At 44.5% G+C, this 72,089-nt stretch overlaps 2 protein-coding genes across 4 annotated transcripts; one reads left to right on the top strand and one right to left on the bottom strand.

The window, feature by feature from the left end:
- The first annotated feature begins 7,292 nt into the window (after positions 1 to 7,292).
- SPHK1 (sphingosine kinase 1) lies at positions 7,293 to 28,316 on the top strand. 3 transcript variants are annotated; one of them, XM_066587505.1, is made up of 6 exons: positions 7,294 to 7,397; positions 7,737 to 7,870; positions 17,819 to 17,965; positions 22,933 to 23,027; positions 23,111 to 23,226; positions 27,433 to 28,316. In XM_066587505.1, the coding sequence occupies exons 2-6, from the start codon at positions 7,816 to 7,818 to the stop codon at positions 28,271 to 28,273; spliced, it is 1,254 nt and encodes a 417-aa protein (XP_066443602.1). In that variant the 5' UTR covers positions 7,294 to 7,397; positions 7,737 to 7,815; the 3' UTR covers positions 28,274 to 28,316. The 3 variants fall into 3 exon arrangements, with proteins under 3 accessions (XP_066443601.1, XP_066443602.1, XP_066443603.1); XM_066587504.1 differs by having other exon boundaries at positions 7,293 to 7,870; XM_066587506.1 differs by lacking the exons at positions 7,294 to 7,397; positions 7,737 to 7,870 and adding an exon at positions 9,183 to 9,247.
- Positions 28,317 to 33,275: 4,959 nt separating this feature from the next.
- On the bottom strand, positions 33,276 to 69,099 carry UBE2O (ubiquitin conjugating enzyme E2 O). The gene is made up of 18 exons (XM_066587639.1): positions 68,657 to 69,099; positions 60,819 to 60,878; positions 60,621 to 60,731; positions 60,237 to 60,334; positions 60,057 to 60,120; positions 58,445 to 58,588; positions 58,134 to 58,243; positions 56,618 to 56,768; positions 52,592 to 53,052; positions 49,039 to 49,193; positions 48,827 to 48,939; positions 47,701 to 47,829; positions 45,410 to 45,499; positions 44,547 to 45,231; positions 40,841 to 40,977; positions 40,150 to 40,353; positions 37,520 to 37,577; positions 33,276 to 37,090 (listed from the first exon to the last, which is right to left on the bottom strand). The coding sequence occupies exons 1-18, from the start codon at positions 69,050 to 69,052 to the stop codon at positions 36,384 to 36,386; spliced, it is 3,873 nt and encodes a 1,290-aa protein (XP_066443736.1). The 5' UTR covers positions 69,053 to 69,099; the 3' UTR covers positions 33,276 to 36,383.
- Between the last annotated feature and the right edge of the window lie 2,990 nt (positions 69,100 to 72,089).

Below are 72,089 nucleotides of genomic sequence, written 5' to 3'. Positions count from 1 at the left end.
CAGGTACCCGTTCACACTACAGGCATTTTTTTCCTGTGTGGCCGTCCGCTGTAAGGATCACCACACAGAGGTACATGATTGTAACACCCACGCGGATGTTGTGTGGGGTGCATCTAGGCTAAGCCATATTTCTGAGTCACTTTGTCTGTCAGAGTGTTTGTGGATTGACCCCTACCCTTTACCTTCTCCGGAGTGCTCCCAGATTCCAGGATCGGTGACATATAGATAATGTGGACTATAGGGCCGTATTGGTCCTGTGTTTCCTCCCAACCTCTCAGCCCTAGCCTGTAATTGCTGCAAGTGAATTGTACCTGTAGCTAAGGGTTTATTCAAGTAAAGTTAAACTGGGCCTTAACCGTTCCTGAGGACCCGAGGTACTACACACAAGTCTCCGTGTTATTACTCCACAGCATAAATTAACGCTGTGTGGGAACGGTGGCGTCACGACGTGATATCTACTATAACCCCCCTCATCCCCTTTATTGGCACTCCCAGCCAAAGGAGTGTAGAAGCTTGGCTGCAATTTACTCTGGCCTTGGCAGAGTGTGATCCGTCCGGGACCAGAGCATGGTAAGTGCCACCATGACACGTCAGCAATTATCCCTCCCAGCTCTTCACGTTAGCCAGGTGCCCAGGGTCACCCCTCCGGGGTTTTGCAAACATGTAATATAAATAAGCCTCCATTCTTTTTCTTGCACCCCACTTTGACCCCTTTGCTATAACTTTGGTGTATGATGTTGGTGTCATTAGATGACACACATGCTCACCGCTGCCGTAAAATCATCAAATGTGAGTGTAATACATTCAGGGACTGTCAGGTGGGTTGGAAGTTACAATGTTAAGTCTATGGGTGGCGCTGCTGTGCTTCAGGCATGCACTGGAATGAGTGAAGTGTTGCACTTCAGCATACACACAGCATACACTGCTACGCGGCACCATACACTGCCCAACCAAGAGTGAGAGAGACAGTGAGAGAAAGAGCAATAAAGAGACAGACATAAAGAAAGAATGATAAAGACACAGAGATAGCGATAGAGAGACTGAGAGAAACAGAGAGAGCGATAGAGAGACTGAGAGAAACAGAGAGAGCGATAGAGAGACAGAGAAGCACAAAGAGAGAGTAGAGAGACAGAAGGAGCGATAGACAAAAAGAGATAGCAATAGAGAGACAGAAACAGACAGGGACAGAGCAATAGACAGAACGAGAGCAATAAACAGAACAACAGCGACAGACAGAGAGAGTGATTACAGACACAGAAAGTGATAGAGAGACCCAGAGAAAGCAATAGAGACAAAAAGAGAGAGAAAGAGACAGACAGCGCGATACTGAGACAGAGAGAGAGAGGGAGGCAGACAATGGGAGAGAAAGAGACAGAGAGAGAGCTGTAGGCTTTTTATATTAGATACCTGCTCCAAATACAACGTGACCCTCTGAATAATCACCTAACCTGGCAGATTTAGATGTTCGCAACCTCCACATTGGAAACATTTTATGTTGGCGCAGCGAACATCGGGTCAATCTAGTTAGATGACTGACTCACGGACAGTACTCGCTGCGCGTTATGCCACATTCACACAGAATGATTAGAAAATTGTTTAAACGAGCAAAACTGTACGATAATCGGTCAGTTTAAACGCGAGCCAACGACTAAACTGGAATCGTGTGCGTCTCGTTTGTCAGCTTCAGCCGGCATAAAAATCAGCGCACGGAAACCTTTTGACATAGGAATGTGAAACGCTGACCGACAAGAGAACGAGAACTGCGTGAGAATCATGCAGTCTAAACACGCTGCCCGAGCGCGGACGAGCTGGTGATGAGGTCATCAGCTCATTCGCTGGGGTCAAGAGAATCGTGAGATTCTCATCCCGTGTACGAGGGCCAATAATGTAGAGTAGTACAACCACGACAATACCCACGGACTTGAGAACATGACGCAATCAGCCATTCATCATTATGTAAATGACGGGCCCTGTAACAATGTGCCCACCACACTGCGCTGTGGGTCAGATCTTCTGAAAGCGGACATTGTTTAACCCCTCCCACCTCCAGCAGTCATTCACCAGTGACCTGAGAGAAGTCAGAAGGACTTACTGAATGATAGTATTTCAAAGGACTACGTTACACACACTTTAAAAAAAAAAAGCCATATATAGACGGCGTTTAGATGATGTGTTTACAACTACTACGCCGGCTTTCATCATTCTGTTACGTTTTTATGGCGTTTTGGAAACTCCGAGAGAACATATAGCATAAAAAATGCCAGCAACTCCAATGACTCCAAAAACAGCAAAACCTAAAAGATGATATACCCAAGCGGCAAATAGAATCCTATGGCCAAATGCAGACGGGCGGGAATTCCGTGGCTAGATTATACGTGGAATTTCTGCCGTTGCTCGCTGCCATAGGATTGCATTAAGTTATGCAATCCTATGCAGGACAGCCGCGATTTTGAAAATTTGAGCGGTAACAAATCGCAGCACGCCCTATTTTAGTGCAAGCCTCGCACTGCGCATGTGCGGCTCTGCGCCAGCCGGCACGTCCGCAGAGCAAACATGCCAGACAGGTAAGCCGGAGATATATATGTAACATGGTTCCGTAAGGCCCCCTGCACACGGGCAGAAATTCCGTGACGGGATTTCCCGCAGAATTTCCACCCGTGGCCACTGCCATTGGATTGCATTAGAAAATGCACTCCTAGGCAGACGACCGCGATTTGTCCGCGTGAAATCATGCGCGGAAAACAAATCGCGACTATAGACTTTAAAGTAACATTTGGCTGCAGCTCGTGTTGGACTGGAGTGCCTACGGCCCACCATTAAAATTCATCATATTATATGCACCAAATATTAAATAACCTAATACATAGGGATTGTCCAGCATCAAACTATCGATGGCCTAGTCTCAGGGTAGGCCATAAATAGTAGATTTGTGGAGTTCTATCACATGGGATCTCTAATGACCAGCTTTGCACTGGTTCGTGCGTGACTGGTCAGAGCTAATTTCTGCTAGAAGCAGACACCTCCTATCCCACCGCAGTGGCCTGGCTTGACGTTACACACAAACTTCCTATTGACTTCAGTGGGAAGTTTTGCTTGTAATTCAAGTCTGGCCACGACAGTGGGATGGGAGCTGTCTGCTTACAGCAGAAATGGTCACGGGTTGTCAAGGCCCGCAGGTCTGTCATTTTAGTACTCCTATGACACCCTTCCGGAGGCATAGCCTAAAGGGAACTTGTCAGGTCCCTAATCATTCCAGTACAGTATAGTGACAGACACGCTGACTTCAGTCTTTGACTTGGTTGGAAAACTTGAGTTTAAAAGTGTGCAGCATGGGGCGAGAGGAGTATGGTTTGGTCCTTAATATTCAGATAGTCATTGCTCTTTCCCACGTTCCCCTGCACTCTGCCACTGATAGACAGGTCTCTCTGTATTACTGTGAGAGCGCGGACTGTGCCCACGCTGCGTACTTTCACTAGTAAGTTTTCCAAAACAACCTAACTGCTCGGTATAAGGGACAGCCTGCTGGAATCAGCATGCCTGTCACTACAGGCAGCTTCAGATGAGCTTATTGTAACATATCATTAGCATCTGCCTCCGTATTGTTTTTATTCTCTACTGTGCAAATACGGATCCGTATTCACCAAGTAGAAAATCATAGCAATATGGAGGCAGAAATGCAAATAAAAGGGTGTGCTGCATTTTAAAAAAATGGTCATGAAAAATCCGGCCATGTGAATAGATACATAGATTTATATTAGCCTTTTAGTTCCGTATTACGGTCCGCAAAAACTGAGACAAAATACAGGGCTGAAACACACTCATTTGACAGTGGCCTTAATACAGTGCCCAAAATCAAGGAACAATTAGAGGCCTGACAGGTTCCCTATAGGCAAGTGACAGACGAGCATAATCTGGTCACAATATGGACGGGCGTCCAGATCTGACTGCGGGTGTCCTGGTCTGACCGTTTAGCATCATAGGAATTTGTCACCGGCCTTAAGCGAATAATGCTGAGAGGCATAATACACTGCAATACAAAATTATTGCAGTGCATTATACATGTGATCAAGTGATTGCATGCGTAAGTCCCCTAGTTCGATTAAAACGAATTAAAAAAAATATGCATTTGATATAATTGTTGTGGTATTGCCCTGATTGTCCCCTTTCCCTCTCCAAGGTTTCCCTCACACATGCGTTGCGAAAAGCGCCGTGATTCAAATCGCGATGCTTTGCCGCATTTTCCTTTCGGTTTCGGTCGCAGGGATGCTGCAGCCGACCCCAGCATTTAGTATTCCTCATCATTGCTGAGGAGCGCTAAACACCCAAAACTTGGACAGACTCTGCTTGAAAATTGCGGCGCTGAAAAGTGACGCCTTCGAGCGGCTGCGTGAGAGGCTCCAGTGAAAACAATGGGAGCCTCTGTGTGGGAGGGAGGCCTCACACGGGCGTTTTTTTGGCAGCGCACCATGCATGCGTTTCCCACAGTGCATTGTGTATTTGCTGCATGCCAACAATCCCCATACACTATCTTGGTGTGTATGCACGCCAAGACCGGGCGCACTGTGTTTCTTTTTTACATGTGCATTTTGCGCACTGTGTGTGAGAGGCACAATTGAAAGTAATGTAAAGATTGGCACCGTGTATAATGGGTGTAACATGTGGTAGAATATGCTGAGAGAGTCCTAATGGAGTCAACAACAAAACCTGCCAACCATAAGGCCTAGAAAACCGCACAAGAATTGTGTGTTGCGAGACGCACAAGTCTCGCGCGAACCCCATTCTTATGCATGGTGCGCAAGAGTGTGATTCGATGCAGGGTTTACCCATTGAAAACAATGGAAAACACTGTGATCTTCCTTGTTAGTAATGCGAGGCGGGTTTAACCCTTTCCAATCCAATGTGTGACGTCTAAAGACATTCTGATTGAAGGCTGTACAGCTCCGATGTCGGAAGACGTCCGGCAGGGTATTCTTACTGTAGATTACTAGCCGCTCTGTTGTCGGTGGCCTCTCCATCATGTCACATACCGCAGTACTGGCTCTAGCCAGCAGATGGCGCCATTGTATAATGGCAGAAAGAGAAAGCCCCCTAGGAAACCCTGAATCCAAAATTGGATTGCAAAGGGTTAACACAAGAACTTCTCACACCTGCGGGGACATCACATGTTGGTGAGCGGGATATAATGCCGAGTTTCACGGCCCGATATCGCGCTCACCGGCATTAAATTAGCTTAAGAGCTCATGTCACTGCGTATTACGTATGCGTATTTCCTGTGCGTTACACACGGTGAATGGAGGCAATGAAAGACAATTGACTTTCATTCTTCCATTCGCACCTGCGTTGAAACTGTGTATGATATGCAGGAGAAATAAATCGCAGTATGCTCTATTTCTCAGCGTATCATATGCATGAAAACTCCGCCCATGCGCAGGCATTTCGTGTGGGCAGCGAGTCAGTACGCATCCTCGCTCTGCCCAGAGCAGGGATTTTGAAGGAAAAAACCACGCTGCGCATGTCTGTGATGTCAGAATCCCGGGCATGTGCAGATCCAATCGCAGTCCGTACACAATCCATGCCAGAAGAGCGTATGGGCTGCAATGCGTATAATGCTGCCGGAGACTCACAACGTTCTACGCATACACTCGTGTGAATGAGCCCTAAACCAAAAGCAAAGTTTCAAGAGTAAAATTCCTGCTGTACCTTACCCGTGCAAGTGGCCGAATTTACACGAGCTTATTAGCACATGAAAAATTGGCGCATACAATATGCAGAAAAAAGAAGCTGTTTATTTCAATGAGTTTCTTCACATGCACGTATTGGGCGTGCGTAATTCTTGTTATGCCGCATGCTCTATTTTAGGCCCAATTTCCATGAGCGGATTTGATTTGCGGAAGATCCGCAATTCAAAGTGCCCATAGGGAAGCATTAGCACCTGCAACTGAAAAGCAGATGTGATTTGCGGACCGTTTGATGCGGAAAACAAATCACTGCATGCTCCATTTCAGTGCGGATTCCATGTGGACGGGCTCAATAGAAGTCAATGGGTGAGGATGATCCGCAGTGCATTCGCAAATACAATTGCGGATCACTGCACATTTGAAGGTTAACATCAATTAGGGAGGTGGGGAAACGGCTGGGAGGTGGGCTTGCAGATTTTTTTCTGTGCGGATGATCCACTATGCATCCGTGTACATCTGCACGGAAAAACCATTACATCTGCAATCTCCCACAAACGGTTTCCCACTGCGGAAATCAGCATGTGGAATCCAATCCACCGGTGGACATGGCTGTACTATTCGCATAGGGAAAGAGCATTTTGTACTCATGATACTATTGGCCATTTCAATGGCTGAGAGCATCGGTGCATGTTTTTTCCATGTGCAAAAAGTACAGTAAAATACGTAAATATGCAACGCCAATTCTGCAAAAAAGCATGCAAATACGCTTACGCTTGTGTGAATCCGCCCTGAGGCCTAATGTCCACTTACACGCACGGATTCCACTGCTGAATCCCGCAGCGGAATATGTGTGTGCCCGCGGCCATGAACATTAAAAGACAGTTTCTTACCTCTACAGATTCAGTGCGGGTCTTCTCCGTGCCGGACGGATCTTTTTTCTTCAGCACGGCGGATGCATCTAGTTGCATGCGCATTGCTATCTTTTTGTTTTTAAATCTCCTGCTTTCCCGCCGATCCGCGGACGGGAAGGCTTCAATTGACTTCAATCCGCAGGAAAATGGAGCATGCTGTGATTTCTTCCCGCGCGTGCGATCCACATGCCATGAAAAAAAAAATCACATCCACATGCTTTTTACTGTCCTGCGGACGCTAATGCGTCCCTATGGGTGCCTTGATTTGCGGATCTCCCATGCGGATTCCACAAATCAAATCCGCCCGTGGACATTGGACCCACGGCTGGTGACACACCGGTGTATTCCAGCCACACTCATCTATGATGATCAGAGTTCAGGTCAGAATTCTGAGACACTCATCCATAAAACGGACGCACAAGTGCAGGCAGAATGTCGCTGCTCCGTATTCCTCTACGTATTTTTCTGTCTTGAACTGGATTGAAAGATTAGAAAAAGGTTTTCTTTAGCAGAAAAAGACAAAACCGATCCCAAATACATGTAAAAAAGCCCTAAATGATCACCCCTGTGCAATGATCTAAAGGCTGCAGAACAGGTGAGTATTTACTGGGCTCAGTAGAGACATGATGGTCTGCAATGTCACCACTAGAGGACAGCAGGGAGCAGAGGGTGCAGGCTGCTACAAACTCAGAGGCACACGGGAGTCAAATGTGAAGTGACAGGTGGAGCAGCAGGCTGGACTCGCTTTCCTCCTCAGTCTTTGCTATACCAGTTCTTCCACTGGCGTCTTCTCCGCACTTTCTATCAGGTCACTAACTCCTAGACGCTTTCTATATACTTGCTACTTATGTCACTGATTCTTTTTCTGTAGTCTTAAATCTTTTCAGGGTCCAAAGATGGGTGAAGCGCACGACTTATCCAATGTCCCAAATGATGTTCTCCTCTGCGACACCTTCTCCCAGGTGCCCGAAGATGGCAGTGCCCTGTCCTTGCTGCTGACCAGAACCCAGCTGTTTCTACAGAGCCTCTCAGAGTCCCCCAGCACCTCTTTCCAACTTTCTGACTGTGTTAGTTGTCGTGCCTTTAGGGGCAAGGACCCCGGAGACATAGGGGGGTACTTTACAGTCATATTTTATCCTCTTCAAAGGACGTTGGGGGCCGCCACTTACAGAACGCGAGTTTCCAGGACATTCCGGACGGAGACAACAAGGGACAGAGAGCAGAACATGAACCTGGCGAAGACCTGGGCACAGAAGATATGCCAACTGTCTGGTGAGCAAGGTAAGTCATTCTCATATAGGGTACAAACCGTGAAGGTGTGAACGTTGTGCCAGCTACAGTATCTAAGCTTTATGGAATACATGAGCCCGTATTGCCAAGTGCCTCTGAGATATATATATATATATGTGTTGTAAGATACAATGTATGTTGGCACAGATACAGTTTCCATTACGAATGAGGTTTATTCCTATCATATTGTATGTCTATTCCGATTTATAGTTGATGACAGTTGGAGTGTGATTGGTTGCTATGGGTAACACTTGTAAACGGGAGGTTTGGTTATCAGTCACAACCGCATGGCTTTGTATGTAGCGTTGTTTCACTTTGAGTCATAGTTATATCAACACAACTAAGGGTAAATACACACGTGGTGAGAATTCTGTGTGAGTTCTATCCGTGCCCAAGAGCTCCCATGAAAAAAGAACCCAGAATGGGTTCGTTCCCATTTTTGGATTTTTTTCATGGATCCATGTGCGTGTAGATACGCATGAGAAATAGATCACAGCATGCTCTACGTCTCTGCTTACCACGCAGCGTGAGCCCTCTACGTTGGTACAGGCACTTTATGAAACGCTGTCCATGCGCAATTCATTGCTTATGGGCGATGATTTCCTACGCAACCTCGCCATGAAACAGAGCGGGGAATTTAAAGAAAAAAAAAAGTCATCCTGTGCATGTCCGCAGCGTTTTATGAATGCATTCATCGGCATGAGTCCTTAACCCTTTCCAATCCAATTTGTATCCTGGTTTTCCTAGGGGGTTTCCTCTTTTTCTGCCGTGATACAACGGCGCTATTTGCTGGCTAAAGCCAGTACTGCATGACGTAACAAGTTGGATAGGCTCCGACAGCAGCGAGGCTGGCAATATACAGTAAGAGAACCCCGACGGACGTCTTCCAACGTCGGAGCTGTACAGCCTTAAATCATAATGTCTTCAGAGGTCAGACAGTGGATTGGAAAGGGTTAATATGTGAGATGGAGACCGCTTTGGTCTTCATTTCACATGGTTTCTGTCCCTGTCAGACTACATTCCCACGGGTGATTGCGATATCGTACGGCGATGCAAATCGTTTTTGAACATAACTTGCGTTCCTCTTGCATGTTAGGATCTCAAGTGTTTCCCATTGACCTCAATATGAAAGGGAGACCAAAGCGGTCCCTGTGTCGTATATTAACCCTTTATAGTTCTACACAATTGTTTTTGAGATGGAGATGGTGCCTGCGCTAGAGGGAGGGGCGCAATGTAAAAAAAAAAAGCTTTACAGGTGAGTACAGAATGTCGCAACTCGACCACAAACAGATCTACCTTACATGGCAGAACAGTAAGACGGATCCAGGGTGATCTGCACTATGGCGCTCCATGTGACACATATGTCAGGTATTCTCCTCTACAAGGCGATAACACCTTCATAATAGAGCATTTAATTACAGGAAAGCCCCATAGAAGTCAGTAGGTGTCTGATTATGGCTCCAATCAACTCTGAGGTTGTACTGACCTGTAATATATCCCAGCGTCTGAGACTTTATAGTTACTGTGTTATTATTGGAGAGTTGATGCTCTTTGCTTGCTTCTCCTGGATGCATGTAAACTTAGTACCATTGTACGTACTGTGATATATTACGTTGTTTGATCTAGTGCCCGTATGAGCGTATGTCATAGTTGTCATACTGCCACTAATGCTTTGTTTGTACACCGTGACCTGCTTCCAGATCACTGCCCTGTATACAGGTAACACACATAGGGTGTGACCCATATCAGGTGGCTGAAACGGACAGGAGTGACAGGTTGGAGCACATTCCATGCACAACCAACATTTTCATTGTAAGCTGTCACAATTTTTGTTGTTAGATTTGTACAGAATCTGATAAAAAAAGAACCTCTCACATAATTACCAGGAATGCAAGCCTCCAACGGCAAAAATACCAATTATAGACACAAGAACTACTAGGGTTCGCAGAAAAGTGTACTGTCTGATACATTAACATATAACTTTTATCAATTTTATTATATTAAAAAAAACTAATTGCACCATAAACCGTCCAACTGCTAGTCTAAAGTTGAAAAAGCGGAGTAACTGCACTGAAAAGAGCAACCCCACACAGGAACCTTTCCCTTTATAAAAAAAAACAGTGAGGGGAATAAAAGAACCTCTGTATGAAAACTGAGGCCTATGGAGGTGCAGTAGAGGGGGAGTCTTATTAAAGGGAATTTTATTGGGAGCCGTGCCTGCAGTTACAAGCGTTGGACACTACACAGAGGTTGGAGCAGAGACTTCTGCTCCTTCCACTTAGACCTCTGTGTTCACCTGCTGACAGCACTGCAATTAATCAGCTGATCGGTAGGGGTCCAGAGTGACAGACCCCAGCCGATTAGCTATTGAGGACCCATCCTGAGGATGGGTCGTCAATAGTATTTTCCACGGAATACCCTTTTAAGGCTCTGTATAACATAAAGCCATAATACAGTTATATGTGTGAGTCCTTCAGAACATGTAACAGGAACTGGTGTCATATATCAACACCGGAAACTAGGGGTTGACTGGGCAGAGCTGGATATACGCCCCTAGCTGCCGATTGGCTCCTAGTCTCTACTGTGTCCTGTCCCATCCCCACTGTCACTTGTGCCGGGTAATAGACCTCTGCTTTGTGCGGCTGTGCTGTCTTCAGCCCTGGACCGCTCCCTCTGGCCGACAGTGTGCCACAGATGCTGTTCTTCCTCCTGGCTGGCAAGTTACTTTCCAGCTGCCAATCGGCTGCTTGTGTTTTGTGGGGGGCTGTCCCATCTTTAGCCCCGGCCCCTCCAGATGGTAGCCCCCCCCCGCCCCTGCCACCGGGGAGAGTGACAGCTGAGTCAGGAGCAGACATGGGGGGCTGGCCGGGGATGGGAGGGAGGAGAGAGACAGCAGGGTCGGTACAGTGGCGCCAGGAGGTAAGATGGGAGCCTGGCCGGGAAAGTGTCAGTCGGGGTGGGCGGGGAGCCCAGCGGGGAGAGTGACAGCGGGATCACGGGCGGAGATGGCATTAGTAGTGAGAGGAGGGCGAGGAGATGTGTGAGCTGTCTGCGGAAAGAGCTGGTACATGTGTCTCTTGGGAGCTGTGCACAGGGCATCAGCCAATCCGCAGCTGTGGGAGTGATTTGCCCATTCCCTGTAACTCAGCCCGGCCAACCCATCTCTTCACCCATACTTCCGGTGGAGACCTATTACACCAGTACCCATGTAACATGCCATGACTTTTCTGCCAGTCAGATTTGCACAGAAAAAAAGCCCATATGTATAAAATCAGATTTAGGCACATGACTACATTTTATAAGGAGCCATTGCAGAGGGTCTTCAGCTCTGTGCTGAAGTAGACATACAAGCTCTGTGGACTCTACTACAGGTTGCTCTGTTGTGTGCATGAGACTCATCATCCTTCACCTTTTGTTGTCCAATCCGCTACTCAAAATTTCCAAAATATCTGAATGTTGCTAAAGGACTCATACAGAGGTCATGGATTTTGCACTGTGGCACCCATAGGCACCCTGTGAACCGCTCTATAGTGCCTCAGTAAGATACTAGAGTCTACCCCTAGATGCATAGAATTCTATGAGCATATTCTCTACTGTCCCTTTGATCTTCTGGTTTCAGGCCTTGGTTGCAGCCCTCCAATATGGCTGCCACACTTTTCTAATATCTAATACACACTCCCCTTTAATTGTACAGCACTGATCATATGGGTAGCCCTGGCCAGTCAGAGAGCATGTATGTTACATTGGTAGTCTAACACTATCGATGCACTATTGGCATTAGGTAGTCTGAAGATTGCATTGGCCATCTTGGATGGTTGAAAACTGCACCCAGCAGATTGGATGGTCAGCCGAGTAACACAACTCAGCCAGAGTTGGTTGATTATGAAGGATTGGGATATTAGATGCTGTATGGAAGAGATGATTGCCAGTCGAGGGTAGCTCTTGCTTGGGGGCCATGGTGCTCCGAAGATTGGCTCATAGCAGGTCCCATTTTGTCTTTGCTGTGGGACCATCTTCACACCCTATGTCCTTTAGCAGTTGGACAAGCTCTTTTGGCATTAGTATAAAACTGGTAAATATTTGCCCCATCTTCGGCGTGTGTACCCAATGTTGAATTTGCCTAAGTAGTTGAAATCCAGTGACTTTAGGTATTGTCCACTGGTTTGTTGGCCAGGCTCTTGATGTCCACTGTTGGGTGGTTGAGAGTAATAGGATCTGAGGGGGCATATCCACATGACCCAATGATCCAGTAAATAGATATAGGTGCTCGAACATTGGGATGTGCAATGGGGCATTAAGGGGCTGTGCCATTTGTCTGAGATCTGTACCCTTTTACCTCCTGCTAAGAGGCTTGGAAGAGATGAAAATAGCCCTTACATTCTAGTTTTTTCTTCTCGCTACGAGGACTTTGTTCTAAACATCTGCCTCTTTTCACCAACACAATGCTGCCTAATAGTAAAGGCATTGTTTTTCCGCAACACTGCTCCTTATTGTAGATATTTTAATTAGTTTTGGGAAATAGTCCAGTTCTGCACCTTGACGAAGCATTCACCTATTTAGGTATTTTGGTCATGTCCCCATATCCTCAATGCAAAAAGAAATTAGTGAAGCTGGGTATATGGAAAAAAAAGATATTAGTAAAACAAGAGCTCTGGGTCCTGAGAGATGGAGATGGGTATGATGGCTTAAAACGCTAAGAGGAAAACTCGTAATGCCTCTTCTGAACCAGGAATCAGAAACTGTGTGACACCTGACCACATATTTGGGTAGTCCCTACCCCACCCCCAGCGATAGACAGCTTGTCTTGGAGAAGCGTGTATGCTGCTAGGCACCATGGTCCGGAATTTGTATTCATGCTCTCTGTATACACGCTTGCTGATTACATCTGTGTGTAAAGATAATTTGGGTGGAAGTGCTTGTTAAGGGCAGATAGGAAGGGCTTCCCAGTCTGCAGGGACTGTGTGGATCATGTGAAGTACCAAGCTGTATGCAACTGATAAGGAAAAGTAACCTCTGTTGAACCCCAAACTTTACGTAACTTTTTCAATGCTGAATACTTTTGTGTACACTTTACCGATCACAGGGGAATGTTACATTTTTTTTGGAACATGACCTGATATATCATACATACAACTCTACTAATTGAGCAAGTATTTAGCCAACAGCCATCTCTTCCCACTTCACCATAAGGGGTTGGCTAAATAGGCTTGGATTTTGGCATGAAATGATAGGATGAGTTGAAATTCAATCTCCAATTCCTGTTACCCTCGGGGGTCAGACTGACCCTACAGCGCACTAGAGGATCCCCTGGTGGGCTTAATGCACTGTAATGATAACGGACACTAAAGGTCTACAAAAGTCAAACTCATTTAGAGGTGACTTTGGAGACTTGCCTGGGTCTATTATGAGTAAATTCATGAAAAAAAAATCTGAATTGGATAATAAGCTGAAGGGGTTAAAAGGGTTCTCCCGAACGTTTACTGTTGATGACCTATCCTCAGGATAGGTCATCAGTAATTGATCGGCTTGGGTCTGTTGCATGGGACCTTTGCCGATCAGCCGTTTCCCAGTACTGCTGTCAGTCTGGACAGCGTGAAAACAGATAGCGCTGTCTGTATTGCATTGGCCCAGTTCGGTATTGCAGATGCAGCTTGCGTGGAATTGGGAGCTGTGCCTGCAGCTCCAAACTGGGCTTGTGCAATATGGACAGTGCTATCTGCTTCCAGCACTGTTTATATTGACAATGGACCTGGAGATAATGAGTAGTGGATAATTGATGACTGATATTGAGAATTGATCATATATATAAAAATGAATGTATGTCTGTGTGTCTGTTTGTCTGTTTGCCCGTTATGCGCTACTACACCATTCATCTGATCGCCATGAAACTTTGGGAAGTTATTGAGTACACTCCTGGGAAGATTATAGGCATAGTACAAATATTCTATGATAGATGGCGCGCGTGTGAGCGTCGTCGACAGTTACGCCCCCCCACGTAGATCGTTTGATTTCCATCATTGCCACTAATTCTCTCACTTCCCGATGTCGTAGCAACATGAAATTTGGCACGGGCATTGATTATGTCATAAATAGGAAAAGCTAATGGGTCCCAACTCGATTGTTCAATTCTAAGCGCAAAAGAATTAACGTCCAAATTTTACGTACGGAATCTAATTCTCTCACTTCCTGATATATATAAATGAATGTATGTCTGTCTGTCCTTTATGCATTACTACACCATTCATCCAGTTGCCATGAGACTTTGGGAAGTTGTTGAGTACACTCCTGGGAAGGTTACTGGCATAGTACAACTATCCTATGATAGGTGGCGCGCGTACGAGCGTCGTCGATAGTTATGCCCCCCAGACAAAGATCGTTTGATTTCCATCTCAAGCACGAAAGCAAAAGGCATTACGAGCAACGGGATGCATGTTCAACTACAAAATGATGCATCCGCCGAACGTTTCGCAAGACAATTGCTGGATATTGAGAATGCTGAGGTAAAATGAAAGCTGTGCTGTGATTGGTTGCTATTTCTTATACTGCTGAGGTAACATGAAAGCTGCGCTGTGATTGGTTGCTATATATTATACCACTGAGGTAACATGAAAGCTGTGCTGTGATTGGTTGCTATATATTATACTGCTGAGGCTACATGAAAGCTGTGCTGTGATTGGTTGCTGCTACTTATACTACTGAGGTTACATGAAAGCTGTGCTGTGATTGGTTGCTGCTACTTATACTACTGAGGTTACATGAATGCTGGGCTGTGATTGGTTGCTATTTTTTTTATATTGCTGAGGCAGAATAAAAGTTGCGCTGTGATTGGTTGTTATTTCTCTTACTGCTGAGGTAACATGAAAGCTGCGCTGCGATTGGTTGTTATATATTATACCACTGAGGTAACATGAAAGCTGCGCTGTGATTGGTTGTTATCTATATATATATAAAAACGAATGTATGTATGTCTGTCTGTCTTCGCAGCAACATGCGACGGGTAGGCTAGTCCAAACTAAAAGTCCTGGAAAATCCCCTTTTAATAACAAAGTACAATACAATTAAATATGGACATTTCCAAAACAATACAGAATATGTTGGGGCTATACAAATAAAGATTATTATTATTATTACATGTACCTGTTCTGTATAGATGGAAGGTGGGACAGAGGATCCCCAATTCAGCACCGGTTTACCCAAAAGTAGATGTCAGATTGCAGTCTGCTGGTCACCATAAACATGTGACTGTGGGTGTATTCTGCAGTAATTGTAAAGGGGTGGCTCGTTACCAGTGTTTCTTTAACATCCTGTTGTCCTGTTATGAAGTCACTCTTAAAAATGTTTTAAGCTGCTTTCACACGACCGTGAAAATCACAGGAGCCCTGTGCGATGCGAGACGCACACACCTTGCACGAATATGAACCCTATTCTTTTGAACGGGGTCATATACATGAGCAGTTTTAATTATTTTTTTTCCATCTTCTTTCCCGCATTGAAAAAAAAAAATCGCGGCATGTCCTTTCTTTCTGCGTTCCATCAGATCGCCTCGCCAATCGTCTTCAATGTGAGAGGAAAAAGAATCACTCATGTAAATGAGTCCATTCAAAAGAACAGAATTTATATTTGTGCTGCTCTCAGTGATGGGTACAAAAAGACGGTCAGAGAATCTTTAGCATCAAAGCATGATTTATAGAATAGGTCATTTTCGGATGGCTAAAGGCCCATTTACACTGAAAGATGATCACTCAAACGACAGTTTGAATGACAGTTTTGTAGGCAATTAGCTACTTAAGAGTTAAATGCAGGCAGAGCGGGACACCGCTGATAACTCCGAGAACAGCAGCTGTTTTGTATATGCAAACAGCTGCTTTGTTCTCGGAGCTGTCAGCTGGTGTACCGCTGAGCTGCAGGAGCTGCCTTGTTCTCGGACTATCGCTGAGAGCTCCATGCGGGATACCAGCTGAAAGAATGCTATCAGCTGGTATCCTGCTGAGAACTCAGCGTGCGGCGCTGATAAAGCTCATCGCTGACTTTTAGCTTACTAAAAGTGAATGATGAACGAATAGTGCACAAACAGTGCACGATGGCTGCCCGTTTAGACACATTATTGCTCAAAATATGGCTTTTGAGGGAATTTTGAGTGATAATCGTTGTGTCTAAATGGGCCTTAATTCCCTTTAAAAGTATTATCAACTACCAAGACGAGCTTTAAACAACGGCAGCAGTTGGGTCTTCGGACCAATTACTTAATTGGGTTTAGTCACAGAGACCTTTTGTCATGTGAAAGCTGCCATATTAATTAATGCATAATTTGTATGCGACAGCCTCAAGCGCATTCGTTGGTAAGATAGAGTAAAGTTGGGCATTGGCGGCTGATGTTAGATTGGTTCTCAGGAGGAATCAATGTTAATAATTACCTTGTTTCCATTAACAAAGACGTTCCCAGCGTTCATTTTTCCTCAAGTAGTTTGAGAAAACACAAGATGTTTGCATCAGGTTTATTTGAGTGTTTCCAAATATTTGATGTGCCTGCGAAGAGAAGACGCTGATGTTTTATTTACTAAGTGTTGCTGGTCCTCCGTGGCACAACCTCATCTCATTTACGTACAAACACCGTTGCACTGCTCACTTCCGCCTATTTGTATGTTTGCCAGCTAGTAGTTTTATATACTACTTTTAATGTAGCTGCCAACTTTGTGGGTCTTAGACATGTCCTAGAGACAGAAGATGGCAGCAGTAGATGTTCAACGTTACTTTGGCGAATTGATGTCAGGCCATAAAATATAGTGACCTGAGAATGGGGCATGATCCTCTCATCTTCCACTTGTTTGCTGCCTCATTGCCTGTTAACACTAGGCAATCAATAGTTGATTGGCTCGGGTCACGGGACTGGGCACCTGCTGTCGTTGCCGCTACATACAGGGGTACGGACGATGCAGCTACTGCTCTGACCCTTGTGTAGTGGCCAACGCTAGCTGATATAACAGCTTTACACAATCGAGACATTATTTCTACAGTTGCATTCGGAAATTTCTTCCAGACATTGTTGCAGAAGTTCCCATAAATGTGCTGCACTTGTAGGTCACTTTGTTTTCCCCCTTCTGTTCAGTTCATCCCAAACAAGCTTAATGGAGTTTAAGTCTAGAGACCTTACAGGCCTTTCCATTCTTTGAAGCCTACTGGCTTCTTCTTGTCATCCTTATCTCGCTTACCTGTGTGAATCTAAGCTATTGGGCTGATATCGCACTTGCCAATGTGCGTTTTTCACGCCGATGCAAGGCGTTCTTCATTCAAAAATGCCTTGCGTCGTTTCTGTGAAATTGCGATCCTTGGGCAATGGGAAACATCATATCACATGCACGTGGTGTGGCATGCAAGTACCATGCGATGTCTTTTAAGGTCCCATTGAAAACAATGGGTGAGGCGTTCCGAGGGAATGTAAAAAAAATAGAACATGCTGCGATTTTATCGCTGTGAGGGAAAGAATCGCTCATGTGAATAAGTCCATTCAAAAGAATGGATTACATATTTGTGCGTCTCGCAACACACAGAACTCATGCAAGATTCTTGCCCGTGTGACTATAGCCTATCTAAGTAGTTTTAGCCTAGAAGTATGTTTTGGATCATTTGGATAGTGGTCAGCCACTATACAGGTGAGAGCTAACTGCTTCCGCTCAGTACCCTTGTATGAAGCGGCAGTGACAGTGGGTGTCCCCGATCAGAAGACCTCAGCCGATCAACTATTGATGACCTAAGCTGAGGATAGGTCATCAATAATATTTCCCTACAACACCCCTTGTAAGTGCTATGAATAATGTCTCCCTTCGGGAATTCCTGGTGGGCTAAGCTTCCTCATAGAAGATCTCGGTGCAATTATAGGGAAGCTGGAGGTGATAATTCTGTATGTGTATATAATAATCATATATGTACTTTAAAACACAGGTCAACCGCGCCCCTTGCCCTCTCCAGCTCGCTATTTGGTGCTGCTCAATCCCTTTGGAGGAACTGGAAAAGCACTGACTCTCTTTGAGACCCATGTAATCCCCATGTTAACAGAGGCCAATGCCCACTTCACTCTGCTGGTGACAGGTAAGGTGCCTACAGGGCTGTGGTGGCTGACTCGTAAATTAATTCAACATATCTTTGACCTTGACTTAGAACTGGGAGAAAGTCCCTGGGGTTATTTTTTGCTACAGTTCGATTATTTGGTAGGGGTGTAATGACCAGGTGCTGTATATTTTTACAGGCCCTGACAGGACGGTCATCAATGAAGTTGACTAACATAGTATTTCCACTTGGTCTGCATGGCCAAATGAGTAAAACATCCAAAACCATGGAAGTCCATATAGCCAAGTGGCAATAATTGACAAATTGGCAAGAAGGAAAGAATGGGCACTACAGATATACCAAGACTAATTGCAAGTGGGGGTACATAAGAATAATGTGTTAGACTCAAAGAGAAAGGGACACCTATTAGTAATGCACACCCGATATAAAAATATCCAAAAACTTTATTTGTGTACAAGGGGACAGCATGGGTAGCTTCATCAGGGGTTGTACCATACACAAAAAATTACAGGTGAGATCCGGTGAGACTTTACCAAGAGATTTTGAATACTATACAAATGTGCAATTTCTTCCCTGATGAAGCTACCCTTGCTGTAGTGAAACGTATAGGAATCCTTTTTTTTTTTTTTTTTTTTTTTTCTTTCTTTCTCCAGACATTGTCCTATGGATTGATATATTTTTTGTTACGCACCTCTTTTATGTGTTCGCCGTCTTTATTTTAAATACAATGCTACATTCGTTTTTCTTTGTATTCCTTTTGGAAATTTTTATATTTCATTAGTCATATATATCCCCTTTCTCTTTGAGTGCTATTACAAGAAATGACAAATGGGCACTAAGGAGACACTAAATGAAAAAGTACTTAAGAGGCAATAAAGGCATTAAAACTTGAAGCTCCGGAATTCTCTGGTACTTTTCCACACGGGGAAAAAGTGATGGAAAACTTGTATAAGTCAGCCACTTCTACAACTTTAAACAAACTTGTGTAATTAATTGGCACGAGTTCCTTAACATAACATCTTTTTTCAAGGGGTTTCCCAATGCTAAAAAAAAACGGGGAATCGCTGCTGAAGACCTAGAAAATGTTGTTCCTGTATGTAGATTAATGTAAGTGTCTTCTGGTGGGGATATTGAAAAACATCAAAATAAGTCATTGTAGAGCTAGGGCACGAAACTGAAAAGCAGCTTCTAGACTCCCCATGTATCGTATGGTGCTCAAAGGTGATGACAGCGTCCCTTTAACATAAGAGTCTAAAAGGAAATGTGGCCCATTTATTCTAGCCTATAAACCAATTGTATCTATAGGCGGGAGATATGAAGACAAGTATCTACATATCTGTCTTTTGACATTCCCTGCATTACCCTGAAATCAATATTTTCAGTGGGCTCGTGTGGCGCAGTGTGTTAAGGCAGCAGTATGTTCACGACCTGCAGGTTGCGAGTTCAATCCCCACATGGTTCAGGTAGCCGGCTCAAAGTTGACTCGGCCATCCATCTTTCCGAGGTTGGGGAGAGTAATAAATAAATTACCTGAAAGAGCTGTGGAATGAGTTGGCCCTTTCCTTCTCCTATAGGTAAATTGTCCAACTGGTTTGGGCTCTTTCCAACTTTATCCTGTGATTTGAACCTAGGACTCCAGCAGTGAAAGCCAAACTCATAGAAAAACACATAAGTTTTTTTTTTTTTTCTTTTTTTCTTCTTGCTAAAAATCTGGTTGGGGGAAAAACGGCTCTATTTTATCACGACGAGCAACACTAGTCCTGGGTGGTGGCCACCTACAGATCTACTATTGATGACCTATCCTGAGGATAACCCCCCTACAATGGCAAATTACATTTAGGCCTCAATTTTACTGCTGGAGGCCTAGATAAATGGCAACACTATAAACACTGATAAGAGTCTTATCTGCCACTTGCAGGTCCCTCGGAGTAGGGGCGAATACTTATAACTTGCTGGACACAGTATTAGGGTAGCCATACACATTAGATATGCAGCGCTGTGCAAAAGTTTTAGGCAGGTGTGGAAAAATGCTGCAAAGAAAGAATGCTGTCACAAATAAAAGTGTTAATAGTATATTTGTGTTATTTAACAAAATACAGAATGTGAATGAACAAGAGAGAAATCTAAAATCAGTATTTGGTGTGATCGCCCATTGCCTTCAAAACGGCATTAGTTCTTCTGGGTACACTTGCACAAAGTCAGGGATTTTGTAGGATTCTAGTCCGGTGTATGATTAACCAATTACACTAAACAGGTGAGAATGATCATCCTTTTCAGGTGTAGGTTGAAACAGACATTAACTGAAATAGAAAGAGCTATGTAGGAGGCTTAAAACTGAGCAGCAGCCTAATTCTGCTGCAACGGTGATGTTGTGGAAGACAGTTTCATGTCACAGGTCATACACCATAGCAAGACGGAGCACAGCAATGACACAAAAAGTAGTTCTACTGTATCAGTAAGGTCTCTCCAAGCAGGTATTCCTGTGTACACTCCAGAAGAGGCTCCCTCACCTGTCCAGGGTCCTAGAACAGTGGTGTAGTCTACCCCCTCTAGTAGGGGAACTCTGCTTAATATAGCAATGGACGTTAGACATTTCACTTCACTTGATGATGTATTTGATTATATGAATCAACCCTATAAACTTGGGTGTGACCTGATGGAGGAGGACAGCTGAGTGATTCACAGATGAAGATGAAGTTGCTGAATATCTATGACTTTCTTTGGACAAATCTCAGGACTTTGGAATTCTAGACGAATCACATCAATGACCTTTGTGAGCCGCTTTATATGTTCCATCAGCCTAAAATGCCAGTAGCCCAAAAAAGTGTACTTTATCCCCTTCCCTCCCCATGACGTAAGGGTATGTCATGGGAGCAGGGTACTTCCCGCAAAATGACGTACCTTTACGTCGTACGTTATAGAGATAGCATGAGATCATGACAGATCTCGCAGTATCCGGCAGCGGGAGACGGCTGTCACTGATAGCCGGCCTCCCGCTGTTAACACCTTCCCTGCTGCGATCTAAGTAGATTGCGGCAGGGAAAGGGTTCACAGAGGGAGTGCGCTCTCTGACTTCAGCCGGCTCTCGCGATGTTATCGCAGAGACCCCGGCTGGTTGTCATGGCAACAGGACGCCAGCTACCGGCGTCCTGTATTGCCATTGCCTATGATCGCTGTAATAAACGATAAGGCATAGCAGGAGAGAAGTCCTGCAATGCCTTATCATAGCGATCATTGGTATGGTGTAAGTCACTCAGAGGGGCACAAATGATGTAAAAAAATTAAAAGTGTAAAAAACACCCTTTTTAATGCTTTTTCTCATATTAACCTAAAAAAACCCCAAAGAAACGCATATTTGGTATTGTCGGGTCCGTAAAGACACATACAATAAATCAAACATGCTTTTTATTCTGCACAGCAAAAAGCGTAAAAAAAAACCTGCTAAAAAACTGAGGCAAAATGCAAATTTTTAGCATTTTGCCTCCCAAAAAACGCAAGAAAAGTTACCATTTTGGGGTACATACTTTTTTTTTAATAATAAAAACTATAGCTCGTCTCGCAAAAAATAAGCCCTAACAGAGCTCAGTCCATGGAAAAATAAAAAAGTTATAGGACTTTGAATGCAGTGATTTAGGGAAAAAAAAGATTTCCAAAAAAAGGGTTTTTATTATTACAGAAAAGTGGAAAAACCTAAAAAAAAGTAAGAAGTTTGGTATCGCTGTAATCGTACCCGCCCACAGAAAAAAATGTATTGTCATAATTAACACTTTAAAAAATCTCTACAATCATTAAAAAAAATAATAAAAGTTTTACAATGCAGTTTATGTACCCAAAAATGGCTCCGATAAAAACTAGAGATGAGCGAGCGTACTCGTTTCGGGTGTTTTTGCACTCGAGCACCGCTTTTTCCGAGTAACTGACTACTCGGACGAAAGGATTCGGGGGGCGGCGTGGTGGAGCGGGGGGTAGCAGTGGGGAACAGGGGGGAGCGCTCACCCCCCGGCGCCCCCCGAATCTTTTCATCCGAGTAGTCAGTTACTCGGAAAAAGCGGTGCTCGAGTGCAAAAACACCCGAAACGAGTACGCTTGCTCATCTCTAATAAAAACTACAGTTCGCCACGCAAAAAACAAGCCCTTATACGGCTGCGTTGACGGAAAAATAAAAACATTATGGCTTTTGAAAAATGGAGATGAAAATCTACCAAAAATTGTTTGGTCCTCAACGCCAAAATAGGCCATGTCCTTAAGGGGTTAAGGACGTACAAGGCTTCCATACTTTTAGGCCTCATGTCCACGGGGAAAATCAGATCCGCTGCAGATTCTCCATGGAGAATCTGCAGCGGGTCCCTCCTGCCCCGCGGACATGAGCGCTGAAAATAGGAATTTATAAGAATTTACCTATCCGTAGCAGGCGGGGAAGCTCTGCTCTTCCTCACGGCCGGATCTTCTTTTTCGGCCGGCGGATGAATTCCTCACGCCGGCGGCACGTCGTCGACGTGCCGCGCGCATGCGCCGGGCACATCCGCCGAGCCGAAGCAAGGGAGATGCGGCCGTGAGGAAGAGAAGACCTTCCCGGCCCGCTGCGGGTGAGTAAATTCTTTTAAATTCCTATTTTAGATCTCCCGCGGATCCGGACGGCTTCCATAGGCTTCAATAGAAGCCCGCGGGAGCCGTCCCCGCGGGAGACCCGCATGAAAATGGAGCATGGTCCAGATTTTTTCATGCTCCATTTTTTTTAAAATCACTTTTATTGACGATCCGCGGGTATTTATCTACCCGCCGCGGGTGGTCAATGCATCCCTATGGGGTGCGGATCCGCGCGCGGGAGAAGAGTTAAAATCCGCTGCGGATTTTAATTCTTATTTTCCCCGTGGACATGAGGCCTTACAGTGTACCTTTTCCCCCTTTCTTCTAGCTGCCAGGATGCCTCTTATGTACCAGGTCTAGAACTGAAATAACATATATATTTGTATCCCCTAAACCCACAGAGAGACCCAATCAGGCACGTGAGCTGGTGCAGGAGCAGGATCTGTCCACTTGGGATGCCATAGTAGTGATGTCTGGGGATGGACTGATGTTTGAGGTAATCGGCTAAAAACGTGCTTCTCTGTTAATTACTTTTACCGTTTCCAAATTCCCCCACCTAAATAATTGTTTTGGTTGTAGGTGATTAATGGGTTAATGGAGCGACCGGATTGGGCGACTGCCATTAAGAAACCAGTCTCTATCCTGCCAGGTGGTTCAGGGAATGCACTGGCTGCTTCTATCAATCATTACTCTGGGTAAGGCTCATGAGAAGAATTGTAAAGGCGTTGTCTGGTTTGGAGAACCCGGGTGGTCAACTAATCCAGTGATGCCTCAGTGTTTGATGTTTTTGTCAACAGAGGTTCAAAGAATTATGGGGCACCCAGTGGAGTCAATAGGTATGTTATCAGGGGCATTTTGAGTAAAATGAAATAAATTTGCAGTAGGTTTATATGGTTGTCCAGCGCCGGAGGACACCATGCCTGAATCGCCGTGCTTCTGTGGACCTATGGTCGTACCACACACTGTAGAGCAGAAAGGCAAGTGGCATGTATTGGTATGTGCTCCTCACAGGGGTAAAATGGCTGCCAATACCCAACACTAAAGCGTACATCAATGGTCACCAACCTGTGGGTCCTCAAGTGCTAACCAACCACAACTCCCATCCTGTGGCAGACAGTCAATGCTTGGTGACGGACGGCCAGAAGAGGTCTCCGGCGCACTCCTCCTCCATTCACTGAATGGCTATCGCCCCTTTGTGAAAGTACAGGTACGGCATTTGTCCCGTGTAAAGCCAGGGCCCCGGTATGGCCACACCTTCTGCATTATAGTTTAAGGCCCTAGTTACTTGAGAGAACTCTGATACACTAAAGGTCCATTTACACGCAAAGATACACTAAAGGTCCATTTACACGCAAAGATGATCGCTCAAAATTCGTCAGAAACGGACAGTTTTGAGCGATCATTTTGCATTAGCTACTAATAGCCTAGCTTCATTTGCATGTATTTAGTGAACAGTCAGTGGTCTATTCTCTAAATACATCACTATTCTCCTGCGGGCAGCAGCTGGAATATAATGCTATCAGCGCTGCCCACGGAAAACTCAGCATGCGGTCCCTGTTATCAGGGACTACTGATTTTATGCTGAGCTGAACTCGGCGCTAAACGAAGAGTGCACGATGGGCACACATTTACATGCAATGGCTATCGCTCAAAAGCCGTCATTTGCATGAATCTTGAGCGATAATCGTCGCGTGTAAATCGGCCTTTAAGGATGTCCCACAAATTACACATTACATTTCTCTGTTGAATCAGGCAAATCTTATCATTACGATTTCAAATAATAATAATAAAAAAAAATGATAACCCTGTTCAGCAGCTTTTCTTCCCAGCAGCTATCGACCAGTGGACCACCGAAGAATACGTAAGAGCTGGACAAGCTCTTTAAGGCTGCAGCTTTTTTTTCTAACTTTTCCCTGTAATATTATGGATAGCCTGCATTCTTTATTCCCCCAATACCACAGGGAAGATGAGTTGATGTTCAATCTACTTTCTGAGAGAAAACAGATACAAAATAGGAATTTAAAGGTTCGGCCTTCTCAACATCATTCTTAACAAATTCACCATTTTCACCTTGTAATTATCCAATAGCATCTTTGACTTTTCTTTTGCTTTTGACATACCCCGAAAATCCTGTTTTATTGCTTTTTGCCTCTGTTGCAAGCCTCAATTCATTATTAGCTCTAGCTATTCTGACGCTTGCCCTACAGTTTCTGCAGACCCCATTATATTCTTCTTTAGGTATGCCCCCCTCTTTCATGCAACATTCTGAAGAGTTACTTCTGCTGTGTCAAGGAAATGCTCATCTTCCTATAATAAGTCTCAATGTAGCTATTTTTGCTGAAGACTTTGCACCTTTTCCTCCAGTAGAGAGACAAGCTTGCATTTCTGGCAGGTGAAGTTTGGCTTTTCCTCTGGTAGGTCTGTAAACATATAGCAGACGTTGCAGGTCACCATATGGCTCCTCTCCCCTTTCATGTTGCAAAGTGAAAGTGAACATCAACTAACTTCCAAAAGAGTCAAGAATCCTTGTAATGATATTTAACCTATAAGATGTTATTGGTGCACAGCTAGACCCGTCCCACTTACAGCAACTCTTAACTCTTCCCAGAATGCATTGGAAATATGCAAATTATCTTCCTGGTGCTCCAATCTCTTTAAATGATTGCCATGAATGAAGGACGGACTCCCCTCTAATAACTCAGAATTTAAAAATGGGTTTTCTAAGTCAGACAGCCCCTTTTATCTATGATTGGTGGACAGCTCAGGTCTATGGAGAAGGTTTACAACAGTTTTCTGTTGTATGCTATATTTAAATGAGCCTACCCCAAGAAGGGATATGGTTTGTTATCGCATCAGGTACACTCTTCCATATCCTCTATTTTGATATGGACAAAACCTGTTTGTGTGAAATCGTCCAAAGGCTGCTTTCACACGGCCGAGAAAATCGTGCAAGATTTGTGCAGTGCGAGGCGCACGAATATGAACCCCATTCTTTTGAGCTTTTTTTTTTCCCTCGCCCACACCTGTGAAGTTAGCCTAAAGGGGTTGTAAATGAGATGGGGATGCAATACCATTCACTACCCCTGGGCAGGTGTGGCGCTGGTTATGGTAGAAGTTGGCCATGTTTTTCTTTCCATTATAGTGTTATGCATTACTTACACTAGCATCTTCAATAAGTGGCCGTTAGTAGTTTGATGTAGAACACTTTTACGCAAGTATGAAAATCAGCAAAGCATTTGGTGTCCTCCATAATCATATTCCTTTTGAACGACAACAAAGAATATACGGTCTTCTCAGCTTTCTAGGACCATTCAATGTGGTGCCAGACGAAGAATGCATCTCCCTTTGTGACTCTTCCTAACAACGCCAATCTCAATCCCCAGGGAGATCCTAAGGAGGTGGATAGCAGATGGGACAAACTGAAGCTTTAACACATAGCAGTTTGTGAACTCCTCACCTTACCACTATGCTGATTATGGATGAAAACAGACACATGGGAGGTGGTTATACATATATAGCCATATATCATAAGAAGGGTTCATGATACTGATGGAGATCATTTATCATGTGTTCAGGTGCTAATAAGGCCTGCAGCCCATTATATCTTGTGTATATACTGCAAACATACTCCACAGCGTTGTGCAGAGATGGTCACCATTCAAAGGGGCTTACACTTGTATTACACATTAGGCTCAATTTCATAGAAAGTCTCTCTACCAGTAGGTTTTCTGAGTGTCGGAGGAAATCCACATGATCATGGGGAGAACATACAAACCCCATGTATATGTAGGCCGTGGGCAGATTTGAACCCAGGATCCCACAGCAATAGTGGTAAGGCAATAGTGGTAATTTTTCTGGAGCGATTATTGAAATAATCGAGTTGGGAGTGACTGACCTGATTTTATAATATAATTGTGACTCTGAACTCCTGATTCGGACTTCCATTAATAGGAGTAAAAATGGGTTTCTCTAATTCGGTCTTTAGTGGAGGTGGCCCAATGGTTAGCACTGCAATGTTGGGGCCCAAGGTTCTAATCTTTATCAATGGCCGATTCAAACCTAGAACTCTTGTCCTTTCTGCTCAAAGCAGAAAACCAATATTTGGGCTTTTTTTTTTTTTTTTTTTTAAAGATAAAAATCTGCTTGTTTTTTATTGCCCGGCCGATCCCAATGAGCAACACTAGTGGTAACCACTGCGCCATCGCTTTTTGCCTTTCCTACACCTTAGGCCATTTCGGATCCCAGTTAATTTCTCTTTTTGGAAATGGTTGTTCCATACTTCTCACTGAGCTAGAGATATTATTTTTTTTTTTTAAGCAAAGGGAACAAAACATCTGCAGTGTGATAACTGTAGATGATGCTTGACAGTAATCTGGATCAACATTACGGGAGAGGTTGAATTGGTAGTGATTGTAGCTAGCTCTAATTGCAACTGTTTAACTCAAAGAGGTGGGGCCCCCTTCTGGAACATGATTCCAGGTTGCCCGAATCCTATTGAAGGCTCTCAGGATTGCAGTCCATTAAGCTGTGCCTGTGGCAGGGCTTAATAGACAGACATTGAAATGCACAATATACAGCTATGTCAACAGAAAAATAGAACTGGGATAAACAGTTATAGTGGCCTCCCAACTCTCCTTTGACAGATCATCGTGTGGCCGGGGGGGGGGGGGGGGGAGGTGTATGGGCCTCTTTAAATAAGGAGATCAGTGGACAGGCATCGTAGTGTCCAACATTGATTATTGCTTTGTCCTGCATCATATTATACTAGAAGTCATGGAATCCAATGACTAGTCTTTGTTATAAGTGGCTATTACTTTATGGACTAACATTTGCCAACCGTCGTACTTCCTTTTACAGACTTTAAATATTACCGTACAGGTTCATTTTCTTTTGTTTTTCAGACACCAGCAAGTAAAGGGAACCAAGCTCCTGACCAATTGTGCTTTCATACTGTGTAAGGGTCATCCGGCTCCCCTGGACATTGTCTCTCTAACCACCTCATCTCAGCAGAGGATCTTCTCCTTCCTTAGTTTGGCATGGGGCTTTGTTTCAGATGTTGACATAGAAAGTGAGAAGTATAGGTTTATGGGTTATGCGCGTTTCTCTATCGGTACCTTTATTCGTCTAACTGCGCTTCGATCGTACAGAGGACGCATTTCATACCTCCCAGCCATCTCAGCATCCGAGAACAAGGACACCACCTCTAACATTCCTGGCTCTCCTAATTCTGTAAATAGTTCATCATCAGACAATATAAAGCCACAAGTCTTGGAAGACTCCTTATTGGTACCACTGGACCAACCTGTTCCAAGTCACTGGCATACAGTGGAAGACCAATTTGTTCTTGTCCTTGCTCTATGCCAGTCTCATCTAGGAGCTGAACACTTCACAGCTCCTATGGTTGAAGGTCCCGGAGAAGGTAATATTCATTTGTTCTATGCCACCTCCAGAATCTCACGGATTTCTCTTATTAAATTATTCATAGCAATGGAGAAAGGAACTCATCTAGATGAAGAGATCCCTCACCTGACCCATGTTCCCGTGGTGGCATTTAGGATAGAGCCATCTGAAAGCACTGGTATTATGACGGTGGATGGAGAGGTCATTCAGTGTAGTCCAATACAAGGTCAAATTCATCAGGGCTTGGGGCGTGTAATATCAATGGGACAAGGTAACTCGTATGATACACCAACTGTAACAAAAACAGTCTTTACCAATAACAGCAGAGACGTGCAGCCTTAAATGTAGCCCTTATTTTTTTACTAAATAAAACCAGATCCTGATACATATTGTTTTTATGAATTTTTTTTAAATTCTATGTTCTGTACATAATTATAGGGGCAGACATCCTGCCTGAGCCTTCAGTAATATCCTTTACAGCAACCACATGGCGCATAGGAACTTTTTAGTCTGGAGATGATCCATTAACTACGGGAGAGTAATGTGGTCATGCTTTGTGACCGCTGGGAAAGTCCACTTGGCAGGAAGGGGGATGAAGCAAGTTGTGACCATCACCTATTGCAAACGGTGGCTCCCATGTTTACATAGTATGGAGACCTGGAAGGTAAAAAGGGTCTCAAAATTATAAAAGGGAGCATTGTCTTTAATGGGTCAAATCAAGCTTTAAATTATAAAGCACCGTAAATATACGGCACTTGGTCCTTGGCTTTAAACCTGGGAGATAGTAAAAAAAAAAAATAGTGCAATCTAGCAGGAAGAGATCAGGTGCTCGGTTATCAGAGACAGCCAAGGATTCAGAGAAGCCGGAAGCGGTTTCTAACCATTTCTGCCACCTTCTTTGCAGACTACATAACAGCCAATGAGCACAATGTATAGAATAGGGGAAATGGCAGTGCCGTTTCCTCTATGGGACCCAGTAATCACGTGATCGTTGGCAACCTTCAGCATGGCAGAGCTGCAGGGTCTTAGCAGACCCAACCCAGCGCTGCCTGTGACGACTGTCCTAGGTGGATGTTCTCCCCTGAAACTGGGGCTCCCATGGATGATGTCTCACAGTGGAGATCTGTGAAAAAAAGGGGGGGGGGGGAAATTTGTCTCCCCGGAGGTCTTATGATGTCATGGGTGGTATGTTAAAAAGTAAAAAAAACCACCCACCCCCACACACACAAGTTTAAAGGGTCGCAATATCAGCCTTGTAATCTAAGACTATACGAAACTATGAATTAAACAAAATTGGAAACCCATTCTTGTATTTTTTTAGAATTTTTTTTTTTTACTTTTTGTACACATTACCCCTAATAAAATATTCCTATATGTCACAAAAATAATTTTGCCAGTTCTGATGACACATTTCCATTCTGAACAGAAGCATCTATAGAAGGATTGCGATAACACATAGGGAAGGGTTCACAATGCCACCCACAAACCCGGGAAATTATACAGAGGACGAATTAAGACTCTTCTGACACTTAGAATAGCTGTGAGTAGGTGGTAATTTGTACTTGGAGACACAGAGAGCCGCTCTGGTCTACTTCAACTTGTGGACTTTTAAATGGCAACTTTAGCACATCTGTAGTACCTGAACCCCTCGAGGACGTGGCCTAGTTTGGTACTTGCCAATTTATATTGTTTTACTATTTCTCCATTTTTAAAAGCCGGGACTTTTTTTAATCCTTCGTTTCAGTAGCATGCGGGGATTTGTTTTTGCAGGGCAAGTTGTATTATACTGCCATCAGTTTGGGGTGCATATAATACACTAACTTATTTGTGGGCGGAAAACAGCAATTCTGCCTTTTTTTGTGGAGGTTCTATTACAACTTTATGGGGAATAACTAGCTGATTGATGCAGTCTTCACTGCTGCGACCCCTGCTGATCTCAAAAGCAGAGCTGTAGTGTCCTTCCTCATTGTCGTGGAGGTGTTACTTCACTGCCTGCAGTGAAGAGGAGACTGAATGAAGCACTTGTCACGCAAGTGCGTGGATGCTCCATTCACTTTGATAGGGACTTTGGCGATGCTAGTGCAGCAGGTATTTGTCAGTCAATCACATTAAAATTAATGAACTGCTGACCGTGCATGCTCTGCCACCTGCACTTCATTCATTCGAGACCCCAACCGATCAGCTGAGCGGGCGCATGTTGTCAGCGCCGTAAATACACAGAGTTCGGAGCTAAAGCAGTGAAAGACTCCACGCTGACCGGCCCTTGTAACTGCAGCCATAGCCCTCATTAAAATCAACACAAGCTCTGCCTGCAGTTACAAGTGCTGGCCACTACACAGAGGTCGTCGAGGAGGCTTCTGCTGCTTCAGCTCCAACCTCTGTTATTGCGCCCGCTCAGCTGATCAACTATTGATGACCTATGCTGAAGATAGGTCATCGGTAGTATTCTCCCTGGCAAGCCCCTTTAAATACTGCTGAACCTGGTCTGCCAACTAGCCCTGAAGCTGTCCTATACTGCTGCACTGTGTGGATAGGATAACTTTCAGGCACCAGAAGAAGCCACAGAGCGGTACTAGCCGGCTGTAGTGTCTGCTGGCCCTGCAGAAACCTTATCTGGGCTTCACATGGTTTAAGAAAAAAAAAATTTTTTTTTAATGAGTTTCTGCTATATTGAACAGTTAGTGAGGACGATGACATTGTACTAGGAAACACAGGGGAAAGAGGCGCATACATACATACATATGCAAACAACTGATTTGTATTACAGCAACACTTGCTGAAAAATTTCTACTACTCTTGCAAATATTAAAAACCTAAATTTATCTAATCTTGACATAAAACGGTGAGCTGAGGCCCATCCGTGCATGCTACCTGATGGAACAGCTTTATACCACTTCAGGCCAGAAGCCAAGGAGTGAGGAATAAGAGCGTATAAAAACCAAATCATTATATAAATTCTTTTAAAATAGAAAATTAGATTTGGAGGGGGAAAAAACACTGAAAATGGAAGATGGGAACACACCTGTAATCTTTTAGGACCAGACCAATTAGGACTACAGAGTGACTTTCATCAGATGCTATGAAGATCACAAGGTCATATCTAATGATGGTCAATGGGGTTGGATTGCAACTTAACATGAAACACTGAATTTATAGTTACAAGTTACGGGAAACTTTGCCATCATGGACTGCAAGTGATGTACAAGGTGCCAGCTCTAACAGCCAAGCCACAGCACAGCAAGTTGGACCAAGCAGCTTTGAATTGTCACATTGGAAGAGCCATAACTCATTTCATTTTCTGTCACTATACAAGGAGGTGTTTGCAGGATGAATTGTAATTTTTAATGACACCATTTTGGGGTACATGTAGGGTATAGTATTCTAGGTGGAAGTCCTACAGTTTTTCAATGTTAAAAAAAAAAAAAAAAATTAATGGGCATTCATGATTGCGGCAGCACCAAATTTGGTGTGTAGATAAAAGGGTAGAGCACATATACACACACACTCACTTTATGGATATAGCAGAAAGGGTATCCGCACAGAGTAACTGCAGATTTCTGTATAGATTTCACTCAGGCAATGAATGATATTCTGTGATGAACGAGCACAGCTCGCTTTATATAAATAAAAAAAGCTGCCTGCCATCTTTATGGGTGGACTGATCAGAGGCGCACGAGTCCCAATGGCCAGGCCTTTAGCGCATGGTTCAGGCTGACCAGCCCCTAATACCATACTACGTTGCCGTTGAAGTCTCTGTGTGTGATCTTGGACAGGATAAGGCCTCCACTCTTCCGCCGCCTGGCTCCAGCACTCGCTGTACTCAGCACACAGGAGCTGGGGGAAGAAGTGAAGACCTTATACAGTGCAAGATCACACGGGGCATCAGAGAATCAAATGGTAGCACTTGTGTGTTCATCTCTTTAACCCCCTAACCAGCAGCCAGTGTATTAACCCTTTCCAATCCTCTGACGTCTAAAGACATTCTATTTGAAGGCTGTACAGCTCCAATGTTGGAAGACGTCCAGCAGGGTATTCTTACTGTATATTACTGGACGCTCTGTAGTCGGGGGCCTCTCCCGCATGTTCCATACCACAGTACTGGCTCTAGCCAGCAGATGGCGCCATTGTATAATGGCAGAAAGAGAGAGCCCCCTAGGAAACCCTGAATCCAAAATTGGATTGCAAAGGGTTAAGAATGGGGCCTGCCTTGTAACGAGGGTAAGAGGATGAGATAATGAGTCTAGGGAAGAGCATAGTGGTGGATTATCGCTAGCACTATAGGGAATTGGGTTCTGTATTTTGCAATACCTGTTCGCCCTAATATCCTATTGTATATATCTGTTTTGGGATACTGCTCTACTTGTATAGGTGAAAGGACACTGCTGGGACATCACGTTCATCATTTCTCTGGCTTTAAGATGGAAGTTTACATTTTTCACAAGAGAGACTTGCTGAGGGGGGGGGGGATGGAAGTTGGGACTGTTGTGGATTGATTTGTTTAAAACAAAACTAACAAAAATGCTCGAATAAAAAAAAAAAAAAAAAAAAAAGAAAAAAACAAACACGGGGCCAGGTCATCCGAGACATGCACTGAGCGCACATAGGGGGTCCTGCTACTAAGTAGGACCACAGGAAGGAGGGTGAATTGTGTATCTCACACCATCATGTGCTGGTGGCCTTTAAAAAAAAAAACCAAAAAAAAAACAACCATATTCCTTGTTTCATTTCCAAGCAACCTGTGTAAAATACCGCACTGTAATTGCGTATAAGCACCCATAGAGAACGATAGGGCTCTATCACGTGTATTACGCAGTAAAATAAAAACATGCCGAGTTTTTTTTTTTTGCTTTTTTTTTTTTTTAAATGCAAGTGTAAATGGTTAAATGAGAATTAATGTACTTTCATTGACTCCATTCACCACGCTTTATACGCACATCTATTGCGCACTGATATTACGCTTGTGTGGGCCTGCCCTAAGGGTATGTCCAGACGTGGCCGATTTGCCGTGGATTTTCCACAGCAGAAAAATCTGCAGTCAATTTTTAAATTAGGATTTTGATGCAGATCCGCACTAAAATATGTGTGGGAAATCCACACAAAGTGGGGCAGATTAGCTGAGGATTTTTTCCGCCACAGATGCCTATTTCGATTTAGTCTGTGCCAAGCCTCACATACCTCCTTCCTTACACGGCTGTACTTGTGTCCAGGACCCTTGCCGTACAAGTCTTGACTGATGAGATTTTACCATTTCCAGTTCACTTACGTTACAGCCGATCCCGGACGATGCTTTAACACATTCGATGACTTGTATGTACTACACAAACTTAAAGGACCCGCACCATCGTTAAGCAGAGGCATCTTTAATTAAACAATCCTGCAGAATCGTTTTAACATTAAATTAGCAAAAAAAATAATAAAAAAAAGAAATAAGTCTCACAGCACTATACACACATCAGAAGCACCAGCACTCAGAATTTTACAGCATTTGGTTCAGAATTATCCGCTGCCAGCAATTAAATACTGTACATCTGTCAGAAGCAGGGTGTATAAGTTTCATTCCTCACATTTTTACCCCCTACGACCCCGAGTTCAGACTTCACTATATTTATGGAGCTGTAATTGAATACATGTGAGGTCATCGCTTAATAGAAAATAAAAGATCCCACCCGACACATTCACTTGTGTGTTCATAACTAGAAATGAGCGAGTATACTCGCTAAAGGCAATTGCTCGAGCGAGCCATTGCCTTTAGCGAGTACCTCCCCGCTCGAGACTGAAGGTTCGGGTGCCGGCGGCGTGCAGGGAGCTGCGGGGGAGAGCGGGGAGGAACGGAGGGGAGATCTCTCCCTCCCTCCACGCCGGCGCCCAAACCTTCAGTCTCGAGCGGGTAGGTACTCGCTAAAGGCAAGGCTCGCTCGAGCAATTGCCTTTAGCGGGTATACTCGCTCATCTCTATTCATAACCATTGACCGAAATGTAATTTACCCAGAGTCGTCAAATGGGTTAAAATGTAAGTCTGTAGGATCTCAAGGGTGTAGGGGTTAAAAATGTCTAAAATAAAAAAAAATATATATGACCCCCAAAAACAAATACAGTGCAGTCTATACATGGTTTATATAACATCACACAGCTTATGTCTAAAAGGCCCATTTATCACTCATGCTCTCCTCTATGGTAGTAGTGCTTTATTTTGCGTTAGACCCTTACATAGTACATACAGAGTATATTCCAGAATTACAGAGGGATGGTGGCCCCAGAACCAAGTGTCACGTTGGGGAAGTGGGGTGGGGTTAAATGTAAACATGCCAAGATGTAAGGCAGATCATACTAAATGCAGGCAAGGGTTAAGGAAACACGCTTTAGCCTGCGTGGTCTCGTCTTCGTGGCAGTGGTTTATTATAGCGATTGTTGCAGGTATGCAGCTACAAACCTGTGATCCCATCCTCATTAAATCCAATGTTCTAAAAAAGGACATTGCGATGGATTTCTTGACCGGCTGTGACAAAGCCCAGGCTCCGTCCCCTGAAATATTAAACACGCTGTCCCCATCAATTAGCAGGGAGCGAAGGAACCGTCTGACAAGCCAAAGCAATTATAGAGCGGCTCCCTTAAACCGCTCTGACTTTTAGAATCAAGTCTGAAACCCCTGCGTGGCGTGCAAGTTTGTCTTCTCAGTGCTAGGTGGTCTATGTGACATATTGGATCATCACAATACGATACATTAGTTACCAGAGGCATCATTTCAGGCCTATAATAAGCAGCAGTAGAGGAATAAGGGGGGGGGGGGGGGGGAGGTTCAGTCTGTGTATGGTGCATATAGCTTTATGGACACTAATTATTTGCCTAATTACAACAAAGTGATTCTCAGCAACCTTACAAGACTTTATCTAGGCCCGTGGGCCAGTTCTCGTTACCTGTCCTCTATGTGGTGCTTATTTCTAGGCCTCTACTGTAAAGCGCTTGCTTGTGATACTGTAAAATAAAGAATAAAGTAATGGTTTAACGTGGGTTGTGCCAAGTTTTCAACTTATTCCCGAATAGGGCATAAGTGTCTGATCATTGGGGGTCTGACTACTGGACCCTCCAGATGAATGGAACAGCGATCAAGCAAGCATCCTTCTGCTTCATTCATCCGCATGGGACTACTGAAGATAAGCAAAGTAATATGGCACTCTGCAATCTTTGGCAGTCGCACAGAAATGAATGGGGTGGCAGTGCACATGCTAGATTGCCACTCTATTTATCCATAGGTACCCCTGTACTTATGAGTGCTGGGGGTCCCACAAGTCAGACCCACACCGATCAGAATAGTATACCCTAGCCTGTGGATATGTGACAAGTTGAAGATTTAAACCATATAAAAAAATGCTAATAGGCAAAAAAAAACACCTCTAACCAACTTTATTAAAACCATTAAAAAAAAACTAAAGGGCAGTTTAAAAACTACTTATGCCAACACCAAGTGTTACTACATTAGCCACCTGCTGGTGTGCCAACTAGACAAGAATCCCCTGAGCCATTTGCAAAATATGACACTAGTGGCAGAGAATTCTGCCTACAACAGCCATACTGGTAGAAGGTTTACCCTCAAAAGGTTCAAGAGGATACAGAACCCACTGCTTCAGCCAGTGGAAATCACTTTTGGCAGTTGTGCAGAGCTAAAATTAAAATATATCATAGCTCTGCCAACATTTCGCCACACTTGGGCGTCATCAGGGGATAGGGGCTAGAGTGTCTCCCCTGATGACGCCAGAAGCACTCGTTGGACACAAGCAGTTTTTAAAGTGCCCTTTAGTTTTTATGGAGTTAAGAAAGTTGGTTAGGAAAGCTTTATATTGGCATTTTTTGCTTGGCTTATGTCTCTGCCCATGCACACCCTAGGGTCTGATTATTATTTCCATATTGGTAAGTTGAAGACTTGGCACAGCCCCTGTAAGCTTCACCTTCAGCTCAGGTCAGATTCCTGAAGATGTCCCTTATCCAAAATACCATAACAATACCTCACGGCTCACATTCAGTTTATAGGACCATCCGTAAGAAAAAGGGTAACGACAGACGAGGAAGTAAAGGTCTTATGTTCACAAAGCCCATATAGATTCAGCATCGAGGGTTGATGCAGAGGATTATGATCTTCCGAGAGCAATAATGGTACAATTCTCTGCCCCATAGCAGCAAGGCAGCCCCAAGGCATTATGCCAGGAGCAGATAAACTGGACAGAGTAAATTAATAGAACAGCAGAGCATACAGTAACATTTCAGCCATTATTAATAAGGTTACAATCTTATTTGGTCTCAACTTGTACGGGAGACCCAGTTGAAGTCTTACATTACCCCAGACCTTTTACTTGGGCCTCACTTGGCAGTGAAAAGGATGGGGAAAAAAGAGAATGTATGTGATGAAGTGTATGGAGGAGGCAGGGGTAAAAATCCTGCCCTCCTAGTCCCTTCACTTCTACAATGGTAATGTCAGTCTGCCTGCACGGGGCTCCACGAATCCAGCTTTCAAGAGTGCAGCCTTGTATTGCCCTAGAACACCCTGGATGCTTTTGATGAAGCCCTTTGATAGGGGAAACAGAGGAAAGCCAATGTCGGGGTAGCCTCGTTTGTCAGGCAGAAAACTACGGTAGCTCTTTCTGCGTTTCTTTGGTTTCACGCTTGGCTGCGCCCCTCCAGTTGCTCCTCGGGACTCCTCTGTAGGGTTGCTGGTGCTACACACAGTCATCCCCTTACCTATATTCTCCAAGTCAGAAAAATGTGATGTTTCACCAGGAGAAACAGTAGAGGCTCCACATCCAGAATCATCCAGGTCCTTTGAATTCATTGTAGGCTCTGGCGTGGTTTCGAATTCAGTAGGACTGTAGGGTACTATACAGGGGTGTTCTTGACCATTCACCAACTCACCACTTTTTTCTACCATTGAGTTGGTTTCAAGCCAAGTTTCTATCCGGTGGGCTAAACGCCAACCATTGCTTTGAAAGTGCTCTAGGATTTCCTGCTCAAAGACTTCGACCGGTCTCCTTAACAACTGTGTCATTGACTGAACCACTCTGATAAGAGCCATCTCATTGTAGCAGCGACTATTCTCATAGCCCTCCTGTAGCCCACGGTCACTATCAAAGCCGGCCTCATTATAGTATGGCTCATTTACTAAGATGAGACCTGCAATTTGGGAACAAAAAAAAAAATATATATATATAATGAATTTCAGGATATGGACATAGCCATGATTAAAAAGGTTTTCCAGGCTAAAACTACTAATGATTTATCGAACCCCTGCCGATCGGCCAACAAGAAGCTACTGTGAAAGGCCGGAATGCTCTGAACGCCATCCGTAGTACAGTGGCCCGGAGTTAAGTATTGCAGCTCTCCCATTCATTTCAATAAACGAGAACTGCAATACCGAACCAGGCCACTGTGCTACGAAATGAGTATTTTGGCCGACCACAGCAGTATCTTATGAGATGATAGGAGGGGCCCTTAGTGCCAGGCCCCCACCGATTAGCTATTGCTGACCTATCCCAAGAATAAGTCATCAATAGCTTTAGCCTGGAAAATCCCTTTAATTATATATATTTTTTTAAAACCCACCTTGAATGGATATCAGAACCTGAAGAAGACTAGATTTGCTTGTCCATCTCTCAGTACCCTGTTTAATGAACGATAAACAGATTAATCAGTATTAACATTTTGCTATAGAGAAAAACAAACAAGACAAAGCCGTGTGTGATTATACAGAGAAACTGCACGAACCGTGTACATACCAGCAGCCTCTGAAAACATATGGTGGTGAGCAAAGCCCCTTAACAACACCGGGGCTACATACTAATGATATATGCAGCTTTAACCAATCACACGATCAGTATAGTGATATATCACATGAGGAATAGAGTGGGGCGGAGCTCCATTCTTTCTGCAACGGTCACCTGAGAAAGGCTTTGTAGACAGGGATGATACCTGGTGAGGGGGATCCTCGAACTTCCCACACTACATTCATTTACCTGGTCAAATTCTCTTGGCCAGTTGGGCACAAATTCATTCAGTTACATTTAAATTTGTGTCAGTCACCGATGTTTGCTGACAGATGGCCTTTTTAACACCAACTATTCTGTCCTATTCTTTCCAGTTTTGGCAACTCCTACAGGGAATGGAGTTAATACTTAAAAAAGATTAACCCCTTAAAGGGGTTGTCCCGCGGCAGCAAGTGGGTCTATACACTTCTGTATGGCCATATTAATGCACTTTGTAATGTACATTGTGCATTAATTATGAGCCATACAGAAGTTATAAAAAGTTTTTTACTTACCTGCTCCGTTGCTAGCGTCCTCGTTCCCATGGAGCCGACTAATTTTCGCCCTCCGATGGCCAAATTAGCCGCGCTTGCGCAGTCCGGGTCTTCTGCTCTCTTCAATGGAGCCGCTCGTGCAGAATGCCGGCTCCGTGTAGCTCCGCCCCGTCACGTGCCGATTCCAGCCAATCAGGAGGCTGGAATCGGCAATGGACCGCACAGAAGAGCTGCGGTCCACGGAGGAAGAGGATCCCGGCGGCCATCTTCACCGGTAAGTATAGAAGTCACCGGAGTGCGGGGATTAAGGTAAGCGCTCCGGTAAGCTTTCTTTAGGTCCCTGCATCGGGGTTGTCTCGCGCCGAATGGGGGGGGGGGGGGGTGGGGGGGTTGAAAAAAAAAAAACCCGTTTCGGCGCGGGACAACCCCTTTAAGGACCCCCCCCCCCCTCTACTATTTATCCATCAACTTAGTTGTGTGAGGGCTTGATTTCTACGGGACAAGTTTTATTTTTCAATGGTAATATTTAAATGTACCATATAATGTACTTAAAAAAAAATCTAAGTGGCGTAAAATGGATTTAAAAAAAAAAAAAAAGCGCAATTCCGCCATCTTTGGGTGCGTCTTGTTTCTACGGAGCACATACTGCAACAAAAATGACTTGATAACTTTATTCTATGGATCAGTATGATTACTATACCACCAGATTTATAACGTTTTTTTTTTTTGCTGTACAATTCCTATTTTCTTTCAAAGATATATATATAGATATATTTTTTAATTATGTTCTGCTGCCATCTTCTGACAGTCAGGACTTTAGGATTTCTTTTTTCGTCGACATAGCTGTGCAAGGGCAAATTTTTTGCGGGATGTCCTGTAATTTTGAAGTACATACGCCTTTTTAATCACTTTTTATTACATTTTTTCTTGGGGACTGGGTGACCAAAAAAAGTGTTCTGGTGTTTGTTTTTTTTTCTGACAACGTTCAGAGTGCGGAGTAAATAGCGCATTATTTTGCTAGATCGGACAGAGCGATACCATATATGGAATTTTTGTTTTTATTAAGATTCTTTTATTATAAATATGGTTAAAAAAAAAAATTTAAAAACTTATTACCTTTTATTTTTCTAAATAAATTAGTAAAACTTTTTTAAAAACTTATTTTTATTTATTTATTTTTCCCCAGAGGGAACCAGAACTTGCGATGCTTTGATCGCTCCTGCAGTATGATGTAATGTAGAGATGAGCGAGCATACTCGTTAAGGGACAATACTCGAGCGAGTATCGTCCTTTTCGAGTACCTGCCTGCTCATCAGAAAAGATTTGGGTGCCGGCGGGGGGTGGGGAGCGGGAAGGGGTGGGGGAGATCTCTCTCTCCCGCTCCTCCCTGCTCACTCCGGCAACCCATCGCTCACCCCCGCCGGCACCCGGATCTTTTCTGACGAGCAGGCAGGTACTCGAAAAGGACGATACTCGCTCGAGTATTGTCCCTTAACGAGTATGCTCGCTCATCTCTAATGCCATACCATTAAATTATATGGCAATCTGGCAGGCAATCTATCAAGCCACCCCACGGCCCTTGGCTGCCATGACACCCACATGTCAACCCGCGATCTTATTGTACGGGACCCGCGAACATCAGTCGGTGATTTAAATGCCGCGGTCAGAATTGACCGCTGCATTTAAAGGTTTAACAGCTTCAGTGAGCCGCATGGCTTATCGGAGCTGTTGCGTTTGGGTGTCGGCTGTAACTAGCAGCTGACACCTGCGTTATATGGAGCGAGGTCGCCTCGCGATCTGACTTCATATCCCGAAGCTGTGGGATGTATCTGAACGCCCTGCAACGTTAAGGGATTAAATATGACCGCCTATTGTAATCTATGGCCAAATAAGGGAACACTTCATTTTAAACAAGCCTCTGTATAGAATCAATTACCTTTCCTATCCAGGTGCCCAGGAGACTGACACAAACTTTCCCATTGTCATAGAGATTTGGATTCAGCCTTCCACTACACTGAGACAGATAGCGGAAAAGTGGCGGCACAGCAGGATAGATGTTGGGCAGCTGAATGTCAAACAAGAACAAGCCGTCCTCATATGGAGTCCGAGTGGGACCTTTTATGAAGGCAGAAAAGAGGTCCTAAAAGAAAGACAGAAAAATTGAAGATTAAGTAGTAAAATAACTTACTGACTACAAACTCTAACCTCCCGGTTGACGGTTAGGGAGTGGAAGAGTAGAAGTTATCCGGTTACAAACTTGTCAGATCAACCATGGGGGGGGGGGGGGGGGGGGGGGGGGAGAGACAAAAAAAAACAGCCGACTGAAAACCTGTCCATGTAATACTTAAAAGGGGCAAATCTGTTAGAACCACTGTTAATATGGTTATTAGGCTAATATGACACTTGTATGCCTCAATACGGTATTATGGAAAGGTTTAACTATCCCTTGATGACATAACTGGGAATTCTGAAAGGGAAGTTTGATGGGTGTATCAAAAATAGAAATCAAATGTATTAACCGTAATAAAAACACACATTAAATCGAGAAGAAACCAGATATAACCAAAAACCGTAGTACCAATAAAAGGCCAAAGCAAGAGGAGATACAGAATTAAGGCAGAAATTACCATTCTGTCTTCAAAGGTCTTCACCATGATGCCATCCGGAAGGGATGTGGCAAGTAGTGCCATTTCCTTGCGTACTGTGCTGAAGAACTTCTTAGCCTCTGGTGCCTGGAACTCCAGCTTCTTGAAAGCATGGGACTCTGAGGAGAAAAGAAGTTGGAATGACTGGGATAATCTATATTGTAACAGTCGTCAAAACCAGGAGAGTCACATGCAGTAATACTTTTTCCAGCCCACTCCATGAAGGTCCTGCCACTGGATGAAGAGGTGTCAATTTTTAGAAGGCCATATGCAAGCTAAACCCAAGGAACTCAAGCACAACAATTGGACAAGGCATGGGCTTTCTGATATTCACAGGCCCAGCATGTACTATTCTCATCAATGCAAAACGACGAGAATGAGACATGCAGCGATTACTTTCAGACTGACCATTGGTCCATGTGAAAGAACAGCCATATGAATAGCTTAATTCGCTATAATGGGTCTGTGTGCCGTCTGGAAGAGAAACCAAATCTTGTAGACATGGTATCTTTTAATAGCCAACAGAAGGGAAAACATGTTAACGGCAAGCTGTTTAGAGACTACTTGGGTTTCTTCATCATGCCTGATGAAGAAACCCAAGTAGCATTGAAAGCTTGCTATGAACAGCTTTTTTCTTTTGTTAGCCAACAGCAAGCTTTCGATGCTACTTGGGTTTCTTCATGAGGCATGATGATACCCAGATAGTCTTCAAAGCTAGCTGTTACCTTTTTAATGACTAACAAATAAGATGTCATCATTCACAAGATTTTTTTGTTTCTCCAAGGCTAGACGCCCACTTGCATCAGACATCACATGGACACCCACATTGGCATGGCCTACTTGTCATCCGTGAAACGGACAGGAATAGTACATGCCATGAGTTTCTTTACACAGACCATCGATCTGTGTGAGAAAACATTCATGGGTATAACGGGGTTGTGTGCCGCCCGTGGATTAACATGGGCAGCACACAACCCTAAATACGCTAGTGTGCTGGAAGCCTAACTGCACTAGTAAAGATTATTGCTCTAACACAATACCAAAGCTTGTCTGTCCATAGAATATACCAATACACAGCTGTCTGAATATAGCCACATGCTGCACTACTTTGACCACTACTTTGTTATTCCTCCTAGAAACTTATCAATACATTGCGAACTGGATGCTACCATTTCCCCTTGTCAAAGGTGGGTGCCCCTACACAGTGGCAGCAGACCAACTGGTAACGCCCAGATATCAATTTACTCATTTCTATGAAGGAAAACAGAGAAACTGTACAATGCAGAGTTCTAATTCTGGATCATGTGCTCCCTATAATATAAGGAAACAAGTGTTTTCTAAAATTAGACAAGTTAGGAGAACCAACAGGGGCTCTTTAACCCCTTAATGATGTGGCTTCCCCACCCCACCCCTCCCATTTTTGTTTTTCTTCCTCACTCCTTTTTAAAAAAAAAATCATAACTCCTTTATTTATTCATCGACATAGATGTACGAGGGCTTGTTTTATACGGGCCGAGTTGTATTTTTCAATTGTGCTATTTAATGTACCGCATAATGTACTGAAAAACTTATTAAAAATGCTAAGTGGAGTAAAATGAAAAAAACAAAACAAAAAAACAAAAAACAAACCCCCGACATACTGCCAATTTCGGTGAGTCTTGTTTCTTGGCCGCACAAACTGGAACAAAAATGACAATAACGTTATTCTATGGGTCAGTACAATTATTACGATACCAAACTGGTTTTTTTATTGCTGCACGAGTTTAATTTTTCTTCCAAAGACATTTAATTTTTTAAAATTATTTTCTGCCGCTATCTTCTGCGAGCAATAACTTTTTTATTTTTCCGGCGACATAGTTGTGCGAGGGCTCATTTTTTGTGGGACACCGTGTAGTTTGCGTTGGTACCATTTCGGCATACATATGACTTTTTAATTGCATTTTTTTCAGGGAGACAGTAACCAAAAAATGCATTTCTGGCTTCCCCCCCTTTTTTTTGGACGACGTTCACAGTGCGAGGTAAATAACGTGTTACTTTGATAGATCGGACTTCTACAGAAGCAGCGATGCCAAATATGTATTTGTTTTATTATTCAGGTTTTATTGTACATATGGCAAAAAAGTTTTCTTAACACACACATACACATACACACACACACACACACACACACACACACACACACACATATATATATATACATATACACACACACACACACTTTTTTAGATCTAGTAACGTTATTTCTCTAATTTTTACTTTTTTTGGTTAGGCATAATTGGGGCATTAGGCGAGTAAAGTCTTAAGAGAAATTAAATGGGACACAAAACGTTACTACCGGTATGGAAAAATGGCAACAATCTAGGAGAGACTTTTTCCAGTGTCATAACAACAAATGCTCCAGTGCACAAAGTTGGGAACACACAAATCTCTTCAAGTACCTGTAAGGGAGCCTTCAGACCGGCCATATTCCCTGCAGAATTTCCAAAACAAATATGCAGCCTCCAAATACACGCCTAAGGGCGAATACCCACGATTGGATTATCTCTGCAGAATTCACGGCCAGACCTCCACCGCAAATTCTGCAGCAATGTCGGTCCATAGACATGCTGTGTTAAAAGAGTCGCCCCTGCCAACGAGCGATTTTCCACTTGCGGGGGAGAATCGCAGCATGCTTTATTATGTGTGTGGGGGGGGGGGGGGGGAAATTAAAAAAAAAAGAAAAGGTAAATAAACCACACGGATGGCTTCCATTGCAGTCAATGAAAGCTGTTCGTCCTGCTATATTCTACGCAGTGGGCACTGCAGAAGCATCGCGGGAATATGCGTTTTAGCCCAGCACCAGCGAGTCATTACTTGCACTGCGCATGCACACCTGGGCGAGACACTCATGGTGGATCAGGACAGGCGAATATAGGGTCTCTGAGGGGTGCCTGGTCCGATTCCACTGCAAGATTTCACAGTTGGAATCCGACCCGGCCGTGGGCATGAGGCCTAAATGGTGTGGACTCTGCAACAGATTTCAACCCTTTAATTAGATTTCGCAGCGTATTTCAAATATGCTGTGAATTGCACTTGAAACTTTCCCCTCCATTTGGAAGAGCTCTTTTTAAATCCCATCCACATAACCTTTACTGTGAATGCTGTGGATTTCCTGTAGCAAATTACGCATTTTTTGCTTGTGTAAAGACATTCCAAGAGGATCAGCAGAGATCATGAGAAGCGTCAGACCCTTCTTGCTCGTGAAACGGGTTTGAAGTTGGCCCTATTGTATTTGGATAGGAAACATCTTCTGGCATCTGTAAAATCCAGATTACTACACCAAACAGTAAAACTATTAAAGCCATGTTATAGTAACTGTTAATTGAAGAGCGTGCCCCAGAGTCCAGAAATGCCTTAAACCATTGTACCCAGCATGCAAATATCGATAGTATTCGGTCGCTCTGTCATTAAAAAGCTACAATTTAAATTCGCTCCCCTCCATGGTAATCAGACATAACCTAAACAAGCTAGCAAGTAACCTTTGAATAAAATGATGATGGGAGTTTGATTCCTGACAGTTAATTACAGATACAATTTAGAGGAGCAACTAAGCCACCATCTGAACCCCAAAATGTCAATCTAGTTGCAATTGAAATGGATAATAGATGGAAGTAAATAAACCAGGTGTATATTCCCACAATCTCCTTACCTGGCGCAGTCTCCAGCACAGAGAACACCTCTCCTTTAGCACTTGTGAATATGACACCAGGCTTGCCACCACACTGCTGGCAAAGAACCGGTGTGTCACTTGGCCATTCAGAGCGGACTGGTGTCGGGGCCTCAGCTTTATCATCTTTTTCTGCCTCTGGTGCAGATTCCATCTTCCCCTCTTCTGCAATGGCAACGTTATCAAGGGTCTTCTTCAGATTCTCTTGCAGCTTTTTGATGTCATCCAAGAATTTTTTTTCTCTAGTAAACTTCTCCGGTTCAGCAATGGGTGAAGTTGGAGAACCAGTCAACAGCTGCTCTACAGTCATATTTTTCAAGCTTTCAAGAATCTTAATAGCTTCCTTCAACTCCTTAAAGCTCTTTACAATCCCTTCCTTCTCATTTACTTTGGCTACAAGTGCAGGAACCCCTAAAGCAGCCGCAGCAGCACTTGGTTCTGTATCATCCATTTCAGTCTGGGGTGCTTGTTCTGCAGATGTACTTGGGGTTTGTACTTCCTCTGCTCCTTCGACACCGATACGTGAGGGTTCGTCCTCTGTCAAGCCGTTGTCAGTTTCCCAACTGTCACTGTCGTCCTCCCACTCATCAGAGGAAGCGCCGCTAGTGCTGCTGTCCACAGAGTCATAGAAAGATTCCTCCAGCTCTGACTCTACATTGTACAAATGCTGAAGGACATCATAAAAGTAATCAGAAGGGTGGTAATCAATTCAAGCTAAGTTCTGAAAACATCAAATTATTATTTCTAGCCCACAGCCTAACAGAAAAGTAAAGCCCCAGGTATCACGGATGTGTAGACCCCCTGACCACTATATGACAGTAAGAGGGTGGAGCAGACATTTTTACCTGTGGAAGAACAATGGTCCTGGTATCGTCAGCCCAAATCACTTCTACTTTACTACTAACGTCTACACGGGCAACTTGTCCCACTGAGGGCTGGAAGAGATTAAAAAAAACAAGGGAAGAAAGTGTTATTACCTGCACCACAAAAAGTAGTGAGCTGGATACTAGTGATCTCATAAATGCTTATAAGGCAATTCTCTACCATACTAAAAGCTCCAAAAAGTAACTTCACTTTAACCGCTTCCCAACATACGCCATACATGTACATGTCTGGTGTCATTGTATAGACTGGGCTCGGAGGCAGAGCCAGCTCCATATATGGCAGACACCCATAGATAGAACTCCATTCGCGGCTGTTAACCTTTAAAATGTCAGTCAATTCTGATATTATTTAAACGCACCGATCAGGATTAAAATGGCCTGACTGGCCACCTGCAAAGCGCGCCATTTGGATGTCATAGCAGCCATTGCAGTAGACTGTATAAGTGATCGCACAATTAGAAGTTCAAGTCCCTTATAGAAACTTACAGTAAAAAAAAATTAAAAAGTTTTGATCTGCCCCTTTCGCAGTCACATTTAAAAAATGTATTTAATTTTATATATCTATTACTAAATAAAAGGCAATTGAAAGTTGTTTTTAACCCAAAATGGTACCAATAAACTACAGTTCACCAAGCCCTTTCAATGCTGCATCAATAGAAAAATAAAAGATGGTAACCGACATCAATTTTTCCTTTTTAAAAAAAAGGTCACTTTTTTAGTAGTACTATATAAAATAAAACAAAAAAAAACACTAATATAAATATACACATATATACATTTGGTATTGCTGTAGAATCGTATTGACCCACAAAATAAAGATAATGTGTCATTTCTTTGTGAATGCCTTAAAAACAAGCTCCCCCCCCCCCCCCCTCAAATTGGACAGTTGCCTTTTTCCATTTCGCCCTGAATAGAAATGTTTAATGGTTTTCCAATATGGTAAGTTAAATGGTATCATTGAAAAATGCAATTTATCCTGTAAAACACAAGCCCTCGTTTAGCTATTTCATCAGGGGGGAAAAAAAATACATTTGAAAATGAGGATAGAAACTTTAAACTGACCCCCCCCCCCCCCCCAAAAGGACTGCATTGGGAAGGCGTTGAAGACCACCTAAAAATTCTATTTTCCCCCCTTCTTTCTTGACTAGGGGCAGATTGTTTCTCAACGCACAACATTCAGTTTAGAGAAGTAAAGCCGCCTCAGGAGGTTATCCTTATCTGCTATCCACTGCTGACCATCTTGTAAGGTTAAGCCTAGGAGAAACTGGTAAATATGTCTTATCTTTAACAACCGACTGTATTTCCTGGACAGTATGGGGTTGTTAAAATAGTTTAGGGGAGGGTATTACCCTCATAAAGACACTAGACTTATAAACAGTGTCCAGAGTAATCTTTGATTGCATCTGTTAGCAAAAACGGAACAATATTTTCGGTGCCACTTTAGTTAATAGAAGAATGAACCTGTCTGTCTGTCTGTCTGTCATAAGCACGACATCAGTGATACATAAGTTATATGATATCGCCAATAAGTATTTAACATGTACAATCAAAGAAAGTGATAAAAAGGTGCTTTAGTTTACTTTTTTTTTAAAACCTTAAATCAATCTAAGTTGGGAGATGATTAGTTGACTTTACAGCCCTAAGGCGTGAGCAGCACTGGAGACAATATTTCACAACATGTCCCTCTACGACAGTATTCTCAGGATGCAAGTCTCTAAATCAGTGTTCCCCAACTTCAGTCCTCATGGCCCCCCCCCTCCCAACAGGTCATGTTTTCAGGATTTCCTCAGTATTAAACAGGTGAGGTTTCCCAACTCCTGAGGACTGGAGTTGGGAAACACTGGTCTACATACATCAAACATCTACTTAATAACTGGCATGAGTAGTGAAGTTTGTATGTGTACTTGGTGACTTGGATTGACACAATATTTCTAGAACACTTCACCCCCCTGACAGGAACAAGGGGACATGTCCTCAGAATCTCCAGCAATGCAGATCAGGTGTTGGGCTTTTATCTTTAAAGTAGTTGTACAGAATTAAAAAACATGGCTGCTTCCTTTAGAAACAGCAGTAAACTTGTCCACAAGTGGTGTCTGTTATTGCAACTCCGTTTCATTGAAGAAAATGAGGATAAGCTGCAATACCACACATAACCTGTGGACAGGGGTGGCACTGTTTGTGAAAGAAAGCAGCCATATTCACATAACAATAAAGTAAAATGCTTCTATGTCTCTGCAAAGCTTGTTGGGTACCTGGCTGCCATCAGCAGCAACATCAGGGTCTGAGCTCCCAATACGTATCACAATATCTGTGGCTCGGAAGCGAAAGTCTGGATGGTCAGCGATGTCATAGACACTAACATCTTCTTCTTCAACAACCACCTAAAATGTCAAGTATGTGTTTAAATCAATTAGGTAAGGGCAGTCATTTTTTATGTGCATCACAGAAAATTTATATTTACAATTACATGTTTGTACATTTGTTAGGCCAGTCTCATACGACCAGATTTGTATTGTGGATTCCGCAATCGGCATCCATGCGGACTTTCCGCAGCAAAACGCAGGCATTGAAAAGGCATGCACTTTCGATTTTTTTCCTTCACACTCTTGGATACGAATTGCGTATTCTGTGAGCGAAAGAAATATGGCAGCATGCTTTATTCTGCTGAGGAATACGTGTGGACGGCATCCATTGAGGTCTATAGAGGCGTCTGATCCGCAGCCCATACGAAATTAACATTGCATATGGGTGCGAGTACCCCCACCATCGCTAAGCGGCAGCGCAGGAAATACAAACAAAGCAAAAAGAAAAACAAAACCAACAATCTGTACTGCACATGACTCCCTGCGAGCCTCCGGGGTCTTTCTCAGTACAGTTGAGGAAGGTACGCAGGTTCAACGGCTGGGCCCAGAGCCAGAATCCGCTGTGGGCCTCCCGCATGCGTTATCCGACCAGGTCATGAGAGTCTGGCCTTATGACCCTTTAACACAGGCCAACAGTTGTTTAAATGACTGCTCAAGTCACCACTAAGGTCGTCACTCGTGCAGAGTGTTTACATAGGAAGACTTGCCACTGGACTGTGGGCTTCTTGTCCGCTTCTTGCTCAGTGCTTCACCTTCTATGTGTAGCGCTGAGCAGGGAGCGTTTACACAGGACAAGAAGCCAGCAACCCAATGAGGTTTTTAAAGCTGACTGAAAAGTCAGCTTAACAAACCGCGAACAAATAGTGTGATTTTTGTGCATTCACACTGAACAATTATCACTGAAATTCATTTGTTTGAACGAATTTTGAGCAATAATGGTTACGTGTAAATGGGCCTTTAGTTTGTGCAGCTAATCTACATTGAGACCACCTTTACACAGATTCTACCTCCTCACCTCAACATCATTCCCTAAAGAATTCAACTTGATCCATCTCACAACACACGTACGCCCTGTATGATCTCCGGACTGCACCACACCATAGATGCTTGGATCCTGAAAGATGTGCACTGCAAGAGAATGTAGGAACATCTTTAACAAGATGAAGCTTTACCGATACGGAAGGTCAAAACTGGAAAGAACATCTTGCATAGTTATCATTTACGGACCTCTTTTATCCACCACAAAATCTCCTGGACAGAACTCATTGTTGTCCAAATGCTGAATAGGGATCAGCTCGTTGGAGCGAATGTTGGTTTCTACAGTTCCATCTTGCCACATAACGTCTGCTGTTGTCACAGTGGTGATGACTTCAACAGCCACCCTGCAAGGGAAGTGTAATACGTTAATAAACCCATTATGAATATATATGTATCAAGGGCTGTGTGTAAGAGGGCTGCATCATGAATGGCTTAGTTCAGATCCTGAAGAAAATCATCACATGGACTCACAGATTAAATATCAATGAAAGAAGTTCACAACTCCCCACCACCAATGATTTATCAGATATGTCAATATGGTATATAAGGTTTATACATCTGCATCTCAAGGTCTTAGAGGCGAATTCCCATTTCAAGGTATGTCCTGATATGTGCCAGTCCCAGAAGTGACAATCTGAAGAATTTAAAAACACAGCTTTCCACTATGAAGGGTATTAAATAGTATAATAAAATAACCAGCAATGGGACTCTCACTTGGGGCGCTTGTGCCCATGGCCACCTCCGTCCGATTGATGCAGAGATCTCTGTTTCAGAGCCAAAAAAAACAAAACAAAAGAAACCAGGAGGAGTGTGGTACGCTGAACAGATACTCTGTAAAACCCTGATCCCCATGCACTAACATACAAAGGCATATATTCACCTTGCCCCACATCACTGCTCCGCGTCTCCCCCTGACATCACGTTTACAGGCTGCCCTAGCCCGTTTACGGGACATCACAGGTGCTGTAGCCAATGACAGCTTAGCATTCCATCTCTGAGCTCTGTCATTGGCTGCAGCACCTGTGACGTTCCGTAGACAGGCTGGATTGCAGTCTGTAAACAAAAAAATGGGAGCAACGACCAAGCGGCACACATCAGGGAGAGGGGAGTATATGCCTATTTGTTATGTTAGTGCATGGGGAACAGGCTTTTACAGAGAAGATACGTCACATATCCCCATCCACTTTTACTACTAGAGACGTTAATGAAGGAGACAGTCAGGGGAGAACAGTATAATATATAGGCAATACAAACCACTAAAAATATGTAAATATGCAGAAAATGCTCCGAGAGTACAGTAACAAGTTAATATGTATACATAAGAATGTTAGATCGTTTTATAAATGTGTTACTATAGTAAAAATACATACCGTGTGTTCCCCCAAAAATAACACACTGTCTTATATTAAATTTTTGCCCCAAAAGAGGCACAGTGTCTTCTTTTCGGGGGGGTGTCTTATACTCACATAGAAGGTGGCAGTTGGGTCCCTTGCACTGGTCTCCGGCGCTGCTGCAGGCTTCTGTGTACTCCTGAATGGCAACAGAGCATTTCTTCCTGATAGCGGGGCTTGAATACCCCGCCTCCAGCAAACAATTGCTCCAATTGGTTCATCAAGCACCGTGTCAGCTAATCAGAGCCGGCGCTCGATGAACCAACCACAGCCATTCATTGAATGACATCACTGAATGGCTGTGGTTGGTTAATTGAGCGTCGGCATTCAGGACTGCACGGAAGCCTGCAGCAGCGCCGCAGTCAAGCGCGAGCGTCCCGAACGCCGTCTACTAGGCCAGTATTGTTTTTTCTTCATGTAGTGTAGATAGGGCTTATTTTCAATGGAGGGCTTATATTTCAATTGCAATTTTTGGAATCTTTTAAGGCACTGCAGTGGAATCGGTTTGATATGGGTAACTGCTAGGAAAGGATCGAAACGCATCCTATTTTACCCTGAATTGTATGGCACAAATGTAAAATAAAGACAAAAGAATCTTTTCACATAATACCAACTTTTACCTTGTGGATTCCTTTCGCTAGCTTCCTATAGTCTGCTAAATCGTGTATAGTCGGAAAGGGTCTAGGTACACTGGGGGAAAATTTACCAAGTCTGGCATTTCCTGCGATGGGCTCAATACAATTTCCCCGGATGTATTCAGCGCATCCCTGGCAGCTCTATGAGCTAACAAACGTATGCCAGGTCCGAACTGCGGCACATTTCGGGTATAAATTATACATAAACCATTTGGTCTGGGATGGCCACGTCCCTTTCCAACATGACCCCCAACTTTTAAAAAAAAAAAGTCACATTAAAGTGTTAAAACCCTCCCAAAAATGTCACTTTTTATTGTAAATTTTTAATTTAAGTTTCATGTAAATTTATTTGGTGCAGAACTTCGTTATGTCACTAGGGGTTTAAAAATGCACTTAAAGCTATTAAGTTTAGCCTTACGAGCCAGTAAATCGCATCCTTTGTGTGTTCCAGCAGTCATAATTTTATGTTTTTGTCATTGCAGCTGTATTTTGCTAGACGAGTTCTAGTTTTTATAGGAACCAATTTAAAGAAAATATAATGTACTGAATATCTAATTTTTTGTGTGGTAGAGCAGTGGAAAGAAAGCAATTCCACCATTTCTTTTTTTGCAAGTTATTGTTATGGCGCACACAGTGGTTCAAGTTATAATTGTGTCATCTTTATTCTTCGGGTCATAACCATTATGACACCAAAGTTAGAGAGATTTTATTACGTTTTACCACTTGACAAGCTGCATCAGTCCTGTTTTTTGTGGGACAGTGTGCATGAGGTATACATGGCTTTTTAATTATTTTATTCAATTCTGTTTTGGGGAAGCGAAATGATCAGAAAACGTTTTTTTTTTAACAGAATGTACTGTGCCGGATAAACGATGTAATATTTTAATATGCATTTTTACTAAACCATTTATAAAAACAATCTTATTTATACATACTACTTGTTACTGGCCCTTTTTAATCAATCTTTTATCATCCAATGCTAATGTACTCTAGAAGCATTTTCTGCATATTTACACGGTTTTATATTGGTGTTTGTACTGCCTATAGGTGTTACTTTTTTGGTCTCCCTTGGCTGCCTCATTCATAAAAATCTAGTTGCGAAAAGGGACAAGATGTGTGACAGAGGCAGGCATCGCTCCGATACAGAAACAAGTTATCCGAATGCGATCCCCAATACTGTCCTATCTGTTTAGCGCACTGCGGTTCTCCAGGTTTCTTCTCTTCTGGTCCTAGAAGTATCACGCTTATCTATCCCTAATTCTGCCTCCACTGCCCCTTCCTGGCTGACTGCTGTGTCCGAAAGGAGGGAAATAGTTGAGCAGGAATTATTATGCTGTCTCGATAACACTTAGAAGTCAATTGGAGTTACACAAATAGTAAAGTACAGCGAGCTATACTGTTTGCATAATGCCCATTGACTTCTATGAGAATTATGATCACATCAATCATAAAGCGGACTTGGTGATAAGCCATCATGTTATACAATGGAAATCTTTCAAGCATTCAAAGCCCAAGGCAGCACAAGTGAGAGATTTGGATATGTCCCTGTTTTTGTCAGGAGCAGAACAGGTCATTTGGATCCACATACGGTTTCCATGAAAACACTGACAGAATCTCTCACTAATGCAGCTCAGGTTTCTGGTCTATAATTTAGTTAAATACACAAATTGAAGGGTCATGTAGGTGTACAAAAACAGGGTCTCCCCACTTACAAACCTGTCCCCTGTTTTAAATTCTCGGTACACCTTGCTCTTCTTTTTCTTTTTGTGCTTTCTCTTCAAGTTTCGTATGGACAACGGAATGCTCTTCTTCCGCCCAGGCCCACTGCCACTTTTTGAGGAAGTTGTAGAACTTGCAGAAGAAGTCACAGAACTAGTGTCATCAGTATCTTCTGCCGCCTCATCATCTGGGTCCTGCTCGCCGGGCTGAAGTGGCAAGTCCTGAAACATCTCACGTACATTGCCAAGCAACTGATCCTGTGCAGAACACTCTTCAGAACTTGGGGCCTTCCTCAGTTCCTTATCATGGCCGCTGTACTCTCGCAGGACGCCTCTCTCAATATTCTCACATGCCATAGCAGTAAAAGAGTTTCTCTTAAACAGTTCGGCTGGGTTGGTAGGCTCCTGGGCACATGAGATAATCTTTACAATTTGCTTCTCTCGCAACTTTTCTGATGGCTGAAAATATAGAATATATTACTACAGTTCAGATAGACTCAACAGAAAAATAAGTGAAGTATGAACTCCCACACAACAGCCCACATATATCCTGGGAGCCAGTAATACAAGCTACTGGTCTCAGGTTTTCCATTCATTTCAATTTTAGGGCAAATGTGGAGAAAAAAAAAACGCTCCAAGTTAGTAGTAGACATAAACAACTCGATCTTATACAGCAAAGATTCAACAGCCCATATGGCAAGTGGATGGAATAAAGCTGCAGTCTGTACAAATGAGACAGAAGGTAGATTTCAGACGACCTTAAACTCCGTAATATGCAGATAAACACTCAATAGAAAACAACATTGAAAAATAGGCTGAGCGATCCTCCAACCAATGAAAGGGGCTTATAGCTGGGCTACATACACCATGTGGTTTTCAACTTTTGAATGTGATCCTATGTCACAGACTGGGGATAGGCTGACCCACAGGGTTTAATATTCAAGGACCTTTGAGCAGGGTGTACAGTTCACTTCAGAAAATTAAAGGGATCTGCCACCATTGGTTGACAAAACCTGCCTGAAAACCTCAAATATGTGGCTTGAGCAGTTAAAAATAACCCATTTACACTAGTGAGCAGCAAGTAATAGATCTCAAAAGTACTTCAACTCTGACCCGACCATGCCACAAATAAGTGCTAGCAGGCTGGTTATTTTACACACAGAGTTTACTGGCACTGTGTACTCACTCCTGCACACAGTGCCATTGGCAGGATCAGACTTGTTACACTGCCAGCCTGATCCTGTAATGGGACAAGAAAGGTACCGTATTTTTTCGGGTATAAGATGTGATTTTTTTTTTTGTTTACAAACTTTGTCAACCTCCCCCCCCCCCCCCCTCCCCCCGCGTCTTATACACGGGATGCCAACATTATAGTGCAAGTTTTCGTTGGAAGCGATCCGGCAAAAACTTACATTTACATGCTGGCACAGTACAGAGCAGAGGGACCGGCGGCGGGGAGAGGGAGCGCAGCGGCTAGGCGAGTATGCCCGACAACGTGTCACACAAACACACACACAAACACACAAACACACAAACACACAAACACACAAACACACAAACACACAGTGAAGGGGGAGAGCTGCAGAGAGCCTGCCGGCAGCGATGAGAGGACGGCTGGTGAGTATAACAGGGACTTTTAGGCTGGGTTCACACAGGGCGGATTTGCCACGGCAAATCCGCCCGCGGCCGCTAATCTCGGGATTAGCCAGCCATGTGGACGAGATTTCTCAGAAATCTCGTCCACACGGGACGGCCAATCCGCTGCGCTAAGTCCGGTTGAAACCGCGGCTGCGGCCTCAGAAGACGCAGCATGTCTATTTATCTTTTTGTTTTGTTTATTTTCGTCGCGGCCGCGCTCTCCTCTATGGAGCGCCGGCCGCAACGGAAAAGCGAGCAGCCGGGCCACTTCAAAGCCGCGGCGGTTCTCCCGGCGGAAATCTCACGTTTTTTGCTGCGGCCAAACTGCGAGATTTCCGACGGGAATACGCCCCGTGTGAACCCAGCCTTAGTGATGTTTAAACATAGGAAAGCACTACATAAACATGTGCACTATTCTATGTTTAACATCTTTTTTTTTTCCTGAGTTTTGGAAGGGAAAACTAGGGGTGCATCTTATACACGGAAAAATGCCAGTTCCCTGTCATCCAGAGCCCCAAACAGCACGAATACTGAGCGCTGTGTTCTCAAACGCAGAAGCCCTTGGTACTAACAGTTAGGGTTAGTTTCCGTGTGAGGTTTACATTATTTGCTGTGAATACTTCGATGTTACTGTGGTAATAATGTAAGCCTAACATTTAAACTAACCCTAGATCCCAGCCATAACTACATCCCCACGCTGCTAGGATCTGCTAGCACCTTCCTGCAGGCAGCCAATGAGGACCTTTGGGGCATACCCTAGCCCTTACCTCTCAGTCTAGCTCTCCACCCATTATTGTGGTGGTGACAAGATACAGTAGTACCCACACCCTTCTTCTGCATTTTGGCAATTTTTTTTTTTTTTTAACACATTAAGCGAAAGGCCTCCTCTCTGCACAACTCTCCGAACCCATATACTCCAATTTTAGACATCCTATATGACACAGATGTGTTCTGCATGAGTGTCAGGTGCTCATGCATTAATAGGTTTCTGTCACGCAGAATGTATATTATGCAAAACATACAATTACCTAGAGTACCAATTCTAGTCTGTTCTACCTGATAACATATACTTTTGAGCCTTTACTGAAAAACTTAAAAATCTGTACTTTGATGACTACTATCCAAGTACAGAGGCTGCGGTTAAAGCTAAAGGAGGGAGATCTAGTCAGAGACAAAATAGGGTTTTTGGCGTTATAGTGACATGATGCATCACACAACATGCAAATATTTCATATAGTTATGCATGGGAGGGTTACAGATTAGGCTCCAACAAGCTGTACATAAATATAAGGCACAGGCTGCAAGGGGGCTCGGAAATAGAGCTCCCCATAACTAAAGTGGCATCACAGCTGTAACTGCAGGATCAGGAGTAATTCAGATTCTGGACACTTAAATCCTTAAAATGTCATGGTCAATGGTGACAGTGACATTTAAACTGTTTGGAGACCCTTTCCTCACCCTATGGTCCCTCTCATGTGGCAATCGCAAGGCACAAATAGCTGACATGGCAGCCATGAGCCAAATAACAGCTTACAGGTCTGCAATCTACAACAACTAAATTAGACCGACCAAGAAAAAACAAAGTAAATGACAATTTGAAATAATACACTGCACTACATAAGTAGTGCACTGTATTATATAAATGACTAAAAATAAAAAAAAGCAAATCAACAAGTTGTCTGTATCCCACAATGCTAACAATGAAAAAGTCAGTTCACACCAAAAGCAAGCCCTTGCACAAAGTCTTAGGCTGGTGGCACACGACTGGATTTGAATTGCAGAATCCACAATATAGTCACCCACGTGGATGATCCACGGTATTTCGCATCCATTCAAAGATTAGAACATTTGCATGCCTGCTCACATGAGCGGAAATAAAATCACAGCAGGTTATATTTTTGTGAGGATTCCACAGGGACGGCTTCCATTGAAGTCAATGGAAGCCTTCCAACCCACAGCCCATCCGTAATTGAAATTGCGGATAGGCCGCGGGTACCCACATCTAATGACGGCGCAATACAGAGAAAAGAAGGTATGCGGGGGTCGCTGTGGGCTCCCACATGCAGAATCTGACCAGCCTATGTGAGACCGGCTTTAGAAAATTAAGTTACAGTTCTTGAAATATTTTTTATTGAGCAAAGATAGTAAAGAGTTTTAAAAAAATATAGCAAATTTGTGAAATATGTAAACCAGTATAGATAAATTAACATGTCAGATTCATAAATTGTGCCTTAGTCAGGAATATACATAATCAGAACACAAACTTTTGTAGAAATCTAAATGTATTCTACAAAGTGCCAGCACAAGAAGTGGGAATATCTTGTACCATACCTACAGATTTGTACAGCAGCCCCATTCCCATTCCAAGTATGTAATAATCGCATACCTTTCGAGAACTAGTCACTTCTCCAAGTAGGCAATTCTTTTCTAAGCTTTCACACAAGATCTTAGTGGGTTCTACCATGGTTGGAAAGATGTAGAGACATCGCTCTCCCAGCTGCCGCTGCGTGTGGTCAAATGAGCCCAGCCTCTTCACCCTGACACATGGCAAAAACAGAAGTCATACAACTGTAGGTTTCGGTTTAGCAACATGAAATAAGGCCTTTCATTTAGAAAGGAAAACAAATGTTTGACGTGGCCCATTTCCTCAAGCTCTTTAGAAATAGAATATAGTATAAATCCATATTATGCTTCCATAATAGGGAGTATTGGAGGACCACTCCATTCATTACAACGGGAGTGCCATAAACTGCTGCGTGCTTTTACTCTGCAATCTCTGGTGTTCGAATTGAGATGAAAGCAATGGTAGCACGCATCTGTGATCACTGCTCCATTCATGTAGGGGACCTTCAGGTTCTCTGTTCTTGGGGCTCAGTGGGGATCCCAGCAGTCAGACCCCCAAAGATCATAAAGTTATCTCTGCATAACACTTTTAAAAAGAGACGCTGTGAGTTTCATACTGTCCGATCTGCAAAGCTGCATGAAAAACAGACAGGCTTCCTCATTAATAAAGGCCCATTTAGACAACGATTATCGCTCAAAATTCGCTTAAAAACAGGCTTTTGAGCGATAAACGTTGTGTCTAACTGCACTGACATCGTGCAGTTTTCGTTAAGCTGTTGCTGATCTTTCAGCATGCTGAAAGACGACGATGAGCCTTATCAGGAATTCACAGCGGGATACAGCTGATACTATTGTTTCAGCTGTATCGCGCTCCTTGAAAACAAGTGGGGTATGAAGAACACAGCGGTCCAGTTGTGTTCTTCATACTCCACTCGCAGCGCTTGGCTGTATACAAGCCGGGCGGTCCAAGCAGAGAACAGCGGGATGCAGAAGACAAGCGGCCCCGCTTGTCTTCTGTATACCCCGCTCGGAGCGCAAGGTGACCACTCAATGTTTGAGCGGTCACCTTGCCCTGTAAAGGCACATAATGATTATCGCTCAAAAGACATCTTTTATGCGATAATCTTTGTGTCTAAATGGGCCTTTAGAGCTACGTTTTACTCAAATGCTGCAGGAAAGCAAAAAAAAAAAAAAAACCCACTAAATGTATCGAAGTACAGGAGTAGATATCCCTTTAACTAGGAGGCATTCACTGAGTGTACAGACAAATACATTATGACAATTTACATAAGAGTTAGGTGAGAAGAAAGTGAATGTTTAAAAGGAAAGATTCAGGCCAAGATGTTAAGGTGTTATGCCAAACATCACAAGTCTACAAGAGAGCAAGTCTGAAGGTACATGGGGTGCTGTAATAAAACTAGGTGCTGCAAATAGACAGAACAAACGAAAAACACACAATGATGGGTCACATTAACATGATCACTAATGGATGATGTATTATTGGGAAATAAAAGGCATGGCAATATTCCAGGTGTATCACATAGCAATGGCTTACTCACTTGTGCAAGTTTTCTTGTGTTATAACAGACGATGGTGGGTCCATAGAATCTGTACCCCCAAGACAAAAGCTTTTTGTAATCCAGGTTACTCTCAGCTCTGTTACTTGCACCTGGATAGAGTACAACAGGATACGGTGAGAGGATGAGTGTATGATGGATGTGATGTGAAGGTCCATATTAGTAAGCAGTGAAAGACTAAGACCATAATGCAGAGCATGCAGCACAGAGCCTTGTAGACAGGATGCTGTGTAGGTGAGGGGGACGATAGGGTTGTACAAAGAACGTGATACAGAATAATATGTAGTACTCACTTCTTCAACGCCCACACGGAATTTACTCTTGGCACTCAGGACTGGTTTCATGCCAGAAAGCCACTGAACGTTTGAAAAAACTTTGGATGGACCAATGAGAACTTGACCAGGGTAGAAGCCGTAAGAGTCATCAAAAAATAGGCCCTGGGGACGAACAAAGACAACAACATGAGCGTAAAACGGTTATCCAGCTTTAAAAAAAAAAAAAAAGGGGGGGGGGGGGGTGTCTATCTTCAGGATAGGACATCAATATCCAGATCAGTGGGGCTCCGACACTTGGGATCCCAACTGATCAACCTTTTTAGAAGGACCGCAGCATCTTGGGAACATTGAAAAGGCTGCAGTGCACATACAACTACTTGTGACTGTTCGTACTCAAAGTTGTACTTTTAACCCTTTCCAGTCCAATGTCGGGCAGGAGTGGATCTGCACCCGATCGTCAGGCACATCGGGTACAGATACACTCCTGCACTGGTCCCCATCGAGGGCCCCCGAGGAGAAGGCAGAAAGGGTTTTTAACCCTTTCTGCCCACTCCTTTACACATTACATAGCACTCAATTAGCGCTATGTAATGCATAGATTCCAGCCGGCAATCATGTGACCGCCGGTGTTACCTGACCCCCGGCGGTCACATGAACGCCGAGCCGGGAGCCTGCACCGTGGAAGGACCTGCTTACCTGACCGGCGTCTTGTGCATTCTCCTTCTGTCTCCCGACCCGGCGATCATGTGACTGCTGGGTGCCACCTGACCCCAGCGGTCACATGATCGCCGAGCCGGGAGGCAGAAGGAGAATATGGAAGACGCCGGACAGGTAAGCAGGTCCCTCCCTGCACCCTCCTGAACTCTGTCAGATCAGGAGGGTGCAGGGAAAATGTATTTTTTCCTCACCCATTCTCCCAGCTCCAATTTATTTGGAGCTGGGGAGAATGGGTGAGAAAAAATAAATGGATTGGAAAGGGTTAACAGTGGCTGTTCCGAGTACTGGCAAATGGATATTATGGCCAGAAGCCGCATCTATTCATACATTTTTTTTCTTTTAGTTTGAAAAACACCTTATAAAAACTCCTGTGCTCACGTGAAACAATTGAGAGTAATCACAGTGGAAATTTGAAGAGGTACTTATTTAATGGAGGGGTCTGATAAAAACATTAGAGATTCAGTGATTTGACTTGAGCGCAGATGTTTTTATAAAAAAAATTTTTTTTTTACCTCACCAAGCTCCTCTCTGCGGCTCGGATACCCCTAGACGCTCTTCCAAGCGTGGATTTCTAGATCTACAGATAGTTTGATTCCAGGCCAATGGGGATTGGAGGTGTAACAGCTGTTACCTACCCAGGTCCAGTTGTTCCCACCAGGTGAGTCCCCCCCCCCCCCCTCCTTTCCTCGTTCCTTCCATTATTTTCGACCTACTTTATTATCTAGTTTACTCTGAAGTGCTGTCCTAGTTACACTTTGCTTTTGACCAAGTAATGCAGAAGTTTCAGGTCCCCATCAGGTGGAACCCCTCATGGATTGTAGTCCTACATCTTTTAACTACAGCAAACTTCCATGTGTACTGAAGTCCTAGAAGGCAATATTATAAAACAGAAGACTAGCCAAATGATAGTTACCGAGTCGCTGGCGTGGGGACAGACATCATAGAGTTTAGAGGCATCCTCTGTGCTCATGGAGCACCTGTAACAAGAGAGTAAGAGGCGTCTTGTGAGGAGTATATACAAGTTAGCAGTGACAATGACAAGTCGTTGGCATTCCACAACTAGATCACAAGCTGGGATTCTCTGAACACGTACCTGGCTCCATTAGACAGCTTTAGGATAACTTGGTTTTTAAGGTCATACACTTTTCCCAGCCAGCAGTCGTATGCAATGTAATCTCCATACATGATGGGCTACAGATAAAAAGAAGGTGACGTGGATTACTGTATAGGCCACAAGTACATTTAAACACGTTTAGAAGTGGTCTAAAGCACTTTTATTGCTGTAATCAAACCATCGGCGATTCGTAATGCCCATTACTAGATCCCCAGGAGAAATAAGTGACCCTGAAGTGTCCCATACGGAGCAGCTGTCAGTCATACACTCACCTCGCTCTGCATCTCCCGACATGACAGCCTGTGTCTAACAAGGGCTACGCAGCAAACCGCTCATAGGAGCAGTCTAATAAGTCAATCTCACCCATATGTGCTGTAGGTCCTTGCTGTTGACAGAATTCAGGAAGCAGTTGGTCCCCACGACTTTCACCATGCAGTGTATGTTTACGTCAATGACTGTACCGCACTGACTGTCCTGAAATGGAACATAAAGAAAACCTCAGAGACAACCAAAAAGATCCAGCAAATGAGAAAGAAGGTGCAGCAATCAGCAAGATGTTACCTTTGAACTCATGCTCCGCACAACATCCCTCGGCACCAAAGATCGGTCCTCCAGTTTTAGCTACAGGATGGAAGAGAATAAGAGTTATTGTCGAGGCACATAGCGGTGGATGATATTCTGAGTAGGACACTTACAGGAGACGCAGGGAGTCTTATCCTACTTAAAAGGAACATGCCCATCTTGGCAAGGTATCCTCTATCCACAGGATGGGGGTAACTTGCTGATTCCGACTGTGGGATCCCCACTGATCCACAGTATCCCTGAATTCTGACAGCGGTGACAGCTCATCTGTGCCACCAGACCACTCGCCTAAATAGGACCCGCCGGCAATAGCAAAGTTCAAGCACCCATCAATCCCATTGACGTGAGCATGTATGGCCACCAATGTCACAGTTTCAGGACACGTCGGGGTGATCTCTCTGGATGGATGGGGGTCCCAGAGGTTGGATCCCACCAATCAGCAAGTTATCCATTCTCCACAGAGATGGGAATACCCCTTCTGACACATCAATAGCATTGGATGCATTTTCTACACTTTAAGGGCTTTTACCCACTAGCGGTTTTTTAATGCTGTGATATGGCTGCGTTTTTTTTTACTGCGAATGTCAATGGGAATTTCTAATGTTAAAATCGCAGAAGTGCAAACTTGCGATTTTGGTGCCATGTGATTTTATCAGCAGTCCTGTGTACCACACCGATATGCATGTATATCGGTATCTGATGTTAAGCCAGATAGTGTGTTATCTGCAGGTTTATGGTCATCACTAGTTATAGCGAGGTTTCTGTGCAGAACACATGACCTTATGAACATAGCGCCCCCTAGGGGCTCTTCCCTAGTGCTGTTCATGCAATAACCTCTCAGGAGATAGCAAAACCTGACAATACAATACCGTCACCCACTATTGTAGCCGATACATCCTACACAATCAGTATTATAGGGCTTCTAACAAAAGGTGAGCCATTCTCCATTCTCTGGCTGGTTCCCTCTAGAACTGCTGACTGCATTAGTAATACATTCAATTCCTATGGTGTGAAAGTATTAGTGCTGCTGAAGCTGAACACATGGGCTTCCTGCCAGAATGCTCCTAGGATACAATGCAGAAAACTGCATCAGAGGAGAATACTCCCTACATCACGATGAAGCTTCCTGCATTTGGCCACAGGGCCAAATGCATACCGTATAAATCCCATTACCCTGTAAACACCACATCTAGGGGCTCAAAGAGGCTTTAAGGCTCTTCTACTTCATACAATGCATGCAATCATTCAGATTACATACATCCTCCGTCTACGGAATGACATATGTATGTAGCTACCACACCACATTGCGATTGCCCGCATGATCGGTCGTCTCTACCAACGACATGCCATTACATAGCATTGTATACCGCTTCCTTGGGGCGAATGGGGCAGATTATATGTGCGTAATGGAAAGGCAAGCCTATGGAAAAGTTTAGGAACTTTGCATTTAGGGGACTCTAGCTAACAGATGAAGGTCCTCCATGCAAGACCCCCTCCTCTAGTAATCTAGATTTGCCCAATAGGGCATTTAAACCGGGCTCTCTTGAACAGGCAAACCCTTTAAGATGGGCATAGACAAGTCAATTTCCTCTAAAGCCAAATAGCATTCTGGTCATTTCCAACATTGGGAAGCTGGTTGTTAAAAGGGCATAAATTATAACATGTGTAACAGACAGCAATCACCCCCTTTATGCAAGTTTAACTTGGTTGGGGACAACTAGATGGTCAATGAAGGCCCAGCAAAATCTGTGGGCTCTGTCAATAGCTTTTCCTATTTGGGGGGACAATAGGGTGTCACACTGCACCAATCTATAATCCAATGCAGGGCTGTATAAAGTTATGTGCATGCTAATGACACTAAAAAAAAAACTTGACAAGTCCCCAAGAGAGTAAAAAGATGGGCAATGCCTAATGGTTATATGAAAAGTACCAGAAATGGTTAGATTTTATCTTGCACAATTAAAGAGGTAAAAAAAGAAAAAAGGGAAAAAAAGTTATAAATCTGCATTCTGTCACTGCATAAAAATTTTTTTTTTAAATTGCCACTTAATTAAATCTTGATGATTGGTAACGCACCATCTGATATATAGGAGGGCGGGGAACGGCCATAAATACCTGAAGTAACACATCACTTTGTTCGAGAAAGACTGATCTTGTGAGAAAATTGGCAGAAGTTTCCTCTGCTGGCCAGCTGAGCACACGGCTATTCATAGAATTATCAATTTTTAATGAACACCTCTTGAGAATTTAGTCATCGATGGACCGGTCCTGATCGCCGAGAACCAATGTGCAGGAAGGATAGGAACTGCAGGATTGCTATATACTGCTGTTCCAGATGACATGTGGCTTGCGGTTACAAAATTTGTCCCAGGCCTGAAGGGGTGTGTGGGGTAATATTACCTGCCCCGCTCCTTTCTTGCAGTTCTGCGATGGATCCATCTTCCAGCACTTCTGCTGACTACCCCGTGTCTTAAGGTGCCCATACTCCTTCAGTAGCCGTTGGCTGAACGCTTGTTGAGCTCACGAATTCCCCCCCATACACATGAAAGCTCATATCCACTAAGTGTTCACGTGGGGGCAGTGGAGGAAGCCGCACAAGAGTCATTTGGGCCCACCAAAACTGTAGCCTAAGGTGTATGGTGGCCTTCACACTACATCTGCGCTGCGACGGGCCAAGGCTGCTCAACATGAGCAGGATGAAGTGCGATGACTGGTGCATCGGGTAGTGATAGGGCCATCCGGGGACACTGAGGAACGGGCCTAAGAACAGACGGATCTGCCAGAAAGGACAACAGTAGATACTACTACTCCTTATGGCCCCGGGAGACATTTTTGGCTGGAGGGTCGCTTTAAAGGGACTCTACAGTGTTCATAACATTTTAAATATAGATGCCACTAGTTTAAAGGGGTTGTACAAAAAAAAAGACTTGTCACCCATCCACAGGTTAGGCGATAAGTGCGATTGGTAGTGGTCTTAGGCCGGCTGTCCACAGGCGGTGCAATATACCGCCCCAGAGCACTTTGTCATTTAATGATAGGTTCATCGCAGAAAAATCGCAGAATGCCGCGATTTTTAGACGCGAGCGGAAATTTATATTGGGCTGCGCTTTCCATAGTTATCCTATGTAAACCGTTCACTGCGTTACCCACATACGCATTATCGCCGCGGGTAACGCAGCGAAATATCACCTGTGGACAGGAGGCCTTATTACTGTTAAGACTCCCATGATCTCAAGAACAAGGGTCCCATGTCTCCCCCCTTCCTCCTCACTGCACCTCCCTCCACCGCAGCGAGGAGGAGACCGAATGCAGCGGCGGTTGTGCCGTTCAATTCATTTTCAATGGTGGAGATAGCCAAGCACTTGTACTTGGCCATTAGCATCAACCCCAATGAAATTAACGAAGCAGCAGCCCCACACATATGCAGACACCACTCCATCCAACCTGATGTCACTGCAAGTGGGTGACAAGAAGAGGGGCACAAGACCTCCACTGTTCAGACTTCTATCACCTATGCTATACATAGGTGATAAGTCTATTCTGGTATACAACCCCTCCAAGTATACCTATAGAGGGCCGGGTACACATTACAGTGATGGCACAACTGCCAGAACTGCTGGGCACCGCATGATCAGCTGCTGTAGCTGCAATAGAATTTTTTTTTCATGCAATGTCATTGTGGGAAAAACAAAGCATTGTGGGGAGTCCATTGATTTCTGTGGTTGCCTGCAGTACTACTGGAATAGAAGCGTGTGACTTGTGCTGATCTGCTGCTCAGTGCGGAGTACATACAGAAACCTTTATCTGCACCAGAGCAATACAAGTACTACATGTACAATACACCTCCTTCCAAAACTTCGCCCCCCCCCTTACACACACACACACACACACACACACACACACTTTGATTTTGGGAAGCAAGGCTGCCAGTTGACACTGTGCTCACATGGCCGTGCCAAGATTTATTAGAAATGCCTTGATCCCAGTGGGAACTACTGACTGGCATTAGAGGTACCCATGCTGGCAATGACCGCAGCATGCTTAGACAGCACACTACCCAGCAGCGAGCAGTAAAAGGGCAAGCATAGGCTCAGAAAAATTTCAGACCCTGGACAGCCCCTTTAAAAAGGTATTAAAATCGGTTTCTTGAAAATCTAAGTAACCGGCATTATGGTCGCCATTACATTCTCCACATGGCTGCTGTACAGTGCTAGCCGATTGGCACAATGAGCTTCTTTAGCAGCGATCAAGGTGTAGTCATTTTCTGGACTACTTGTTATTAATTCCATGATGAGGGGGGAGAAAAAAAAAATTCTCAAGGTGCCAGTTTTCTGTCATAAAACAAAAAAAAATTCACAAAATGCTTCTGCGCAAAAGTTTGCCACTTTTCAATTTTACACCACGTTTCAAAATGCGAGTGGTGTGGGGAGGAGGGACAGATTTACATTAGAATCTAAATGACAGCGCTAATCTATAGCAGGCCATAGGCGGCATGGATTTACTGTTTCCACACAGAGAGAACGTGAGCCGAGTTTATTAACAGGCAGGCATCTCTTAATAGGTTTTGCACAACAAGTTTGGAGCATCTGAGGTCGGATTAATACAGGCTGCATTGTCTTCTCCGAGAGGGCAGAAAACACGCCCATTATTTGCTATAGGTCAGAAAAAAAATTAACAAATGTGATTTTTTTTTCTTATTGAATAATCATGCTAGTTTCACCTGCATGGGGGAAAAAATAAAAAAAATAAAAAAATCGCAATGTTCAGCAATGTGTGATGTTCTCCCCAATCGCATGGCACCCACAGTAGGCGAAGGGAGTCGCTATTCTCCAAGCACGTCATTGGTCTGCATGTCTTGCACTCGGCCATGTGTATCCAGCACTCCAGCGGAGGGGAGATTATAATCACTGTTCTGAAACAGTGGTAATAAATCTGAGACAGCATTTTCCCAAGGTGTCCAACTCCAATACCCTCAGAATTAATTGCCTCACATCCAACAGTATGATCATCAAATGCATTGTGGGGGACAATGAGAGTGCCCCCTAAAGACAAAACAAGTACCCCCTGGCATCAAGTGGTGGCCAACCTCTGGTACGCATGCTGGAGGGGGCACTCCGAGCCCTCTCTGTGGGCACGCACGCCGTTCATTACTAGGACTACGTGGAATAAGGTGACCAGACGTCTCAATTTAGGCAGGACAGTTCCGCACTGGGACCCTGTGTCCCGCTTTCCCCAGGGTCCCAAAGGACTAATGTCCAGGGGCAGATTGGATTCCGCATGTGGGAGCCCGCAGCCGAGCACCCTGCTTACCCATCTGGGCCTTCTATTTTCTTCACTGCAGATGTGTGTGGAAGTGCCGCACGTGTGCAGTGGAGTTTTTTTTAAATTTTATTCCTGCTTTCCCGCAGAATCCGCAGCCCATTCGCAACTGAATTGCGGATGGGCCGCGGATCGGACAGCTTCCATTGACTTCAAAAGGAAGCCATCCATGCGTGAACCACACTGAAATGGAGCATGCTGCAATTTGTTTTCTGGACCAAAAAGGTCTGCAAAATAAATCCGCATGCTTTAATTCATGTGCGGACCCCATGATTCCCTATGGCCAGCTTGATTTGCGGATCTTCCGCGTGTAGACATTGGTCCCGCTTTCGGGACATCGGACCACCCTGAAAGGGATTAGCAGTCATCTGCCACGGCTTCTTGTCTGGTAATCACTCAGCAGCGCTGCTTCGGGTGCACAAACTGACGGCGCCTTGAAGACAGAAGGTAAGAATATTGGTCTCGCGGGGAGGGTCACTATTTCTAATGGGGCCACTGTGGGGCTGTCACCATTACTACAGGGGCCAATATATGGGACACTTCCTACTGAAGCCACTCTGCACATGGCAGCGTACCTCAAGATAACGCAGGCCGATTCACACGGTTTGTGCATTGTGAGAAGCACTAATATGAACGCCAGTCTTTTGAATGGGGTCATATACATGAGTGATCCCCCCCCCCCCCATCACGGTCCAGAAACAAGTTACAGCATGTCCTATCTTTTGGCGTTCCCTCTAAACCCATTCCCTATTGTCTTTAATGGGACCGAAAGCACATTGCACGCCAGTGTGATACGAGGTTTCCCATTGAAAACAATAGGGAGCACTTACCGATCCTCAGATGCGCCTGCAAGCCACGCCGCAGGACCGCAACTTCACCGAAGTTGTTTTTTTTTATTTCTTCAGAAAACCGCCTCCCATCTGCAGGTACCTTGTATATGCACAGGCGTGGGGCGGTATTTCACAGCCCGACCTTAGTATTCAGGTAAACCTGCGGCGTTGGCACTTTGTGATAAGTGGGTTTTGGGTTGCAGTTTGGGCACAAGGTTGGCCATCGCTGCCCTAGGCCTTAGACTACGTTGTCCTCTCTGTAGCCTAAAGTGACAACTAATAAGGTTCCCATGATGCTCCGAGTGCAGCTCAGGACACCCGGCCATATTTTGTATGTGTAAATGCGGCTGAAATATACATGTCAGCGGCTTAACTGAATAGCAGACAGACCTAGCGGCCCTTTTGGAAAGCTCCAGCCTGCTGTTACAAGCGGGCCCCGACTCAGTTGATCGTCTGGGACCCCGACTCATCATCAATTGTATTTTGCCTGGAAAACCCTTTTTTTTAAAAAAAAAAGTTGATTAGATTAAAACAAATAAAAATATGTAAATAAACAAAATAGTAGGACAACGTTGGAACTGGTGATTTTCTCTCTTTCTTTGCTCCTTAGGATCAATCTCCCATCCCCCCTTAGGGTCCCCCCTAAGTCCGAGATCCGCACGTGCGTGGGGGGAATTATCACAGCTCATCTCGGAACTAATGAGGGCATCAAACTCAAAGAATCCGATCCCCCTGGCATGAGCTTGGGTGGTCTTGTAAGGAGGCCTGAGCGGAGTAGTTTGGAGACAGATACTAAAAAATTAATTAAAAAAAACAATAATTACTTAAGGGAGCAGAAACAGCGGCGCAGCGTGCAATGCGTAAATCACCACGCTAACGACAAGGACGTAACTGTCCGCGAGCAGACCGATGCGGGAGACGGTGCCCTTCTTATGGATATGGCACTTTGCGCACACCCATGTGACTTGTGTACACTGCAACCAACCGTTATCCCCCACCCAGTCTGTTAACCCTTTCACAGCCAGAACTCAACAGCCCAAGATTCAGGGAAAGATTCCCCCACCACCCGCACTGCCCAAAGTCTCGCTGTGATCTATGGATCTGATCGGCTTTGTCTAATGACATCCATTGGCCTAAACATCTGTCCCCCCATAAAGGACGCGACCTTCTGCTCGTCATCGCTACATGTAATCTGCAACATATGTTTCCACACAACAGCCAAATTCAGAAGCCAGAAGGTTGACATTTAGTAGCCGGCCCCGGGGATTTCATCCTCCCGGCTAATTGCCTCTGAAAGCCCCGGCAAGTGTCACCGGCTCTTCTGCAGGCTTTTTTGGCATAAACCCAGAGAAGGGGGGGGGGGGGGGGGGGTGTCAATAAAAGCCATAACTTCACATACAGAATAGGATATGGACGCAGGTCGTACGGCTGCTGCAGAACATCCGCGCTAATGGGAACAAACGGGCAGATTATTTAGTACGTTCCCAGAAGGCTGCAGAGAAGCGGAGGCGTCCGGCATCACTACGGAGAGAATACACCAGCCCATCATTAATAATCCCAGAATGACCAACATTCTGTAAGTCACATGACTTCCCAATCGGTCACACAATGGTTAGCGTTAGAATTGGTCGCATACGATCAGATCGCAGGGAATCCCCCTGCAGTTACCTTGGTCTCCTTCACGTCCTGGCGGATGCCCTCTGGGTACCACTGCACCCGCACGTAGCCCCGCTTCAGAGGCCCGAACCTGCTGGCCTCCCCGGCGGTATCCGAGCCGGGGCTCCCCTCCTCTCCCGCTGCGCCGCCGCCTCCTCCTCCTCCTCCGCCGCCGCCGCCACCTCCCTTTCTCCGGCCGCCACCGGCCTCCTCTTCTTCCACATGCTCCTCTTCTTCGCTCTCCGAGTCCTCCCCGTGTATAAGCCTCACCAGGCCGAAGCGGCTCTGGCCTCTGTAGGTCCCGAACACCAAGTCATGAGAGAAGAGGAGCCGCTGGGAGCCGTCGGTCCCGGATAACGGAGGGGACTCTCCGGTCACTGGGGATGAGGGGTCCACGGTATCCGCCATTATTGTTGTCCGGAAGAGAACAGAGGAGCTGCTGCCGCCGGCCTGGGCGGTTACCAAGGAGAGAACGGCGGAAGAACGGAGTGACGTCACCACGCTGAACGTCGTTACTAAGGCGCAGGGATGCTGTTGCTGGGGTAACCTGCGCTCTGTTACCAGGGAACCATCTGCAGCGCGGACTTGTGAGGGGAGAAAACAAAAGGCGCGCAGCTCGCGCATGCGCAGTGGATAACTTGTGTCAGTAAATGCTCAGCACACTGTCAGTGACTGTCATAGTTGTCACCCAGCAGGCTTTATAGTCATGCTAAAAAATAATCCTTCCGGTCACTTCCAGAAAAGGCAGGGCGCATCCGCGCAGGCGTATAATCTTTCCATATGCAGACGTTTGCAAAATAAAAAATGGCAGCATGTCCTTTTTTTGTATGTTTTCAAGGAACAAAATAGCCCATAAAAGTCATTGAAAGAGTTAAAAAATGCAGTGAATACATGCGGTATATGCGTATTTATTGTAAACACGGATGCAGCCCGCAGCAAATACGCACCAGAGCTGCACGTACACGTGCACCGAAAACTACGCGTTTTGTGGACCAAAATCGCGAATCAGGACACATTAGTTGCAGCTGACCACAAGTTAATACTTAGGCTGGGAACACATGGTAATTTGGGCAGGAATATATGGCGCCCGTCTGTAAGGGAATGTCGTAACGTTGTGACTTGCCAATTGCTGTGGCCAGAAAGTCGTAAGAAATCCAACAGCAGTTTGGGGTTTCGTGGGATCGTTGGGTTGCATTCGTAGCAATTACCAAGTCCCAATGCCACGCATGGCTGCATTCTCGTACATTACACACAACGCACGCTGAGTGGCGCTGTGATCTTTGGCCGTACAATGAGGGCTTAATCCCATGGGCGTATTTGCGCTGGGTATCTGTTTTGACAATTTGAAAGGCAACAAGTTTGGATATGGCTTAAGGCCGGCTGTCCACGGGCGTTGTAAAGCCCTGCGGCAGATTTCCGCCACGTGAGCCGCTGCCCGGCCGCAGGAGCTGCAGACGAATCTCCGACGGTCAGCCTAATATAATAGATAGGCTGACCGCAGAGAATCGGGGCAATTCGCAGCATGCTGCGAATTGCTCGCCCCGAACAGAGAATCGCAATGATTTTCTGCTCGTGGACACGGGGCCGGCGCTTTCCATAACAACGCTATAGAAAGCTTGAGCCTGCGTGATTTGCTGGCGATTTACCTCCGGCGAATACACTGTCGTGGATAGGGGGCCTTAGAAAAGGACAGATAGGCGGAGGCAACACCATTTTATTAATAAGACGATAATTGAACAAAATGATATAAAATAAGTGATAGTTGCTAAGTTACATGAAATAGGTGACATGTAGAGATGAGCGAGCATCGCTCTTCTCAAGTAACTGCCTTCTCCGCTGAGCATGCTCGGGGGCGGCGGGGGTTAGCAGGGGGGAGAGAGAGATCTCTCTCACTCTTCCCCCGTTCTCCCCCGCCGCCACCCCGTGCATGCTCGGAGGAGAAGGCAGTTACTTGAGAAGAGTAGGGGCCTTCCTTAACATCACCTGTCTGGACATCAGCTGGAGAAGCGGCAGCAGAAGACAGAGAACCTCTGGGAACTCCACCACGAGAGAGTGTCTCCTACTCATGGGTCCACAGCTTCTGTCTTCCATGTATGGTCTCCAATCTTTTATACATTATAAAATAGCTTAACCCTTTCCAATCCAATTTGTATTCTGGTTTTCCTAAGGCGCTTACTCTTTTTCTGCCGTTATACAACGGTGCTATCTGCTGGCTAAAGCCAGTACTGCATGAGGTGGCACGTTGGATAGGCTCCGGCAGCAGAGAGGCTGGCAATATACAGTAAGAGAACCCCGACGGACGTCTTCCAACATCGGAGCTGTACATCCTTAAATCATAATGTGCTTTTACGAGTGACATTTTAAAGGCTTATTTACACGTCCGTACATTGGCCGGGTTTTCACGCCCAGCCGATATACGCTATCCCTTTCTGCAAGGGGAGGAGGCGGAACGGGAGCAGTGCACTGAGCTCCCGCCCCTCTCTGCCCCTTGCCACTATTTGCAATGGGAGGCAGAATGGGGTGGAGCTAAGTTCTGCCTGTCCTGCCCCCTCCCATTGCAAATAGTGGAGAGGGGGTGATAGCTCAGCGCACTGCTCCAGGCCCGTCCCCCTGCAGAGAGGGACACCGTATATTGGCCGGGCATGAAAACCCCGCTGATTAAGGCCGCCTGCAGATGGGCGGGTCGGATCCGGCAGCGAGGAATCTCGCCGCGGGACTCGACCCGAGGGCCTGCAGGGACCAGCGCGCACTCACTGGCGCCCACTGGCTCCGGCTGTTTGACGTGCCGGCTTGCCGGGCAGCCGGCGCATGCGCAGACCGGAGCTGGCGGCGGGTGAGTGAGAAATAGAGTATGCCGCGATTTGCTTGCCGCACGATATTTCGCGCGGCCAAATCGCGGCCGTCTGCATAGGATTGCGTTTGTTAATGCAATCCTATGCAGGCTTCCAGCGGCGGAAATTCCGTGAGAAATCCCGCCGCGGAATTTCCGCTCGTGTGCAGGCGGCCATACACAAATCTGAATAAGCCCTAAAGGTTAGTGTTTGTTTAATATAAATTTCAAGAAAAGACGCCTAGTGTAGGTGATCCATGTTTATGAATTCCGAAAGAACTTGTATGGAAAAACTAGGTGGTGCGCACACAATCACTTCTGTCATTGGAATGTAAAATAATCTGCGGGTCAACCATGTCATATGTCGGCTAAAATGACGAATTTGAACACTCTTTGTCCCTACTAACAGGGTACATCACAATGGCCCGGCCAATGGTTGAGCAGTAGGTGGGGGCGTAAAAATTGAAACTTTGTACTCCCGACAGCCAATCGCTCTGCCTTTAGGGTTGTAAAATGTACGCCCCACCAAACGATAAACCACTCCCCTCAAATCGCTAAACGACTGAACGAATTTCATTTAAACCAAACAATAAGAGAACTACCAAACGATGGATT

Source organism: Eleutherodactylus coqui, chromosome 13, assembly GCF_035609145.1.
Source record: "Eleutherodactylus coqui strain aEleCoq1 chromosome 13, aEleCoq1.hap1, whole genome shotgun sequence".
Classification (NCBI taxonomy): domain Eukaryota; kingdom Metazoa; phylum Chordata; class Amphibia; order Anura; family Eleutherodactylidae; genus Eleutherodactylus; species Eleutherodactylus coqui.
Note: the sequence above shows the minus strand (reverse complement) of the source record. Positions and strands in the feature narration are given on the sequence as shown.

What these genes read in the sequence shown, in the direction of transcription:
- UBE2O (XM_066587639.1), bottom strand. Translation starts at nt 69,052, where the DNA reads ATGGCGGATACCGTGGACCCCTCATCCCCAGTGACCGGAGAGTCCCCT. An exon ending in AGGACCTACAGCACATATGG is followed by an intron (nt 60,335 to 60,620) that starts GTGAGATTGACT and finishes TTTTATCTGTAG; the next exon opens with CCCATCATGTATGGAGATTA. An exon ending in GGACCATTGTTCTTCCACAG is followed by an intron (nt 45,232 to 45,409) that starts GTAAAAATGTCT and finishes GATGTCCTTCAG; the next exon opens with CATTTGTACAATGTAGAGTC.
- SPHK1 (XM_066587504.1), top strand. Translation starts at nt 7,486, where the DNA reads ATGGGTGAAGCGCACGACTTATCCAATGTCCCAAATGATGTTCTCCTC. An exon ending in CCAACTGTCTGGTGAGCAAG is followed by an intron (nt 7,871 to 17,818) that starts GTAAGTCATTCT and finishes TTTAAAACACAG; the next exon opens with GTCAACCGCGCCCCTTGCCC. An exon ending in CTTCACTCTGCTGGTGACAG is followed by an intron (nt 17,966 to 22,932) that starts GTAAGGTGCCTA and finishes CTAAACCCACAG; the next exon opens with AGAGACCCAATCAGGCACGT.